Below are 72,089 nucleotides of genomic sequence, written 5' to 3' on the forward strand. Positions count from 1 at the left end.
AGGGTGAACCTGGGAACCTAAGAGCAAGGTAGAAAATGTAAAGAAGACATGCCCAACCACAATGGCAATTTTAAGAGAATTTATCCAGATAGATCTTTAAAATTGGACAGGTTTGTACCAAAAAGAAGCCAACCCTTACATAGGCAGACCCTAAGCCTTAATGGTCAACATCAATACTTTGAATGGTGCCAGGTAAGCAACTGACAGCCATTGAAGGTATTTCAGCACAAGCATGGTGTGATCATGTATCGCCTTGCACCAATGTATGTAATCCAGCCGGACACTTTCCACCAATTGATATGAGTTGTAGGCAGATGTAACAAAGGTATATGTAACCACTAATAAGTCTGACTATTTCAGGAAGAGACACAGTTGGTGTACTACATGCAACAGTGTGAACACACTCCTCATACAGTTGCCATTTGTGAATACAATGACAGCCAAGAAGGATTCCCAGAATGCAAACAACCTCTTTCAGTGGGGGTAGAATCCCAGGCTGAACTTCAGTCTCCCAATTTCCTCTATACCAGCAACTCTTTATATTTGTCTCTTTCATCTTTCTTCTCATCTAGTTAATTACTGAACTTAAATAATATTTAAGGATGCTGATAAAGCATAATAGCACTGGGTACCATTTGAAGTGGTGCCAGGTGACTGGAATCCTATGTGATCGTTGGATGACCCTACAACTCAAGTCAAAGATTTACAGAATTGTAGTGCACCCAGTCTCCTCTATGGATCAGAGTGCTAGCTGGTGTTGTGGTTCGCCGGCAGCATGTGCAGACGGCAGCGGAATTGGACAGTGGGGAAGAACGGGACCAGTCCGGAAGTCTGGGGAGGACTCAGATGAGGGTCCTGCATCCAATGCAAAGATGAGGCCGGGACCATCTGGGAGTGGTGTGCTGACTCCGGAGCCTCCGGAGTCTGGCAGCAGCGAGGTAAAGGTACAAGGGGAGCCTGTTCCCAGTGTGCATGTGCACAGAGCTGCTAGAAGGCAAGAGCAGCTGAAACAAAAGGGGCGACTCGGGAGTAAGGCTGGGAGGTGATTTCCCCTCCCATAAGGTATAAAAGAAATGCAAAGGTAGAGAAACCTTTGCAGGAAGCAAAGTCATTCACTCTGTTTGGATTAAACCTTGAAGCTCTGTGTGGACTTTGTACTTCAGTTGGTTTTTTATCATTACTTTGGCACTTTAGTTGTTGGCAGCAATTCAAAGGAGAGAAAGTTGGGTGTTTTTCTCGAGAGACTGTTTGGGACTCATTACAGGCAGGGAATGAACATAATTCCCAGCATTGAAATAAAACAAGAGTTGTTTTAACTAAGCGTGTGCTTAATTATGGTTTCAGGAAGCCTTGGTCAGAACAGCCAGTGACAGCAAAGCATGAGCAGGCCCATGTGTTGGAAATGCTAATGGTCTGATAGTATCTTAGACTAATGTAATTCAACCATGCCATGAACGATGATATCCAATATGAACTGGGAGTCAGGCCAATCATAGCAAAATTGCAGGAAGGAAGACTTAGATGGTTTAGACATGTCATATGTGGCAAAGAAGGCTCAGTGGCAAGGACAGCATGCATCTGAACCCTAGACAGTGACCCCATGACAGACCTAAGAAACGGTGAATGAATCACATCAAGGAGGACATGAAATGCCTGGGCATTGCCCCTGAAGACACCCTGAAATCAACCCAAATGGAGGTGGCTTTGCCAACAAGTAGGCCCTACCATAGCATAGGAATAATGCCAGGAAGAAGAACACCACGGTATTCGTGACACCCCACTTCCCACTCTGGATTATTTTTTCCAAGGGTTAAACAGCAAGAGGACAAAAGTCTATTTGTCATACAGTAGGTGTTCCAGTATCATTTCTTGGATATGGTTCAACAGGAAAAACTTGAACCATGCCAAAACAGATCCACCAAGCCTTAATTCCAATTGATGATATTAAAAAGCCACTAAATGATCCAGAGGCTTGCATTTTCCCATCCATTATCCAGTGTATATTATTCATCAAAGTAGTCCAGAAAGTTGCAATACTATATTCTGATTGAAAGCATGACTGAAATGGATTAAAAAAAAATCAGTATTGCATGTTTAGGGCTATGAACGGACCACCTTCATATTTACCACGTTTAGGTTTGTTTATTATCCTGTCTTATTATTTTTATATATACCTTAAAGCAGTGAACATACATAATATTCTTTCGTCCTTCTATTTTCCTTGCAACAACTTTTTAAGGTGAATTGGACTGAGAGAGAGTGACTGGCCCAAAGTCAACGAGACAGTTTTCATGCCTAAGGTGGAAACAGAACTGGTTTCTAGCCTAGCGCATTAAGAACTAAACCAAACTGGCTCTCTGGCATCACCATAAATGACATATTTGAGACTGATCTATAATGACCTATCTCTTTGATCAAGGGAAAGTTTCTTTAGTAAAATCCTTACTATTGTCCCCTTTGGGAGTAGGGAAATGGGGTAGGGTAAATAAGGAGGCACATAATTCTTCCCTTATGAGGCCTAACCAGCCAGGAGAAGCAAGAGTTGAGTACACGGTTTTTAGGAATTCTCTCTCCATATCCTGTTCCACTTCTTCAGGATGGACACATTGTTAAGAATCCAAAATAATAACACAAGCAGCTGTTGGAGAAATATTTCTATGAGGCTCATAGCAATGAGAAATTCTTCAATTGCCCTTTATTTAAAGAGAAATAGAGACAAGTTCATTGCCCCCTCTGCCTTGTTCCAGATGTTCTCAGCTAGTGCCTTCGGCCTAGATAAAATTGAAACATGTCTTGCTGTGTGAGCCTTTAGGAAAATCAAATGCACACAGAACTTGGAGTACATCCTGGATATGTAACCCTAATTTTTGACAGATGATCTATTTCTATCTTTTTGCAAAAGTGAGCATCTTTGAGTACAAATGACCTGAAGACATAAAGAGTAATAGAAACTCCAGGCACCTCCATCAGGACACACACAAAAAAAAACAGGAAAGATGAACAGCAGGGAGGAGGTGGAATCCCAAGACATCCAAACAAGCCAAGTAGCGACAAACAGGAAAGTATTCAACAGCTCAACAAATCCCCAGGCTGAGATAAAGAAGGTCAAGTGAGGCTCATACCTACCACATAGCCAGCATGTGCTCTAATCCAGGGGTCACCAACCTTTTGGACCTCAGGGATCACCAAACTCATAATTTTAAATCCCGTAGACCACTAATATGAATTTTGACTGACGGTGGCTTGCTGACATTGGTGGGAAAGTCGGTCCCATATTCCAGAGCTGCAGTAGTCACAGGACTGGCCCTTTGGTCATCCTGGATCAGCTGCTCCTCCACCCAGATGCAGTGGCCTGCCATGGACTGGAGGACATGCTCCAGGATGACCAAAGGGCAGTCCTGTGACTACTGCAGCTCTGGAATAGGGACTGACTTTCCCACCAATGTCAGCAAGCCACCCAGGGGCAGATTTCCCTCCCATGCCATTGGACTTACCTTCCAGTTCCAGCTCGCATGGCTCTACTCAAGGTAAGGTTTGTGCTCAGCTGAAGGGTGGGGGCCAGTGGGTGGGCGGGCCATGTGGGTGGCACAGCCTTGTATTCTTGTGGGCCATGTGGGCAGCGCAGCCTTGTGTTCCTGCGCAGCCTGGATTAATTGCTTTGAGGGGGTACTTTGGGGGGTACTTTGGGTGGCTAAGAACATCATCACAATCTCTAGAACTCAGGGAAACTTAAGAAGAATCACAAGGAGTGCTCTTGAAAAGAGATGATCAGGAAAGACAAGGCACTGGCAGTAATAGGTGGCTTAAACTATTCATAGACTGTCTGCTTCTATGCCAACAACTGTACTGCTACCATGTTCACCCTGTATCAGTTCTGATTAGATTCTCCTTTTTGGCAAGAGCTGAAGTTATTATATTTCACATATAGTGACATCTCTCACATCAATCATGTCATGTTTTGACATTTCATTTGACCTGGATATTGATTGTCCTGTTTTAGCCTGCAATTCAGATTTTTTTTTTAATGCCACTTCTAAATTTGTTTTTATTTCCACTGATGGTAATTGTTTTTCTTCCTATGGCTCAATATTATGACACTGTCATTTATTTACCAGCTATTCAAACTCTACTATCTGTACAACACAATTTAATATCAATGACTTGGTAGATTAGATAGGAATGCAATTCCCAGGTTGCATATATGTGTATACCATGTGTGTATATGGTATAAACTGCCAATGTACTGACGGTTATAACTAGTGAACTAGAATCAGCCATAATTTTAAGCTTGGTAACTGGTAGGTTGCTTCTGAATTCTAGTTCTACTTCTGTTACATATTTAAGTGGCAAAAACTGTCATGCATGCACCAATGAATTTATGGCTGCAGTTACACAAGCAAGGAAGGCCAGTTGTTACGTACTCATAGCAATTGATTCTTCTCCTTTTCCAAGATCTGATGGCAATTTTTGCAAAACTATGTTCAACTCTCTTTCATGAGGTTCCATCCACCAAGCAATGTTTCAAATTAAAAAGTTGAAGATTTTCTGCATTGGGTATGCAACACTTAGTCAGTGCTTTGACACATACTTTAAAAAAGAATGTCAAACAGATGAATGTTGAGAAAGGGTATTAGATGAATAATTGTTGAGCTAGAAGAGTGGTAAGTCATTCTAGTTATATTTTGCTCTAGGCAAGACATCATAGATATTGCTGTCACCTGTACTAGAATGCAAAGAAATAATTGGAAGTGGTTTTATATTTTATATTCTGTCTCTTTTTCAGAACTTAAAATTCAGCAACACAGAAACTAATTTGGGAGTCTATCACTCAGGGAACCTGGATTGGTGTAACTAGTCTGAAAAGGGAGCAGATGGATTATAAAACCACATTTAAATCAAAAGTTTCCATGGGTGTTGGAATTGGTTATATAGTATGATGATGATGATGATGATGATTGTTGTATTGGTCTAGATGGACACACCAGGCAGACACAGGAGCTGAAGAATAACGTTTCTTTATTTGAAGTAGTAACAGATTAACGTGGCTGCCCAGCTGGGCTGGCAGCCGGCTGGCTGGAGCCGGAGCCCCAAAAGCCCAGTTGATGCCGCTTGACAGCTCCTTATATAGTCTGCTGTCAAACGGCACCAACCAATGGGAACAGTCAGATGGTCCCGCTCAAAATGCGGACCAGGTTGAAGACTTAGCTAGTCAGGGACACAACACCCTTTCCCTAGCTAAGGGCATGCGCTGCCCAGCCTTTTGGGAATACCATGGTATAAACAAGGAAATTGAACTAGTGAGGAAATTGAACTAGTGGCCAGGGAGGAGCACCTGGCCTGGGAAAGGAGACCCTGACAAGCGTGGCAAGCAACCCTGCCCAGGTGACCTCCCGCCTGTGGCGGAGTAGGGGCCCCCACATCCCAAGGGTTGTGGGTCAAATACTGACAGCTGCCTGCCTTGGAACCAATGCTGCAGAGATGGCAGGTCTAGCTATGGCTTGCATGAAGGGCTATGTGGGGACCACTGAGTTAGGGAGCTGACTATGATGGTCAAGGCCTAAGGCTGAAAAAGGGGAGCAGGCCTTCGTGCTCTCCTGGCCCCCCCTAGGGTAGTGACAATCCAACCTCCCACCCACCTAGCTTTCGCCCCTCCCCTTGGGGAGTGTAGTGCTAATGTCAAGGGAGACAAGCCCAGGTGGGAGAGACCCTGGAGGTGGGTGCATGGAAGGACTCTAATGGTGGGTGCGCACCTCCTTGTTCAACGCCTGACACCCACCACCCCCTAAATACCGGATCCATCCCCCAGAGCCACTGGGAAGGAGGGGGTGCAGAGAGAATTTTTAGTTAACATAAGTGAGAGAATGAAGAAAAAGTCTCAAACAACTCAGTGAATCATGGAAACGCCACACCAGCCATGCTCAACCCCGGAGGGGCTGCATCTCTGCAGAGCCAATGGCTGCACCCAGTCCACAATGGTGAAAAGCTGCACCGGCAGTGGCCCATCGCTCGGCAGCCGTGGGAGTCGAGGGCGCTCGGGCTGTCGGCGGCCACGGCGGAGGCAGCAGCGGCGGCGACGGCCGGGACGGGAGGCGACTGTAGCGGAGGTCGCGCGCGGCGCGCGGAGAGAGACGACGGCTGCGGATGGCGGCGGCGGCGGCGGCAGAAGAAACGGAGGCCGCGGCGGCAGCAGCGAAGGCGGCGGCAGAAGAGCAGAGGCGCGGCGGCGGCTGAAGAGCGGAGGCCGCAGCGGCGGCTGAAGAACGGAGGCCGCGGGCGGCTGAAGAGCGGAGGCCGCGGTGGTGGCAGAAGAGCGGAGGCCGCGGCGCGCTGAAGAGCGGAGGCCGCGGCGGCTGAAGACGCGGAGGCGCGCGGCGGCTGAAGAACGGAGGCCGCGGCGGCTGAAGAGCGGAGGCCGCGGTGGCGGCAGAAGAGCGGAGGCGCGGCGGCGGCTGAAGAGCGGAGGCGCGGCGGCAGCTGAAGAGCGGAGGCGCGCGGCGGCAGAAGAGCGGAGGCGCGGCGGCGGCAGAAGAGCGGAGGCCGCGGCGGCGGCAGTGGAGGCGCGGCGGCGGCAGAAGAGCGGAGGCCGGCGGCGGCAGAAGAGCGGAGGCCGGGCGGCGGCAGTGGAGGCCACGGCGGCGGCAGAAGAGCGGAGGCGCGGCAGCGGCTGAAAGCGGAGGCGCGGCAGCGGCTGAAAGCGGAGGCGCGGCGGCGGCAGAAGAGCGGAGGCCGCGGCGGCGGTGAGCGGAGGCGCGGCGGCAGAAGAGCGGAAGCCGCGGCAGCGGAGGCAGCGGAGGCCGCAGCGCGTCCTCGGCGGGAGCGGCTGTCGGGTCGCGCGGCGGCGGCAGCGACGGTAACGGCGGCCGGATCGGTGGGGGAGGGTGGAAGCGTAGTCTCGCCGGCCTTCACGGCCTTGAGGCGAAGTCTGGACCTCTGCTAGAGGCTGTAGGCTTTTGCGCTCTTGTAGCGCCCACGGGGGTTTCGCCAGCCTTCACGGGCCTTGAGGCGACGTCTGTTCCTCGGCTGGGGAGGCTTTCAGACTTCTGCGCTTTTGGTAGCGCCAACGGGGGTGCCTTTCGCACGGGAGGCTAGAGTGCCTGTCAGGCAGTGACTTTCTCCTCAGCTCAGGGAGACTTTTCTTTTTCAGCTCAGGAGACTTTCTTTTCCTCAGCTCAGGGAGACTTTCTTTTCCTCAGCTGAGGAGGCTCTTCTAAATTTGGCGCGCGCAGAGACTGTCTGCGGCTCCAGACATTCTGTGGCTTCAGCTCTTTCTTCAGTGACTTAGCTTCTTGCCTGGGTGTCTCTTCTGACATCCCACCCTCGTCGCCAGTGTTGTATTGGTCTAGACGGACACACCAGGCAGACACAGGAGCTGAAGAATAACGTTTCTTTATTTGAAGTAGTAACAGATTAACGTGGCTGCCCAGCTGGGCTGGCAGCCGCTGGCTGGAGCCGGAGCCCCAAAGCCCAGTTGATGCCGTTTGACAGCTCCTTATATAGTCTGCTGTCAAACGGCACCAACCAATGGGAACAGTCAGATGGTCCCGCTCAAAATGCGGACCAGGTTGAAGACTTAGCTAGTCAGGGACACAACAATGATGATGATGATGATGATGATGATGATGATGACAATGATATCCATTCAGTCATGTCCGACTCTTGGTGATTCTATAGGCCAAGTTTCTCCACATCATCCAATCTTTCACTGCTTTTTTGAATTTTTCTATGCTCTGGCTGGTGTCAGCTTTGATGGTGTCTGGCCATTGTGTTGTTGTTGTTTTTTGCAGAAGCATTGTGTAAAACTGAGACAAGAGTATTGCTCAAAACCCCTGACAAATTCTAACATGCTTAAAACTCATTATTACTTTTCCTTGTGAGCCATCTTTTAATTCACTACCTTCTATTCAAAAAGAAATTTTATTACAATTATAAATAGTTATAATAAAAGGACCTCTTGCATTCTAAAGGATCTGTTAGATGATTTTATATGGCAGTCAGGATTACTTAATATTACTTTCCCATTTTTACCCTTTATAGTACTTTGCATTTGCCCCAAGAAGAGGATGTGTATATTTGTATGCGTGCATAACAGAGAGAAAGGTGGGAATAGGAGAAAGTTACATATTTATTTGAACTCTAGTGTTTTTTTTAAAGGGCTTCATCTTATTAGTCATTGGACTAATCTATACCATTGGAGGATATTAGGCACCATTTCCCATGTCAGTTAAGGTGAATGTGTGTGCCAGAGGTGGTATTCAGCAGGCTCTGACCAGTTCTGGAGAACCGGTAGCGGACATTTTGAGTAATTCGGAGAACCAGCAAATACCACCTCTGAATGGAGATTTTACAGCATCCTTCCCCTGTCTCGGCCACTAAGCCATGCCCACAGAACCGGTAGTAAAAAAAATTTGAATCCCACCACTGGTGTGTGCTCTTGATGAATACTTGCCAATATCTATACACTGCTACCGTGTTTCTCACATAATAAGGCCGGGCCTTATGTTTTTTTGAGCCCCGAAAAAACGGCTAGGCCGTCTTTTCGGGGGGTGACTTAATTCCCCCCCTTGCATCCTCGCCAACAGCCACTCCTAACGGGTGATCATGGTGAAGCGCAGAGAGCTCCCTACTCTCACCTTTGCTACAGACACCTTTGGCACCGCCGCTGTTGCTTTCCCTTCTGCCCATTCCGCCACCACGTTTGGAGCTGGCGCTTCCGTGTTTGGAGTGCCGCCACCATTTGGAGCTCCAAACACGGAAGCGCCAGCTCCAAACGTGGCGGCGGAATGGGCAGAAGGGAAAGCAACAGTGGCAATGGTGCCAAAGGTGTCTGCAGCAAAGGTGTTTGGGGAGTAGGGAGCTCCCCCGCTTCGCCATGATCGCCTGCTAGGAGCGGCTGGTGGCGAGGAATTCCTGCCCGCCGGGCGCTCCTAACGGCAAGTCTCCCGCCCTTCCCCTTATTTTGCATATTTTAAGATAGGCCTAAATTTGGGGGGAGGGGCTTAATTTGATTTTATGCCCCCAAAACATGCTGGGCCTTCCTATTGGTGGAGGCCGTATTGTTGGAGAAACACGGTATTACCGTAAGATTTTCTCTGACAGTACAGGGGTAATGGAAATAATTCAATTATATATGTGAGGCTAATCATTAAAAAAAATGGAAAACCTTCTTACACAGATTTGCTCTGTTGAGTTCCATCTGCAAACTCATCAGAGATTAGGAAGGAGGATTTGGGGAAAGAGATAAAGCATGGGTGTCAAACTTGTGGCATCACATTGCCGTCACACGATATTTCACAATGTTTTTTTTGCCTTTGTGGAGCTGGGGTGGGCATGGCCTGCAGGTGCTGCATCCAGCCCATGGGATGCCAGTTTGTCATCCTGAGATAGAGAGAGAGCAGCCGAGCCAGAAGTGAATCCACTTAGCTGAAGAAGAGTACCGACATCCCTTTATGTCTTGCAGACAGAAGGGCCTGGTAAGAGACCCCAATGCTCTGTATGGAAGGGCCTTTAGTGCGAACAATATGTCAGCAACGTGTTTGCTGAAGAAGAAGCCCTTGGGATCAGTGGTGGTATGCTATCTGTTTGGTCTGGTTCAGCCGAACCGGTATCAAAAATTGCTACCGGTTCGGCTGAACTTGTAGTAAAAAGAAGCCTCCGAGGATCAGCTGAGAGGAGGGGAAAAAGCCTCATCAGCTGAGAGGAGAAAATAGAGAAAATTGCAGGATCGACTCTCCCACCTGCCCCTGCGCTTTTCTCTTCTTTATCCTCTCAGCTGATTGGCCCTGCAGGGCTCAGCTAGTGTGTGGAAAGCTGCGCGCACGAGTTAGGTGCGCACGCGTGATCACCGGACCAGTAGCAGAACAGGTAGGATCCCACCGCTGCTGCTTGGGATGCTCTCACATTAGTGCTTCAACACATTCACTTACCAGGCTTTTCTTCTTTTCTGCCCATTCTTTTATTCTCCCCTTGTTCTTTTCTATTGTACCTCATCTTTCATCTAGATCAGTGGTAGTCAACCTGGTCCCTACCACCCACTAGTGGGCGTTCCAGCTTTCATGGTGGGTGGTAGGGGTTTTGTCCCTTTACTTTATAAATCACCATTACTGTGGAACCGTTGGGCGGTTAGAGAAAATTTCATTACTAACAGAGGTACAAAAGTGGGCGGTAGGTATAAAAAGGTTGACTACCCCTGGTCTAGATCCATTCAATTAATGCACATAGGAATACAATTTTTTTTCAAACAAGATTAAAATTTCTCTTGTTCTGCACCCAAACTTTTTGCTTTAAGAAATACAGAATAGCAAAGGTGAGCAAACAAGACAAGAGGAGGAAATGGGAAGGAGGCAGCTGCATTTGAGGCACTGCCTACTGACAAAACCTAGTGGTGCCAGCCCATGTAAACAACATTTTTCAAAGCATCCCAAATCACAATTTTCCATTTTTTCCCCAAATTCTCCAAATGTGTGCCCACATGTGTGTCTAAATTAATAAATTAAACTTTAAATTAAACTACTATTTGATAGTTGAAGTTGAGATCTCTGAAGCTTAGATGGGTTTAAGTGGTTCCAGGGGTTTCTGCTCTTCTTTGCCAAGAAATATTAAATACGTTTCTAGTATTTTATATACATGGGATTTAGTAACATGGGCTTCATTGTAAACTCATATGAAAATCTGGAAAGGGATTGGAGCAAGAGTTCCAAAAAAAGGGGGGGGGGGATTGTTGTTATTGTTGTTTTGTTTAAGCTCTCCATCTGTTTTGTTAATGCACTAGCATGGAATCCTTTATCCTCAATGGCACTTTTTGTGTCTGTTCCCAAAAGTTCACAAGTTGGAATATAACAAAACAGTAATTTACAGCTGCTTTGTGGAATGGGCGTGTGTGCCTTGAATAGTTGGAAGAGAAACATTTCAGTCAAGAAAACACAGTGCTCTCTACTGGCAGCTCTACAGAAGGAAATTATTTCCATAACGAAGTCTAAAAGTTTTCTTTATGTAGTAGACATCATGACTTTGCAGTCAGGCCCACTATTAAAATAAGCACCATTGTATGAACGTAGTCAATTCACATTTTGAAGTACAACACCAATCATAAGTCTATTCTTTCTAGAATATTGTACTCCATGTGCTAGGCAAATTACTGGAAGATACATACAAAATATGTATAATATGAAGCCAGTTTAGTCTAATGGTTAAGGCACCAGGCTAGTTTCATCAAGCCTCCAGGAGGGCGAAAATGGCCTCCCCGAGCTCCAGTGGTCCTCTGGAGGCTGGAAATGGGCCCATTTCTGACCTTTCTTAGCCTCCGGGAGACCCATTTTTCACCCTCCCCGAGCCTCTGTGCCGGCCCTTACCTGGGATCCAAATCAGGCTGCATGGGGACTACTGGGAGAGGAGGGGTGGGCGGGGTGGGGCCAGCCAGGAGGGGAATTTGCTGGTTCATTGAACTGGCCATAAAATTAGCTACTGGTTCGGTAACAGTTTGCCTTAACCGGGGTGAACCGGTAGCAGCCCACCCCCTGTTCCTAGGCCAATGATGTGTGCAAACAACTGATTCCTTTATTAGCCCACCTGCACTTAATGTCAAGCTGCTAAAAACTATTAAAGCAAAGACATCCCACCTGGCCTTGGATTAAAGACTAAATGTCAATCTTGTAGAAAATCAAAAATAGCTCTCTGCTTTTCCCATCATATTAGACCATGGCCCGGAGAGGAAAGATACCGATACAAAAAGCCCAAAAACGAGCTCTAAACAAGGGACCAGCACCAACCCCGTTCAATTTGTAAACACACTAAAGACCAAGGCTCCCCCTTAGACCGTGAAAGCGCACACAAAAGCCAACATCACCTCTCGCGGTTGTAACAGAATGGTCCCCAAGTTCAGGACAGACACAGCATACAGTTCATCCGTAAAAGACACGCAACCAAAACCTCCTCTGGCGGCCACCAAAAAGCTCCACGCCCCGCGGCCAGCCCCCCAAAAACCTCCCCGCCCGCCCCCCCCCAGACCCCCAACCCCCACGGGGGCCACCCCCTGCCACACCAAACACCAAGCCCTGGGGGTAGGCCCCTCCCCCTTCCAAGGCGCCTGTGAGTCCAACCCCCCAAAACCCTGAAGGAAACCAATCCAACAAAAAACGGAAAAACAGAAAAAAAAGAGCGTGTGCGACCAAGCCAAAGGCCGGGTACCCCCTGTCAAGTGAGCCCACATACAAAAGTTAAGGTGAACCACGCTTCCGACCCCTAACCAGAGCAACAAAACGAGACCAACAAACCCTATCCTCTATGGTTAGCCATTGAGAAGCCAGAAGTTTCCAAGAAGGCCCCAGAACGCCACCAACTCATCAACAACCCGTGCCCTGGTTTCGGCCAATACTGCTTTCCTAACAACACAAAGCACAGCAAACCAAAGAAACCCCAAACGGCAGGACCGAATAGGGGCTGGAACTCCCGCGTGTCCTCCCAACCCCAAAACCTAGCGCACTTGCCCCCCTCCTAAGGTCTAGGGATAAGCACCTTGGCCCCGCCCCTTATTGTTCTTTCTTTTTTTCTAGACCCATTTCTTAACCTAGTCACGTACTTATTTGAAAAATACAAACAAAAAAAAAATAATTTAATCATTGATTTTGGCCGACACCTATGCTAAATTTCCATTTAGTCACAATCATATAATTTGATGTTCAGACTGAGCTTTCTGATTGAATTGATTTGGGGAAGTAGTAAATGGTTAGTTTTTGGGATGGGGAGGGGATAGAATCATTATGAGCTATTGGGTGGTACTGCTTGTCTTCAGGGAGGTAGTGTTGTGTCACCTCCTCAAGAAGCCATTTGCTGGACCATCTAGTCCAAGAAGCCATTTGCCCAACCGTCTAGTCTCCAGTCTTGCCTATTTGGAGAAGATTGCTGAGAAGATGGTCAAATGGTTGCTTCAAATCTGGTTTCAGGTGAAATAGTGTAGCAATAACATTGATTGCACTTGTTGATGGCCTCTGGTGATGTTGCTGCACTTTTTGTTGTATATGTTTTATTGATACATTTTTAATATATATACTTATAAAAGGTTCCATATCTATCTGAACAGCATGTTGTCTGGGCACAGTCAGTTTTAAGTAGAGATACAACATTAATCATAATATTCATATCAATATTAATCACAAAATAGTGAAACCATTAGTTTATCCATCTTATAAAATTTTCAATACAAATTTTTTCTTACCTTTTTGAACTTTTTAGATTCTAACCTCTGCTTCTATTAGTTAACCATTGGTAAAACAAATCCCATGTTAAAAAGTAGTCTGTTTCTTCCTTTTCTTTTAAGTGTTAATCTATCCATCTCAGCACATTCTAATATTTTTATAACACTTTCATCTGTAGGGATCTCTTCATTTTTCCATTGTTATTTTAAGTGCTAATATATCCATCTCAGCACATTGTAATATTTTATAACACTTTCATCTGTAGGGATCTCTTCATTTTTCCATTGTTGTGCAAACACATTTCTTGCTGCCATTAGTACATGTAAAATTAAGTATGTTTTCCCTTTATTATATTGCTTTGGTAATATAACCAACAAGAATATTTCTGATTTCAAATCTTGTGAAGTTGCTGCACTTTTGTCAGAAGCAGCCACCAAGGCGATTCTGGGTTGAAGGATTAGTTGGATCACAGTTGCCAAGGGAACACCCAAGAAGGTTTCTCTCATATCCCTGTTAATACCACCAAAGTGGTACCTATTTATCTACTCACATTTTCATGCTTTCAAACTGCTAGATTGGCAGGAGCCGGGACAAACTGGCAGGAGCTCATTCCATCACACAACTTGTACACTTGGGTTTTGAACTGCTGAGCTGTCAACCTCTCAATGGTTTCCTGATTCAGTTTCCTTACCACATGAGCCACCATAGCCTCTTCTGGTGAAGCTAGGGATGTATCATAGTCTTGATCTCTCAGTGACTCTTTATACTGTTGATTATGGTAGCCTTCTGGACTAATTGCAGTTTTTGACAAAGGGAGGCATATGGTTGTAGTGGTTTTCCTCCTTTCTCTGTGCCTCTGTGTAGTGGTTTTCCTCTTTTCTCTGTGGTTGAGATTACAATCCCAGTGTTAAGGGAAGTGGAAGCCAGAAGTTCTTGGTTTGTAAGGTGTTCTCATCTCTTCTGTTTAACATCTGACTTTATTGGGTAAGGTCATTCATATACATGGAGTCAGCTGTCACCAGCACATTATGGTGATGATACTCAGCTGCATATCACATTCCCGGGTCAACCAAATGATGCTCTCAAGATCTGCTTGCACTACTAGGGTTGAATGTGGAAGAACAGGCCTAAATTCAATCCTGCCAAAACTGCAGCTGTGGGTTTGTGGTGCTTACAGTGCTTGGATTATCTGCTTCTAGTTCTAAATGGGACTGTACTTCTTCAAACAGTACTGTTGTGCAATTTCAGGACTCTCCTGGCCTTGCAGCTCCTATTTGCTTGCTTCTTGTTCATTGTTTTGATTTGATTTATATTGCCACCCAATTCTCATAAGTGACTCTTGGAGTCTAACGATTGATAGAAATATTAAAATCAGAAGAGCTAAAACTAAAGGACAACAGTGCCCAGAACTATTTAAAAAGAATAAAATAACAAAATAGCAAGTAATAGAACAACTGAGACCACTGTATAGACCAGTGTTTCTCAACCTTGCCAATTTTAACTTGTGCCACCATGAGTTATTTATTAAAATAATAACAATAACAATAACAAGAGCAACAATAACAACAATAACAATGATTTATTTTAAGATAAGGAATTTAAGATAAGGAATTTGCCTACCAGAATTCCCTAGCCAGAATCCTGTCTCGAGAATTCTGGGAGTTGAAGTCCAACGTCTTAAAAACTGGAGACCATTCAGAAACCTTTCATTCTGGAGAAGTTTCCACATGAACTAGTACCCAGAAAAAGAATAATGTTTTCAAGATTGCCAATACAATCAGTCTTTTTGAAGAACAGATGACAGTGGAAATCCATCTGATGTACCAATTGCACCTTTCCAGCACCTTTTTACAATCACTCATGTCTTAATCACCTTACATGTAGATTATTGCAATGCACTCTACATTGGGTCATATACACTTAGAATCTGCAGCTGGTCCAAAAGCAATGGCATGAGCAGTTATGAGCATGCCATGTTATGTCCATGTAACATGAGTGCCATGGCTTCCTATAAGCTTTTGGATGCAATTCATGGTACAGGTAGTGATGCATCAAGCCCATCATGATACAGAGCCTGTCTCTCAGAGCATCACCTTTCTCCCATTGTTTCTGCCCATCAAGTGAAATTCCCACACAGTGAGCATGCTCTAGGTCCCATCTATTAAGCAATGCCACCTGATGGAACTGAAGCATATTTTGTGACAGGATCTGCCCCCAGAATAGTAATTCTGCGTGGTTCGGCAGTTCTACTCCAGCTATCCTTTGATCCTGGAAGTCTAGTATTGTCTTCAGGTGTTGCATTAAGTCAGATGTTTGTCCACCTTGATTGGATTATGTTTAATATTTTGTTAATTATGTTTGCCTTTCTTGTGGCCAGCGGTATGTTGGAATTTTTGCAAGCCGATCAACAGAAGAGATGTGCCACTATGCTTAGCATACAGATCAACTGTTCAGAAGCTAGTAGCACAGTGCAGCAGCAACAGTAGATGCAACTTTAAAGGTTAGATGCAACTTTAAAGGTAGATGCAACTTTAAAAGTAGATGCTTCTTTAAAGGCTTATTAGCACATTTCTTTTTATGGCTATTTTTAAAAAATCTAATTAATGTATCCAGGTTTTGTTTTTAATCTCTATGTGAGGTAGGTAGCTGCTATACAATGTTTACTTTTCTTAATAGATTGACCATAGGAAAAAAACAAAGAAGCAACATTTTTAACAGAAGGGAATATTTTTTTCTTCAAATTATTTTTAAAATGTGAGGCTTATCTTAGTTTCATTCAACTGGTAATGGAGACGAGATTTTTTTTTCTGGGTGAATTCTCTAAAATCCAGATTTTGGTAAATGTGGCTATATTTACTGTACTTTCTATTACAGCTTGTATTGGATCCTTACCCCTAACTAATCTGACAAGAAATAAAGCATTATTATAGTATTAAACTGCCGTGAGAAGAAACATAAGGTTGATTCTTGTGTTGTAATAAAATTAAAAGTGCCTTAAAATGTTGTGAATTCTCTCTTTTTCTCACAGAATGTGTGGTGACAAATGACTTTTGCAGTTGAATTGAATCCAAGAGCTGATCACAACTCAACATCACTCTTAGCAAGTCAGGAACAGAACGGGAGGTGACAGATGTCAAGTAGCAGAAATCTAGTTTTAATTTATTGTTGACATCAAAGTATCACATTGCTTTTCCATTTATGACAGCATGAAAAAAGAATTAAGTGTGGTCTCGGTAGCCATTCCAGTGCTATGAACAGAAATGGAAGCGGACTTATTGCCATCCAATTGGTCAAAAGGGTTTTGGTGTCTTTCTGTAAAATTCCATTGTTAACTAAAATGTCACGACTAACCACAGTGCAAAAGGAAATGAGGCATTCCCGCCTTTTCCCAGATAAAGACACCCATATTTTCAGCCCAGAGCCAAACAATTGCTGGAAATGATAGATGAGGATTTTTTTCTTCTTCTTCCTAGAAGGAGGAATTGGAATCTGGTAGGACACACCTAGTAGGACTCCACTTACACAAGCATGAATTAAAGGAAGTGGAACACACCAAGAGTTAAAGCTGGCAGGCATAGGAGAGGGAGCAAAGTAGTCCTTTCCTCACAGAGCAAAGCACACACGCACACGTACACACGCACACGCACACACACACGCACACCCTGTCATCAGTTTCCAGTGCACCTCCCTCTGGCATTTCCTGCATTATCCAGTTTTGTCTAGGATTCAGCTCAAGTACCTGGACATAAAGAAGGCAGATTCTGTCGAAAAAACAGAAAGGACGGACCTATAAAGCAATGCTTCCCAGAAGCGCAAATGGCTTTTTAAGGATGGGAACAGTTTAGCTGCCAGGGAAATTCCAAATTTCTCCTTTGACCTTTCCAACTACCACCTTGATTGCATCATACTGGAACACTGACACAAACTTTTCAATATTGCGGAACTTTCACACAATTTGAAAAAGTTTGTGCATCCACATTACTCTGGTTTTCTGGTTACTGTGGGCTTCCAATACACAGTGTCTCTGTTCAGTCATTTGAGATCTTATTGAGCCTTAATCCTTCAAATCATCATTCCATGTTTTGCCATTAGTGCTACATCCTGATTTGTTAAAGCAAGCAAACAACAGCTTCCCAACTCTCATTTAAACAACTAGAATTATCTAAGCATATGCAGACATCATGATATCTACAAGAATTAAAAGGAATGTGTTTCTGCTGTCCTGATACTAAACCCCTAGAGTAGGCACTAAGGATAATATATTTTACACTAACAAATAAAACATTTACATTTTCTCCTACCAGCCCCTCACTAGATTTATTAAAATATAAAAGTGTGTTGCATTCAGGAGCTGCTAGCAGTACCAGTTGATATAGTAGGGATGGGGTTAGAGTAGGAGGAAGAAGGACTGTATTCGACTCTCATCTGGGTGATGCTAACTCACTCTTCCTCTACCTATCTCACGGTTATTATTGTGGAGAAAAAGAGAATGTGTGCTACCTTGAACACCTAATGAAAAGCAGAATATAAAACTAATAAGTAAATATGTAAATAAATAAATAAATAAATAAATAAATAAATAAATAAATAAATAAATACTTTTTGTTCTAAATAAACCTTGCTGAAATCAATGAAACTAGTGCAAGTTTTGCTAGGAATTATTAACTCCTTGACTATTTTTTGTAAGTTTGCATAAGACCCAAGACATTTGAAATGTTCTCCTCTCCTTCCTACCAGAGCCAACAAATTAAAAATATTGTTTTCCTATTTGTACATAGTTCTTATGTATATACAACAGATCACTTTATTTTATTACACTGCCATGATTGTGTCCTACTTGAAGCATTCACTTAGTTTACCCACAAAATCAATATTTAGGAAACATTTGGATCCATAAAGAAAGCTAATTTATTATAAATTGTATAAGAGAATCAGTGTATAACACATTTATCATGCCTTGTCAGTGATAGAAATAATAAGATGAACCTTGTGCTTCTATATCTGGGATTCCATGCATTGGATTACTAAATTATCAAGATTTTAAAAGATGAGCATGGAATTTTAGCAGGGGAACTCTTGATTAAGCAGTAGCAATGAGAACAAGGAGCATTTCCTGTGGATTAGTTACCAGCTGGTAGGAACTGTTGATTCTTGAAGTATATTCATAGCCTGAAGCTCAGCCAAACACTGTCAGCTCCAACCAGCTGGTCAGTAATCCCCAGGAAGTATCCTGTATTGAAATCAGTGTTGCTATTAAAAGCATTATGCCTATGTTGCATATGGAAGGGATCCCATCTTGAGTCTAGGGACTTGAACAATGGTTGGCATGTATAACTGCTAATCCCGTATGTTGTACTGCTGCACATATTTCTACATCAGTAGTTTAGAGTGCACTATAGTTTCCACTATCACTCATCATTGGACTTATAGACTAGTTCTGCTGGGAAGACATTTAGCAATGCCCATAAGCCTACTGTTTGTTCATCACTACACTAAACTGATTTCTGCTTCTAAAATATTACAGTAAGAGATTTTTAAAAGTATACCACCAAATTGCTTGTTCTAGTAAATATGGGCCTTAAAGGTTGGCTCTAGAATTTCTCTATGAACCCTAATTATGATGAAACAGTGAAGGACAGTGAATAGCTGTGATTGTACTTTAATGGCTCAAGAAAGACTCTGAGATGGCTGGCAGTTTATGATTATCTTTCTTCACCTCCGTGAGTCAAAAGGAGGAACCAAGTAGGGTACCATAGGGTACCCCCCCAAAAGCAGGTTATGAAGTGAATTTAGAATCCCCTAGAACACCAATGGAGAGCTATACTGGGCAAGGCATCAGGCTCACAAAGGTTTTTTTGTGGGGGGGGGGTGGGTGAGTGGGTGGTTGGGGGGGGTTTTTTTTTTGGGGGGGGGGGTGGGCGGGGGGGTGGGTGGGGGCCCTCCTTCCACAACAATAGGAGAGATATTTTGGGGGGCCCCAAATTGAGAGGCCATGAGTTCTAGTCTTGCAATAGGCACAAAACCATCTGGATGACCTTGGGCTAATCATTGTTTCTCAGTCCTAAAAAGAAAACAGGGGCAAACCACTTCTGAAAACATCACCAGGAAAGCTACAGAAATCCAGGCAGTTATCAGGAGTTAATAGGAGTCAAAGGCATACAGATGTGCATATACAAACACAGAGAGAGAGAGATGTCTGATGAGAAACAAAGATGAGTTTAAGCTGTAAATCTCACCATATAATTTCAATTGGTGTTCAGTCCAAACATGACTTTCCAAGGAAAGCAAAACTGGATAAAACTTGGAACCCGAAAAACGTCTCTGTCCTTGTGGTATAACAATAAATATACAGAAGATGGAAAAGAACACTTGCTATAATAGCATGGCAACAAACATGAAACAAACTTAGTAGCATGTAAGCCTCATTGAACATACTGGGATTTCTGAGTTAATACACAAACAAATGCCTTGTTGTTTCTTTTGCCTAAAGCAAAAAATACCACAGCTCTTACAACTGAAGCTACTCTATTTATTTACCTAAAATGCTGCCTAGTTTTTTTCTTTACTCAACTGCCGGAACTGGAAAACAGCAACAATCAGCATCAAGTAATGATAGAAAAAATGCCATTTAAAACCACAGCTATAACAACATCATAACCAAATCAGCAGTTGATCTCTATAAGAAGAAAAAATAAAACATGGTTAAATAAATTTCCATTTTATTAAAGACTAAACAAAAACATTTTAACATTGGGCCCAAACAAGTCAAGTATTCAAAACCTTAAGAATTAGATGAGAGTTGATTCCAAACCCATAAAATCTTTGTGATCATTCAACACACAAGGAGCAGTGAGTAGCCTCCATTATGCTTTATTTACCAATTGGTTGGCCTGTTTATAAAGCCATTTATATATTATCTCATCAAAAGATTACAGGCAGGTTTTGTTTGTAAGAACAGCAAAAGCTTACCTAAAACCAGAATTATAAATAACAATATAATCCAGGTTACAATGAGCCGCTACCCAAAAACATATGCCTCTCATGATGTGGCACCTCTGCTCAAAGTCTCACCAGAAGAGCCTTCTTGAACATTTATAGAAAGGAACCAATCTGTCCTCAGGAAATTCACTGTTCCAGAGAATTGGGCTGCAACTGAGGAAGCCTGCCATTGAACTCCAGCCCTGTTACCACCTTGGGAGGAAGGATCTGGACCATGGCTTCTTGCTTGACATATGATAGTGGCCTTAAAAGAAGAGCCACTGCAAAGCAACATTCAGATAAATGTGGTTTGATCCCATTTCAAGAAACTAGTTTGAGTAAACATCTCAAACAGACCGCTCCCTAATTCATATGTAAATAAAGTGAGGATGCAGGAAGTCCCTTCAGACCTGCAAGATTTTGTTTCTATGCTTGCTCCAAGAACAATAGTCCTATCCTATATGACACTGTTTTCTTAATCTGATCTGTAAAACTGACCCATATATTGATTGGACAGGGAGTGCCAGAAATAGTAAGGACATGAACCACAAAGGGAGACACCAATAAACAGCCAACTCTTCATAGACACAGAGCAACTGCCTGCAGAAGGTCGTCTTCACTTCCATCAGAAAGCTTTCATATAAGTCCAACTAGAATCCAAACTGTACTGCAAGTATGCCGTCTCCATGTAGATCAGCTTTTCAATGACATCATTAGGATAGTCTGGAGAATGATGAAATTCTATCTGTTGGTTCATATTCAAGTGTCTTGGACCCAGGGCACCAGTGATGGGATTAAAAAATGTTTACTACCGGTTCTGGTGGGCATGGCTTGGTGGGCATGGCAGGGGAAGGGTACTGTAAAATCTCCATTCCCACCCCACTTCAGGGGAAAGGTTACTGCAAAATCCCCATTCCCTCCCCACTTCAGGGGGAAGGTTACTGCAAAATCCCATTCCCTTCCCACCCCACTAACATGCTTTCCAGCTCTCTTCTCCTGTGCAGGGCAACCAAAGAAGACCCAGCCGATCAGCTGGGCCATGGGAGGTAGAGAATAGATGGGGGTGGGGCCAGTCAGAGGTGGCATTTGCCAGTTCTCCGGACTACTCAAAATTTCCACTACCGGTTCTCCAGAACTGGTCAGAACCTGCTGAATACCACCTCTGCAGAGCACTGAAGGTTAAGTAACAGTGTTGGGAATATGGCCCAGAAACACTGTTGTAGCCATTAGAAATGTTTTAATCCATTATAAAATTTCCAGAGAATTCTTTCAGCTATTAGTTCCCGCCCCTAACATGAGAACATGAGTATAAGTGAAGGAGCACTCATTTGATTCTCACCATGACCATCCCCATGTATACAGAAAGCTCAGGAGCAGGCAGTAAGAGCAACAGCCCTCTCCTGTTAATGACATACGTCTAATATTGAAGTTACATTTTCTCTTATCCATCCAATCCAGTTCCTTGAGGTGTTCCTTTACACATTATCAGTGCTTATAATTCTGTTGTGGAAATTGTAGTAACTGCTTCTTGATCCAGGATCACCAGTTTGGGGCAGAAAAAGCCAGAGTTGAACTGCTACTTTGAATAGCTACTACTAACTTCTCAGAATGTCTCCCGGGTGTTTTGATGTTGAAGCATTGAACTTTAGACCAGCGGCCCTCAACCTTTTGAGCACCAGGGACTACTTCCATGAAGAGAGGTTTTTTTCCGTGGAATGGAGGGGGCATGGTTTCATGTGCTGCCTGCATGGGGCTTCGCTTGTTTGTGCGGCCCAATTTCTGGCATGCCACAGACTGCTGCCATTCCACAGACTGGGGGTTTACACAGTCCAGAAGATTTTGAAATGGGGCTACTATTGACTCCCAACTAATTTATTTGTTCATAAATATAACTTTTGGACAACATCATGAATTTCTTCTGATCTTTTTCAGAAGGGAAACAGGCCTTGGTGTTATGTTCTTAGAACCTGATACTGCACAGGCATTTGCAAAGCATGTAACTACACAGAGAGACATACACAAACACACAAACCAAGTCCAAATATAGATTCACATTTCATGGAGATGAGCCAAAGTACGCAGATATTCAAGCGATGCACTAAAAGCTTTTTGTCTGGACTGGTTTTCAGTGGTCAAGTTAAAAGCTAGCACTGAAATTTAGTCTGCTAGGAAGAACGCTATTCCATTTTTATGTTTTGGCATTTTAATTTGATGAAAACTCTGGAAAATCAATGAACAGGAACTCCCCCTTTTTCAGTAAACCTCAAAGTTGCAGTTATATTCCTTTGTTTATTGACTAGGAGAAATTGTACTGGGGCAAGACTTCTCTTTCTGACATGGAGACAGTCCTTTCTTTCTGGTCTTCCCATGGTGAATTTCTTGGGAAGTTTTCTTGAAATAAGGTCTGCTTGCAGCAACAGAAGAATCAGGCAGGAATGTTATGAAGCACAAGTCCTTTATTTATTTAAACTAGATCCCTTCACCCACCTTGTTCTACCCTCTCCCCAAGTCTTCCCTCCCGTGTTGCCTCTCTTCCTTTTTGCTAACTCACTTCCTAGAAGCTGTTTTTCCCCGTCAATGTCACAGAGATGTCTTCCTTCCTTCCTGCCACCCAGCCCCTCCACTTAAGGCATGTGTTCTCTGACAGAAAAAGATGGCAAAGGAATAAGCAATCCCTGCCTCCTGGGCTTCTGGTGAGAGTAGCTTAGGGGCTCCTAAATCACAGCTGCTAGTTACAGCTTAGGAAATGACCAGAAGCAATTTTCATAGATGCAATTTAAAATGGGTCTTTCCTTCCCTTAGAAAATCAAAAGACTACTTCAAAAGCTGTTTGGTAGGGTTTTTTTTAAATAATTAATATTGAGAATTTTAAAACAAAACAAAAAACATCTATTCATAAATGTATAGAGGAAAATGTACTCTCACTTGCCTCTCTGCCCTCATATTCCCTTGTGTCAACAGGGAAGGTCTGGCAAGACCATGTGTTGAGCAGGACACAGTTTAATGCTTTGTGTGTTGGCAAATTGTAATTGTGCAGGCTCCTAACTGCATGGAGCTCTAGAAACTGCATTTGGCCAAATGTGGGTTGCAAACTCACAAGAGACTTCCTTTTCAACCTATCAAGGTGAAATGTAAGAAATAGCTGGCAACACAAGGATGTAGGCCTTTCTAACTGGCAACACAAGGATGTAGGCCTTTCTAACCCTTTTAGGTCCCTCACAATTGTAGGCCAGATCTGGAAGCCCCAGCAGAAAGGCCATGCACTGCTCTGCAAATTAAATGTTCCAGAGGCGTGCGAACATATCACGTCTTTCAGGACTATGTGAAAGTATTACAGCAGTGATTCTCAATCTCAGCAACTTCAAGATGTATGGACTTCATCTCCCAGAATTCTCTCAGCCAACAGTTGCTGAGGTAAAGAAAACTGTGTCAGACCAAGAACTACAGGTTCTTTGGGTGATCTGGAATAGACAGCAAGGAGAACATTCACAATAGAATCATTTGTTTGTGTTATTTGGTTGCTACTTTTAACTGGGTGCTAGCCACCTAGAGTTGCATGGCAAGTGAGTGGCCAAACAAAGTGAATAATAAATCTGTAATCAATCTCTATAAGTTAGGTATAAAATCTGAATGACTCTGACTAAAGTGTACCCATTTAAGATTGTACATCTCCTTCTATTTTGCCTAAAGCTCCTGACTATATCTACTTCACCATTTCAGCTTCCCGTTAAGTCTTTATTTTTTTACTTCCTGCCTTCCAAACGCTTGGTGTCTAGACTGGCGAAAAGCTATGAAAGAATTCCAAAGCTGCAATTAATTTTATATTCATTTAGTTGATCTCAAGAATGTGCTGTCAGACTATGGATTTTTCAGTGGAATTTTTTTTAAAGAGAAACTACTTGGTAGCTAATTACTTTGTTTATGTAGTTGAGGCCAGCCTTACTTGATATTCTCCCTCCCTGCTGGTTTTCAGGAAACGGTTGAAAAATTTTGGACTGGATCCTTTTAAATGGTATTACACCACTTTTTCTTCTCTGTTTCTGTTTGTTTGTCGCTATTTGGTCATCACTGGAGATTTTATGATGTGACTGTTTTAACTGTATTGTGGTTTGTCATGTCTGTCTGCCTTTGAGTGAGTCTTGATTAATGGACTTGAGTGAGTCTTGATTACTAGTTTCCTTGGCAAGGTTTTCTCCAAGTGATTTGCCCTTCCTTGCTTTCTAAGGCTGAGAGAAAGCGTGGCCCAAGATGAACCAGCAGGCTTCATGCCTCAGGTGGGACCTTAGCTTAGCATATTTTGGTTTACAGCCTGATGCCTTAACTACTACTCTAGAATGGATCTTTCTGTGGTTATTTTAACTGTTATTATATACTCCCTAAACTGCTAAAAGTTGTCAGTTTGGAATTGGGTATAAATTTGATAACCAAACAAACAAATATATAATTTGAGGATATACAGTACCAGGCAAGACTTCTCAACATGTTAAACCAGGACTGAGACTCAGATGTAGGGGACAATATTTGAAAGAAAAAAAACCTGATCAGACTACTTCAATCCAAGGAAAATTACTGTTAAATCTCATACCTGATGTGCCAATTTTGACTTTGTGCAATCAAAGCACAGTGTGGAGATCAAGCTGAGAGATGGCTAAGCCAAAGCAGATGGCTTGCCACTGGCTGGTGGCTTCTGGCATGGCACATAATGGTACAGTCTGGTGCAAGTGTACTTTTTATATATAAAATATATTTTATTTTTATACACCTGCACAAGATGGGCACATCAAGTAATGGGCACATCAAGTAATGGGCACAGAGCTCCACTTTGACTCAGATGACAACAAGGTGGAGTTCAGGTACTCGTATGGGCTGGTATTATTAAAGATGAGCTAGTTGGACCTTTGGGGGTTGAAGATGGACTTCCAAACCTATTGCCAGTTTTTAGAAGACACTTTCTTCAAGCAGTGGTACAGGAAAAAGTCTGCATCTTTTAAGAAGACTGATTTTTATGCAGGACAATGCTCTATCACATGCATCAAAGTACGCCACTGTGTGGCCAGCCAATAAAAGGCCTTAAAGATGAAAGAATAATGACATGGCCAGCTTTCTCACCTGACCTAAACCCTATTGAGAACTTGTGGGCCCTTCTTAAATTTATGGTAAAGGAAAAAATACCCCTCTCTGAACAGGAGGTGTGGCTGCTGCTGCACAAAAAGTTGATCGTCAATAGGTCAAGAAACTGAGAGACTCCATGAATGGAAGGATTATGACTGTTATTGAAAAGAGCATGGCTATATTGGTCACTAATTTTTTTTGGAATGTCAGAAATGTTTATTTGTACAGTTTGAATTATTTGTTTATTATTCTCACTTTAACAGATGCAAAAAAACTTCTGAGTGAGATGGGCAAATTTTCATTTTTCATTTAGTTGCATTATAATTCTGTACACTGATAGTTGCCCAATCATTGCGCACACATAGATATTCTGCTAAGAAAGCCAAAACCTCACTTTTATTTTCTTAAATATTCAGGTTTGAGCTTTATTAACATTTTGGATTGACCAAGAGCATTGTAGTTGTTCAATAATAAAATTAATCCTTCAAAATACAACTTGCCTAATAATTATGCACACAGTGTATAAGTTTTTGGAGCAGTGAAGACAGAAGGGACTACAGCCAGGCAGCAGATCAACCTGGCAATATCAGCCAGGGATTTGCTGTCTTCTCCACTTCCAGCTGTACCCTCACTCTCACTTCTGGTCCAGCTGCTAAACATCCAATAGGCACTATCAAAACAATAGCTATTGTAATTTGTGTTCTGTTTTAATGTGTCTTCCCTCAAGCAGAGTCCCTACCACCATCCCCTGCTACACCTTTCAAGGGCAAAATAACTTGCTTTATTTCCAGGCAGTGCCTTTCGAATAAAAACAGAACCAACATCCTTCACAGCCAGATAAATTTAATGCTGAACTGGTTTGAACTCTCCCTGGATATTTAAACTGTCTGGTAGAGGGAAGTGAAGCTAATCCATCCAGTGTACCCTGCACATAGTTGCTTGGTGAGACCACTGACTAGATTCCTCAGGATCACCACCTCTTCTGTGGAACTATGAATAGACCAAACCACATTTATTTATGTGCCCCTTGTTTCCAGCCAGTTTTCAAAAGAGTCCCTTTGCCAAGAGCAAAGAGAAGAAATGTGGGGTGTCAGCATATCCAGAAATAAAGAATCAGTAAACTGAAGGTTGAGGAAACCAAGGCCACCATTTTCTTCAGATCACATGATGTCCTGTGGTGGAATCTGAATGTTAAATCTTGTTCAGGTTAGCAAAAAAAAAAAAAAGTGAGCCTTATCTAGATGAGACAAGAAACAGTCAAATGTCCTAGCCCTGTGTCGAGGTTCCTCAGGTTCCATGGATATGATGTCTATAGATGATGTAGATTGGCAAGGGAAATGTTCTTGCCAGCCATTGACATCCATAACATTTTCCCAGCTTCATGACAGAGACCTAATTCAGCAAGCTCTGACCCTGGATGGACTGAGAACCATCCAATTCATTTTCCATTGATACCCTGAGCTCTTTGGTATTAGATTTGCCTAATCTAAATCATTAGCCATACTGTTTGAGATCTATTGAATTGGAGCCTAGCACATCTGAGTGGAAAATGCCTCTCTCTCAATTGTCTCAAAGAATGTTTTTAATTGAACTGTTCTTGTGCTTATGGAAAAACTAACTTTATATTATGATATAAATTATAGACACAGGCTAACACTGTTCAGGTTGTGAAAAGAAAGAAGCATTCAGTTGTGCACTCAAATGTCAGCAATATAGTGCACCCAGACAGGTTTTCCCCCTCTCTGACTTAGATGTGCTAAAACCTGTGCATCCAAACATCCATGGTACCTACTAATGCAATTACAGAGTGGTTTTTTATCCTTCCTTCCAGTAAAATTGTTCACCTAGCAGAGAAAGAACACTTGTACTGGAATTAATGGCAAAGTAATGCAACAGTCCTTGATACTGATTGTTTCACAAATAGGAAAAAATAAGTTTTACTTATACATAATGTTGTGAGAAAGCAGAACTGTATTCCTTCCCCAGTTTTCTAGAGGCAGCTGATTGTGGACCAGAACTCTTCATGTCATTTGATATGGCCAAATCTCCGCAAAGAGAACAAAATTTTTTCCTTATACTGCTAGGAAGAAAAAGAAAAGGCCTTAGTGACTGGCTAATTACCAGTTATTTTATTATGGTACATTCTCCAAGTTACTACACAACTGTGGCCATTTCTCAGAATTCCAGATGTTGAAGTCTATGCCTCTGGAGGGGCTCATGTTCAACCAAATACTGCTGAAATTAAAGTTTACCCTTAATTCACTGGAATAATTTGCTGTTATAGTAATGCAAATCATCTTAGAGTGAGTGAGTGAACAAATCATAGGAATGCTTTCTTCTTCTTCTTCTTCTTCTTCTTCTTCTTCTTCTTCTTCTTCTTCTTCTTCTTCTTCTTCTTCTTCTTCTTCTTCTTCTTCCTCTTCCTCTTCCTCTTCCTCTTCCTCTTCCTCTTCTTCTTCTTCTTCTTCTTCCTCCTTCTCCTCCTCTTCCTCTTTTACCACTTCAGGGGTCAATTGAGATACAAAGTTCTGGTTTTTGCTCTTCTCACAGCCTCAACCATTGTTAATTGATGTTGTTGTAGTGTCTCTTTGATGTTGTCATCTGTATTCTTTTACCTTCTCCTCTTTTTATATATGCCTTGAACAATATGGTATCCCAAGACATCCTCTCCAGATGAGCAAACCACTTTATTTGTTGTTTCTGTATGTAGTTTAGGATTTATTCTACGTCAGTTCTTTCTCTTATGGTCTCATTTCTGATTTTATCTCTTCTAGTCACTCCATCAGCATTTCTCAAACATCTCATTTCTGTGGTGACTAAACTTTCATTTGTATTTTATTATTATCGGCCATGTTTGACACTGGTTACATAGGGTGGGGATGAATATGCTTTGTATGAGATGCTTCTTTGTGCTGATCTGTACTGCCTTACGTTGTAGAAGTGGATCTAGCTGTCCCAATACCTGGTTTGCCTTACTGCATTGTGTGTTAATCTCTTTGTCCACTTTAATATCTTCCATGAATGTTATTCCTAGATATTTGAACTTTAATACTTATTTTATGTTTGTACCCTTTATTGCTACCATTGTTTAAGATATGCTTTTTCCCCCTTCTGATTGACATTACTTCTGTTTTCTATTTCTGGTTGGCTTCTTTATTTATGCTATCAGTGTATGTGATAAATAATAGTAGTACACATCCCTGTTTTATTCTGGGTGTTATTGTGAAAAGTTCCAATGTTCCTTCGTTTGTTTCAGCTGCACTTCTGCAAGTATGCATTTTGCTATGTCTGTATGTATCAAGAAGTTCACTCCATTCTTTTCTCCTGAGTTTACAAGTTTCCTTTATAAACATCCTTACTACCATATCCTTTACATCTTATAATTTCTGTAGCAATCTATTATCTATTGTCAGCTTGCTGAGCCTGTCGCAACTTCACCAGAGCCCCTTCAGTCAGGCCTTCATGGCTACCATAGTGGTTCTGTGGCACAAGTCCACACCGTACTGTGGCCATTCCTAGCAATCCCTTACTTTGTCCTGTTATCACATCTCACAATATGGAAGTTGGGTTGGATTTTGAGAGGCACTTTGTAGTTAAAAGAAGGAATAGAAGCCTTTAGCTAGTCATTAATCTGGAGTTCATTAGATACTTCACAATAGCCACTCTTTTACTAGATCTTATATGAATGAACATTAATGCCTTAAGTGCCTACTATATTACTGAATTTTGTGCTTCGGTGCTTTTATCTTTGAATGAAACTTAGTATAATTAACTAGATTTTAGCTGTTCAACAATTTGTGGTATCTACTTTGATGGCACATTCAAAGGATGTCCATGGACAGATTCAATTAGATCAAACAAAGATGGAAGGAATATACACAAATTCTGTATAGTAGAGATGTAAACAAACAAGGTATGTAAGAGAATATTCTTTAATTACAAGAATTGCTTGTAGTAGAAGATGAAGGTAGATCAGCACTCTGGTTATTGCTGAATGAGAAGGATACAAGAATTGATGGAATACTTAGAGAAATATGATAAGCAACAGAAGAAGAATTAGTTAAAATTTTGAACAAGATATGTGTTAGGAATATAAGTCACCTAACAGCTATTTGGGTTGGAAATCATAAAAGTGTCATTGGGTGTGGTTTCTCAAACAGCCATAAGATGGAGCCAGAAACCTGGGTTGTTTAGTCTTAGTCTCAGAAGAGAGTGTGAGTGAGTCTCTGTTTCCTTCTGTTGGAAAGTATTGCCGTTCCTCCATTTTTCCTAATTGACTGATATTCATGGATTTGATATAAGTCTGATACTGAACTGTTTTTGACACTGGACTTTGTTATTGGATTATCCCTGGACTAAAAACTGACTGATCTTACCTGTGAATGACTTTGGACTGCTTGCTTTGAACTTTGCTAAAACCTTTCTGGAAGTAAAAACCTACATTTACTGTACAGTGTATTTGTGTGCTGTGTGTGTATTATTCAAACACTTCTCTCAATATGTCTCCCTGTATGCGCTCATTCTCCTAACAGGGAATTACCTCAACAATATGCCAGGAAATCAGCAAAGTGGATGGACTTAGTTAAGGTGGTAATATATGCATAGTTGGAAGACCAGAAAGAACATGTTAGGGGCACATTGTCGTGGAGAAAATCTATCGGGTCACTAAGTCAATCACTACTTGATGGCACATAATCAATCCATCAATCAATTATTGTGATGATGTCACAGAACCCAAAAATGTCCCAAGAAAATAATCTCATAAATCTAAGGTACTAAAGAGGTATGTGTCTGAGGGCCCGTGTGTGTGTGTGTGTGTTGGAGAATACACAGTGCTTTTCATCCATTCATCAGTGCTTCTTTACTTCCCATTCATTTTCTGCATGGTCTGTTTTGTTTACTTCAAGCCACTGTAACCATCAGGAGAGAAGGTCAAAAGATTTTTCAGATGTTAGACTTCAACTGTAGACTTGAAAGAAATGTGATATTTAAGTTACAGTTCTTGATCTAGAGACTCCTGAGTGGGTTTATAAGTGGCTTCTATATTGTGCCTGAGACCCGTTTCATCAAAACGTGGATTGCTTTAAAAAACGTTTGCAAATGGCAGTCATCAGCTGGAAAAAGTTCTATGATAACAACAGAAGCTGCATGTATATCTTCCTCCGTATGTTATATACATTGTTTGCTGTATGGTATCTTTTCCTAAGTAATGATCTTTTCCTTTTTAAATGTATTTTCTAGAATCTTGTAATACAGCTTCCGTCGGGCTTAATCAGGGTAACTAACAACAGGAACTGTAGTTCAATACCTTCGGAAATGCCAGAATGGGGAAGGATGATAACAAAGACAGTCCATGACTAGATGATTGAATGGGTCATTATAATACAGAGAGACAATCCAGGTCTGATGTAGCTGTGAAATACACTTCAGTGTCATTCTAGTAAAACTTGAAAATCTTTTTCAGAGTTTCAACTTGGTTTGTATCTCTTTTTGGTCTGTATTTATTTATTTTACTTTATTCATTAGATTTCTATAGCCGTCCATCTCAACAAATGACTCTGGGAGGCTCTCAATACAAAACATACTGTATGTTATAATTAAAAACATTTTAAAACAATAAAAGCAGTAAAAGGCATTAAAGCAATAAAAACATTAAAACATCTAATTCAAAGTATATATAAAGCAAGACGTCTGGCCTGCTAACAATTTAGGCAGGATGTGAGGCCTTGGCACATGTAGCAACCCAGGCTCAGGAGCATAGCCAGATTGCCCTTTTGCTTTATTCAAACACACACACACACATACACAAACACACACACAAACACACACAGAGTTTGAATAAAGCATAAAACATATTTGTTTTATATGTGTATACATGTGTGTGTGTCTGTGTATATATAATGTGTGTATGTGTATTTATCTATTGAATAGATTAGATAGATGATAGATAGATAGATAGATAGATAGATAGATAGATAGATAGATAGATAGATAGATAGATAGATAGACACAAGTGCATTTGTAATCTTAAGGAGTGCGAATCTGAATAAGAATAAGTTAAAGTGTTCTTTGAATATTTTTTGCTCCTTTCTTAATATTTCAGACAGTAATACTTTTAACTTTTAAAAATGCTATTGAGGCAAATAGTTTGATTCTGGAGTATTTTGAGAAAGTAAACCTTTCAGTTAATTGCAAAGATTGAATTAATTTCTCCTGCTGCTACATTTCACAAGTCTGGAAAGAGCAGGCAATAAATTCCCATTAGAAGGAATTAGGAATGTGTTTCATGCATTTTTCCAAAGTTCTAAAAAATATTCATTCCAAATAAATAATTAAAAAGGCATTGTCATCATAAATTATATATTCCCATTTTGAAATCTAACTACTGTATTAATAAAAATAGTGATGAGGAAAATCTATCAGGTTTATATTTTAATGCAAATGTAATTAACGTTGCACTTTTAAATCAACATGCCACCCAAAGGTTAACCCTTTCAAATTCACACCGTCTGTAATGTATTGAAAGTGTATTGTAAAGTACAAATGTGGGGAAAAAATGTACACCAAAATTTGCATATTACTGAACATAATTTAAACATGTATTCTTAAGCTCAGAGTTTTTTTAAAAAAAAATGCCAAATCATATTTATAATGCAAATATAAAAATGCCAAAAAGTTTATGATTTTTTTTATATCAAACTTATTACATGAAATTTGACTATAAAACTTAAAATAATAGAAAGTGTAAGAGATTTCTACTTATTCCACACTTATTCCAAATACATCTCTTCCAAATGTGGCTTCCTGCTTTTGCTAAGTTCGTTATTCTTTGTGGAAAAAGTATTTTTCAAAAAGAATGGAGCATTTTTTTTTAAAAAAAAAGTTGTCATGAGTGGCCAAGGCATTTTACTTTTAAGTGTACATTCTGGTTCATGAATCTTCCCTTTATTAGATTTTTTTTTAATTAATCATCCTGCTTCCTCGTAAGAATAATAATTTCTTCATAGGCTGGCTTCTTTCAAAGCACTTCCTGGACTGGTCACATGAGCCTCTAAAATAATACGTGGGTTCTCAGAAATTCAAGAAGTCCTTATAAAGTGGAACCTCTTATCAAGAATATGATGTCCTACTATGACTATTCAAGGTACTATAAATATTTTTTTTCAAAAAGGCTTGAGTCCCGTTAGCCATCTTGCACATATTAATATAATATGTACTAATCCTTTACTCTCCCAAAAGAGGACGCCAAGTTTCTGCACGTAACTAAAAAGCATTGCTCAGGGGATCTGCTCCAAAGAATTACATCTTTTTCTAGATAAACAGATCTAGACAAAATGAAAATGTGTCTTGACATTATTTAAGTATGACAATTAGGAACTGACAAATAATAATAGCACGCTCCAACTAAATTATATTATTCTCTGTAATAACAATTATCATTTTATAATGAAATGTATGATTAAGTCAGAAAAAACGAATGGGCTACTTAACTCACTGTGTACTGTCTGCATTTGAGATCCAATGAGGAAGGGAACTGCTAAATCCAAGGCACTGAAAGAATCATATCAGCATAATTGATAATGGAGAAGCAAGGAGAAAGAAAATGAGTGCCCAAACTCCAGAGACAATAGTGTCCCCCACCCTCACCCCTTTTTCTTTGGGAATAATGTACTGAGCATTGAGATGTAAAATTTACATATTGTGTAAATTCAGGTGTATGCAAAATGAATAAATAGATCAATAAACCTGGGCTATCTTCCCATGCTATAACTAACTTAACTAACATAAAAGACACTCTTTTGAGAGGACTATCATCAGATCGACAATCAGAGAGCTTGAGGCAATACAACATTGGTGGGATTCAATTTTTTTTACTACCAGTTCTGTGGGCATGGCTTGGTGGGCATGGCATAGCTGGCGTGGCTTGGTGGGTGGGGTAGGGGAAGGAACCTGTAAAAACTCCATTCCCTCCCCACTCCTGGGGGAAGGTTACTACAAAATCCCCATTCCCTACTCACTCCTGGGGAAGGTTACTGCAAAATCCCATTCCCTCCCCTCCCCACTAACCTGCTTTCCAGCTCTGTTCTCCTGTGAAGGGCAACAAAAGAAGACCCAGCCAATCTGGGACTCAGGAGGCAGAGAATAGATGGGGGGGGCAGTCAGAGGTGGTATTCGCTGGTTCTCTGAACTACTCAAAATTTTGGTTCTCCAGAACTGGTTAGAACCCGCTGAATACCACCTACAACACCGTTTCTAAATCTACGCTGCAAAACATAATCTCTTCAGTTAATGCATGATGCCTCTCGGTCTTGTATTTCTCAAGATGCCTTCATAAAGCATTCTGGATTAAAATGACCTTACTTTGATGAATCACCAAATAAAGAAGAAATCAAAGAACATACACATTTTCAGTTATGAGGGAAAATATCCAGCAGAACAGGTGAAGGATAAATCATCAAAAAGAGTAGTATAAAAGGATGAGAGACAGGTATCTTGGTCTATATATCAGACGAATGATCCATTGGGATACCCATATCAAAATAACTTACCTTATGTCTGGCCAGAACTTGAAAATAACATTTAAAGTAGCACAGTATTTAAACAAAATGATTCGGTTGAGATCTGCATATGTGGGATTGATTGGGGTAGATTGCAAGGGCGACTCCAAAGTATAATGTTATTATATTTTATCTATATCTTAAATTTGAATTGCTTTTATTAAATTTTAGTAACAAATTGTTGCTGGAACTTTGCATTTTGATATGGCCCAAGGGCTAATCAATAAAGACTTATTATTATTAAAAAGAGTAGGAAAAAAGGGCTATCTATTTTCTATATATTGGGAATAACATATTGGAGTAGAATGGTATAACTTCTCTTTTTAATTTCAAGGACCATCTTTCTCTGTGGCTATATACACTGCATTCAGAAAGTACTCACATCTCCTTCACTTTCGTCAATGTTATTATGCTGCAGCCTGATTCTACAGCTCTTCAAATTCATTTTTTTCTCATTAATCTACACTCAGTACCCCATAATGACAAAGTGAAAACAGAATTTTAGAAATGTGTGTGTGTGTATGTATGTATTATATATAAATATATACAGTATGTGTGTGTGTGTGTGTGTGTGTGTGTGGTGTGTATTCTTTCCAAATGTCTTTTACAGACATTTCTATATATATGCAGATAATTCTATGTTATTGGCCGGATGTCAGTGTTTCAAGTAATGCACCCACAGAAACAGAACTCCAAGGCAGGCAGGTTGCTCAAAGAACAATTTATTGGGTACTTCATATTGGCACAACTGGTGAAAACTGAATCTAAAGTTTCCTACAGCTTTCATTTAAAGTAAAAGTTTTCCCTCCCCCCCACCCAAGTCACTGGTCACCAGTGGTGGTATTGAGCCGGTTTGCACAGGTTCGGGCAAACCAATAGCAAGGATTAGGCGTGAGTCGCCGAACCAGTAGTAACTTCTGGCTGGCCACGCCCTTCCAACCCAGTCACCTGGTCGCTGCTCACTTGCCCCGCCCACCCGATGCTCGATGCTCACTCACCTGTCTGCCTGTTACTTAAGGTATTTCTCTTTTTTTTTTTTAACCAACTGACAATCAGCTGTTCCTATGAACAGCTGTGCTGGGATTCCCCTTGCTTCTTACTGCTTCGCCCAGGAGCCTTCCCTGTGGCCCAGGAAGGCAAAGAATGGAGGGAAGGTGTACAGCCTTCCTGGGCCCCAGGGAAGCTTCCTGGGAGCAAAAACATCCCCCCCAGGGGCTGCCGAGACCAGGAAGGCCCCAAAACAGAGCGTGGAGGGGTGCTGCATGCCCCTTCTATGCTTCGTTTTTTTTTTCTTCCTGAGCCCCAGGGGAGACTTCTGGAAGCAAAAATGGCCCCCAGAGGCCCCCTGAGGCCAGGAAGACCCAAAAACAGGGTGGGGTGGGGGTGGTGCTGCAAAAAAAATATGGCTACTCAATGAATATGTGCTGCTATAAATGTAAATCATGAGTACAAAAAAATACATTCTAATGGGTTGATACAGTGTATAGAAAGAATGTGACCTTCAGACAAGCGAAGTCAATGGGGAAGCCAGATTCACTTAACAACCATGTTACTAACTTAACAAATGCAATGATTCGCTTAACCAATGTAGCGCGAAAAGTCATAAAATTGGCCAAAACTCACTTAACAAATGTCTCGCTTAACAACAGAAATTTTGGGCTCAATTGTGGTCATAAGTCAAGGACTACCTGTATATAGGGATCCTCTATGCTTTTACATATGATGGAATCCCAGATTTATCACAAGTTATTCAGGTTATTTCAAATGGTAAATCTTGCTTCCATTGGAGTTACAATAACTTTCCTAGGATTGCAAAAAAAATTACCAAGAAAAGTTTGTACATTTATTTTGCAGATTTGTATGTTGCCAATCAAAATGGGCCAAGTAACCTATAAACATACAATTTTACACAATGAAAACTTTAAAACTTTAAAAGGCTCAACTGAAAATATGTGTTTGAGTCTATGCCTGAACTATAATTACAGTGGCATATTAATTCAAGGCCAGCTACAGAAAAAATGCTGAATTAATTATTGATTAAATGTGTATTTTACAGATACTCTACTAAAATATCTTGTAGACAGTGATACCACAATAAGTAGACCCCATGGCCACATAATTTTAAAATAACAACTCTATTTTGGTCACCTGTACTTATGTTTTGGATGAAATCTAGATTGTTTACCCTAACTTTATGAAAAACATACTGTAGGATGCAGCAAGGTACAAACTCCCTTGCAGATGAATCCATATATTTTGCAATCTGTTTTGGAATATCAGAGAAGCCAGGTGAGAAATATTCAATCCTGCTGCATGCATTTAATTTTCTCATACATTAGTCAAGAACAAAATAAACTCAGCATCTGCATCTGTCTTCAAAACAGATACATGAGTCATCTGTCCCTTGGTTTTGTAAATAGCCTGGAGTATTTTTTTTTTCAAAGTTCTTATAATTTTCTGAAATATATTAGCTAATATATTGGCCAAAGTAGAATTGTTCATCAGGGAACATGTACAGCTTTTTTGGACACATTTATGGTTGTTTCCAATGTGATAGGATTAATTTTAAAAATGTTTAAAACCACCCATCTAATATCAATAAAATTAAGCATTGTTGTGGAAATAAACATTCTCCATATCACTTGGCCTTTGTTAGATTTATTAACGTTAGAATTCATCCATTTTATTTTGATGCCAATATCTAGAAAAAACATCTGTTTTTGCTACACTTTATTATTACTAAATTAACCAAAGAGAACATAACATCCCTTATAGTGAATACTGAACATGTCTTGGCTTCCTTCAGTTTAATTAGTCATACCTCATAAGAGTTGGAGTTGATTTCATTCATCTGAAATAAATTGGTTATGACAGTAAAATAGGCCTAAAACTAGAAATAAGGAGGAATGTATATATGAAGCAGTACTTTTCTAGAAAAAAAAATCTGGGCACATTGTAGCAAAATCTGGCTATGTATCATACTCACTAAGTGTAACTCGGTTTCTTAGAAGGTTTCCTGATAGTTAACTTTTTTGTTAGCTGACATTGATGGAAGAATGATTTTAATGTTATTAAATTAATTAGCACTGTTTTATAAATATATGATTTGGAATTAGCCATTATTTGTATTCTTCACTTTTTCTACTGGTCAGTCAGTGTCTTACTCATCTATGTAGCTTTCATGTGCTTCTCTTTGAAACTCTTTTGAACTTTTAATTATAAAGCCATTATCTGCTTGTCTTTGAAACTCAATGCTTCTGATTCCCCCTCCCCCCCCCCCATCTGATACACACCAATGGTTCTCGTGGGAGAATTATTAGTCCTTCTACCAAACATTATTTTCATCAGATGCCTCAAAGAAGGTGTTATAGCCTATCTGGTAATAAATTGATGGAATAATAAAGTACAGGCTAGTTTTCACCAAATGTACCCTGATATAAATGGTATTACTGAAGATGATACCAAAGCTGAATTCTATGTTTTCTGGGTTCAACATATCTGATGCATTAGTACAGGCCTACACAACATACTAATAAATTTAAAATAATGTGAACCACAAGAAAATACTTGGCATGCCAATCAGTTGTGCAGTGGCTGGCAGGGTAGGGGCAATGCTGGAACTGGCAACATTGCCAAGTAGAGTCTCTGGTTCAACTCTCCCCGAACGTGGTGGTCAAAGCTATGAGTCCTCTCTGAGAGGACTTCAGGTTGGCCATGTATAGCACACAATAGGGGATTTTCCACAATCCTCATCAAGGCCTGGGTGACCCCTGTGCTATGTAGGCAGGAGAAGCTGTTTTTCCATCCTTCAGCATGCTCAGTAAAGAAATCTGAAAGGGGCTGCTAAGGAGTCTAAAAATAGGCCATATTTATTTTATTTTATTTTATTTATTTATTTATTTATTTGATTTGTCAATTGTTTACAAGATAATAAGTATAAGTGTATACATAGTTATGAATACATGAAATGGGTACATATAAGAAAAATAAAAGAAAAATAAAAAGAAACAATAGGACAGGGACGGTAGGCACGTTGGTGTGCTTATGCACGCCCCCTAGAGACCTCTTAGGAAAGGGGTGAGGTGAATAGTAGACAGTCTAAGGTTAAAGTTTTTGGGGTTTGGGGAAGAAACTACAGAGTCGGGTAGAGTATTCCAGACATTGACCACTCTGTTGCTGAAGTCGTATTTCCTGCAATCAAGTTTGGTGCGGTTAACCTTGAGTTTGTATCTATTGTGTGCTCTTGTGTTGTTATGGTTGAAGCTGAAGTCTTCACTTCAGATCTAAAAGCTAAGAGGACCACTATTGTTTTCCAAAATGGCTTTGAGTCTTCTGTGAAGATCACATAGATAGTTTAAAAAAATTAATTGGAGAAAAATACAAAAATTGAAGATTAAAAGTATTGCTGAAGAGGTAGCAAACTAGTATAAACTGTTTTTCTCCTGGGATCCATTCCCACTTTGAGAAATGATGGAGGACTCCAAAAGATCTTTGTTTTGTATGGGTTATGTTTATAAATATTTACCATATTTTTTTTTTAAAAAAATCACTAATGATGTATTCACTGCCACTACTGCTGTTCATGATTGTTTGATGGGACGTTAATATTGTACTATTTTTCAGTGGAAGCTGAAGACTGTTGAAGGCCTGTGAGGGTCCTAGGATCACACTTGTAAAATATTGGTATAAATGAACTCAATAGAATGGCTACAAAACAGCATTAAGCTCTTTTCTATTTTTGAGGTCTGCAAAGTAACAGCTTTAAAGACTTCATTATCAGCAAGTCAATGATTCAGCTATTCAAAGGCTTTAAGAATGCCATATTATTTTAATCATTACAGTCTGCAAACAAAAATAAAGCAAGACTGAAATGTACTGAATTTTAAAAGTGTGCAAAATAGTCAGTAACTCAGTTCAGGTGCAGTCTTCTTCCTCCCCCTTCTTTACAGTTATCAATATAATATCTTCCCCATCCCCATTTTTTTAATCAAGCAGCATTAAAAAAAAAACCAACGTTTTATAGCAAGATGAACATTCCAAGGCTGTAAAATAAGATACTTGGCAATCAATGCAGGACTTTTATGCAATCTGGGCCATCAATCATACTTAAGATCCTAAACTGCTGAAATATAACCTAAAGGAAATTTCTAATTATTTGAATATGTGCAAATAACTATAATAACAGATGTGATAAAAATTACCTTACTATATTTTTTTTTCATGATTGTAAACAGTGATTATCTGGTTATAAACATATCACTGCAGTCATTAATGTTCACTGTTTATATTTTTAAGGATAATTCTATTTTTATTACATTCAATTTTTGGTGATCATTAAACATTGGGGTGCTGAATCCCATTTTTTTCCTGGAAAGGATGAATAAGATTCCAATATTAATGGAACAGTTTTATTGTTAAATTAATCATAATTTTATTTTTATAAGTATTTATAGATGCCAAATAGTTGTTTATGAAAGAATAACAATAAACATTGACCATGAATTCAGTATACAAACACATTACAATGGTTCCTCTTGTTCTGATCTCAAAGAAAACTTTTATAAAATAATGTCTAGAATGTATAAGGGCTTTTGAGATGTATGATGGAAACATGAACACAGTGAAGGGGCATTTTATCATGCTTGGTGGACTTGTAAAAAATAAAAAGCACCTGGGTTCATTTATTATACAAAGCCAACATTTCTGACATTTTCCTCTACATAATTATTCAAAGATTTAGCAGGAGGTAAATCAGGTGGCTGTCATACCATAGTTGATATAGCTGATAGCATTAATGAAACCCTAAAATGAAAAGGCAAATAAAATATTTTATAATCATAATTTTGAAGGGATTTCAAAGTTCTTACCAGAAATATGGGGCTATAAATATCACTCAAGAACAGCCATACATACACACACAATTATTTTGGCATAAATCATGGACTTCTTGCAACATTCTCATGGATGAAAAAAAATAGTTTGGGAACAATGGCACTAAGCCATACAATTGATCTGCAGGACAGAGCAGGTTAGTTCATACTCCATGAGCCAAGCTAAACAAGCCAAGTTATGGTAAAAGATTTTACCATGGCAATGCCTCCATCTATTCCACCAGTTTTCTGCAGTATTTGCAAAATGAATTTATGATGTTTAATTGTTATGATTTGTTAACAAGTATTAATTTCCTCCCTTCATTGAGCTTCATTGGGGTAAAAAAAAAATGGACATTTAATGTCTGAGTTTCTTAGCCAAACTGTCTGCCAGTGAAGGATAGATTGTATCTCAAAATGAAACAGCCAGATCAAGTTGTATTGGCAATGTAACAGCAGAAGAAAGAGTTAAATATCGCCGCTGAAGATCTCAATTCCTTTTTTCCAACAGCATTGGCTGTCAGATTATATCACTCTCTGTCCCAAGAATTCTGGATGGTTCTAGTATCTAGTGTGAAGAGAAACAGAGATCTCAGTTCAAGTATTCCTTATTGGTGTTACCATAACAAAGGCTGAAAAAATAAGATTTGTTATGGCAGTCTGTGGCAATTTGTGCCATAGGTCTCAAATTCTGCTCAAACTGAATTGGCATGAGCTGTCTGCAGAGCTCAGATTTCCTGGCTAGGATTTTTCACAAACCCTAAGCATATCCTAAATGAAATTTGCTTTCCTGGGTAGGTTCCTTCAGTTCCTGCCATCAACACAGCCAGGAGATTATGCATCTATATTGTGCTGGGGTATACATTGAAATATAAACATCTCAAAAATTCCTATTTGTCCTCATTTTAAGAGTTTTAGAATCAAACTTTTGCTTAATACAAGGTTTCCACTTATAAAACATCATCCACATCCTTTTTCCTCCAAAAGTAAAAAAAAAAAAACTGACCTCCACTCTATTAGATTTGATTAAACTGAAGCATTCTGTTTTGACTGAAAACCATGTGGTTATGACATAAGGTTAGAAAATAGGAGATCTTTTTATCAATGGTTAGAAAAAAAATATGGAAATGAATTTTACACTATAAGGATAATAGAATTATACAGAATATAATATAAAGAGGTATTACTATTGGATGGATTTAGGATGATAATATGAATTGTTATATTATAGATTAATTTAAAATTTTGAATATCTCACATAAAATGAAAGAATAATAGTTTAGTCAAATGAATGATTAAACAATGATAATAATGTGTACATATATACCGTGTTTCTCATATAATAAGGCTGGGTCTCATTTTTTTTTGAGCCCCGAAAAAATGTCTAGGCCATCTTTTCGGGGGTGACTTAATTCCCCCCCCTTGCATCTTCGGGTGGGTGGCGACGGCTTGGATGTTGACCTCGGCATTGATGGGGCACTTCGTATTGGGGTCAACGCAGGCAGCACCATATCCGGGTGTGCAACAAAAGTACTTCCTAACGGCAAGCCCCCCCACACCATTCCCCCCCATTTCGCATGTTTTAATATAGGCCTTAATTTGGGGGGAGGGGCTTAATTTCATTTCATGCCTATAAAACATGCTGGGACTTCCTATTGGGGGACGCCATATTGTTGGAGAAACAGGGTATTAGATTGATAACATGAGAATTTATACAAACAATTGTAAGTGAGGACTATGGAGAGGATGCACAAAAAATTTGTAACCAACCAACACACTGTATGTATGTAACTGGAAGATGGTTTTATGTTTTATGTTTTGTTTGTGTATGTTTGTCCAAAAATAAAAAAAATCTTAAAAAAAGAAAAAGAAAGAAAATAGGAGATCTTGAGTTTTAGTCTTTCCTTAGGCATAAATGGGCCAGTCTCTCAGCCATGGGTAGCAGGCAATTGCAAACTACTTCTGAAATCTTGTCATGAAAACTGCAGGGATAAATCCAGGCAGTCACCAGGAATCAACACTGACTCGAAGGGACACAAATACAAACAAAATGTATTATATACTACTTCTGTTTTAGCACCACATTGCTAGGGATATTAGCAATATTCTCTCCTCCCTACCTCCTTTCCCCTCATTTAGGAAAAGTAGCAAGGCAACAATGAATTCCTATGAATGCTTATACTTTTAGGAATCTCAATTCACATTTTTTATATAATTATGTCAAAGGACCTTTTCAGCTTTCTGGGTTTGTGGTCCAGCTACTGTTGCGCAAGAGGGTGAAGAGTTTTCTGATCAAGTTCAATTTGAAATCAATAGGACATTCAAGCAAGGTGAGACTAGAGGCTGATTGTGGAACAGGTAACAAGGTGGTCATGTACAAATTCCAAATCAAGCTAAAGCAGCAGGAGAAAACCAACCAGTTTCCATAATATGATCCTAAGCATATTTACTTACCATTTGCAAGGAGAATATCATGAATCATTTAGATGTCCTGAATGTCCTTGATGGGGAACTAGGTTTTTTGTGGGATAAAATCAAATAAATGGTTAAGTATTAATGTTGAAAAAGACTGCCAAAGATGAAAGCGAACGGAGGAAAGCAAACTGGATGTAAGAACTAACAGTGGAAATTGCCAAGAAAAGAAGAGAAATCAATGCCAAGAAAGACCAAAGTGTCAGGATGAAACTTATCAAAAAATTTCAGAGAACTATTAGATGAGATGAGAAGCAGTACTACATCTGTAAAGACATGGATAATGGAAATAGATCCAGAAAAAACAAAGACTTCCAAGAGATTTCAAATTCAGGAAGTTCCAACCTTGAATTAATATGCTAAAAGATTCCAATAAGATTGTAATTTATTCAATTAAGATTAAAGAGAGGTAAGAGATATGTTGAAATTTAATAAACAGAGATATCAATATCCATCCTACTTTAGAAAATATTCTGTAACCTTTAGTATTAGGGATGTAAATTAAATCACCATCCTGATCATTACTAAGTCAGAAGGCTAGAGAAATTGATGGAATATCTATAGAAAAAGGGCAAGCAACAAAACAAAATCAGTAAAAGTTCTAACAAAAATGTGAGTAAACTTGGAGAATGACACAGTAGGCAATGAAATCAGAAAAGATCAGGCTGCATATCAATGTAAAACGGGTGTCAAACTCAATTTCATTGAGGGCCTCATCAGGGTTGTGTTTGACCTCCGGGTGGGCATGGCCAAGTGGGCGTGGCCAACTCGATGTCACTCATGTCAGGGGTGGCCCAAGCACTCTTACCAGCAAAAATGGAGCTTGGGAGGGTCGCATGTGGCCCTTCCGAGCTCTGTTTTTGCTGGCAGAAGGCTGCAGGAGGCCGTCACACTGAAAACAGAGCTCGGGAGAGCCGTCCCAAGCTCCATTTTTGCTGGTAGAGGCACCACAAGCCAGTCCTTCGCTGTTTCCAGGGCGGCCCCACGGTCCAGATCTAAGCACCCTGCAGGTCAAATCCCGTCTGTGGGCCTTGAGTTTGATACCCCTGGTGATAAAAGAAAGGAGTCTTAACAGATTGGGCAAACTATCGTACAATATTCTTAATTTTATCTGGTAACAAAATAATGCTAAGGATTATTCAACAGAGATTAGATCCATACACAGAAAGAGTGATGCCAGATGTTCAAGCTGGCTTTACAGAAAGCTGAGAAACAAGAGACATTGCTGATGCATACTGGATAATTGAGAAAGCCAAAGAGTACCAAAATAGTCAGTCTGTGCTTCATTTATTTTATAGCAAAGGTCTTTGACTGGGTTACCATAACAAGCTTTGGAAGGAAAGGAAAATCAGAAATGTTATTTTATTTATTTATTAATCACATTTAAACACCTGCCCATCTCACAAAACATTTCCACATAATTGATTGTGCTTTTCACTTGATGTTTTCAAATATATGTCAATGGGGTAAAATTTCCAAGGCAGCCAATTTAAAGCAAACATATATTCACAAGAATTGGTGACAATTTCATTACAGATAAGGAAAAATGTCAGCATGGCTTGTAGTACACAAAGCATGTTGGCTACACCAGGATTTTACTAAGTACAAGTAATTTAAGGATACTATTCCCTTGGATTCATTGAGATTTCCTCAAGGAAAATGAGGAATGTTAATTTAGGCTACATGTTAGTAATGTTTGAATCCCTTGTTGGAGATTTCCTATGCTTCTTTAATAAAAGCAATCGAGATTTGGTTGCTTAATATGAACCACAAAAGAGGGGTTCAACTGATTCCTTCTCCACTGAAGTTATTTGTTCTAACTCCACTAATTAATTGTTCTAACTGTCAGGAAATCTCTCCTTAGTTCTAAATTGGTTCTCTCCTTTATTAGTTTCCATCCATTGCTTCTTGTCCTGCCTTCAGGTGCTTTGGAGAATAGGTTCACCTCTTCTTTGTGGCAGCCCCTTAGATATTGGAACATTGCTATCATGTCACCCCTAGTCTTTCTTTTCACATACCCAATTCCTGTAATCGTTCTGCATACATTTCAGTCTTCGGTCCCCTAATCATCTTTGTTGCTCTTCTCTGCATTCTTTCTAGAGTCTCAACATCTTTTTTATATTGTGGCGACCAAAACTGGATGCAGTATTTCAAGTGTGATCTTACCAAGTATTAACACTTCACATGATCTTGATTCTATTCCTCTTATTAATGCCGCCTGGGACTATGTTGGATTTTTTGGCAGATGTAGCTGTTGGTTTCCTGCTTGAGTAGAGGGCTGAACTGAAGACCTCCAAGGTCCCTTCCAACTCTGTTATTCTCTTATTCTGAATTCTAGGCTGGAGAATTCTGGGAGCTGAAGTCCACACAACTTAAAGTTGCCAAGATTGAAAAAGATATGAGTACTTTAACCACTGGCTCATATTCACAATTCTGAAAGTTAAAGCCCTCATATCTTAAATGACCAGTTTGAGAAACATTAGCCGAAGGGGAGATGCTCTGGCTTCCTTTCCCTCAACAAATTAAAAGGCTGGGCCTGGAGGCATCTTTCCAATACTCTGCACTTTCCTATGAAAAGAGTTTTCCTTCCAATCTAGATGGCATCCACATTCCTATCTTTTTGGCAGACACTGAAGAGCTGGCTTGCTTACTTGAAAGTAAGCAGACTTATTCAGTTCCCAAATACGCCAATATTCCCTGGAAAACAGTTTAAGGAAGAGCCTCTGTGAAACCAAATTATATTTTCAGAAATTATAGCAATGGCTGTGAGAAAGTAAATAAATTATATATACAATTAAAATGATTCCACAGGCTTTCATCTAAGAGTTGTATTTAAAGCAGAGGGTCACTGAAATTAATTAACCAAAGTCCCAAAAAGTGACAAAATATACAGATTTTCCACATACCATTAGGCAGAGTCAGTCCTTGCAAATATTTTCTGTTTCATAAGTCGGAATAATATGGATAGTATGCATGTTGACTAAGTCAACCTTGTACACGATTGCAAGGAAGCTGTATTTCTTAGACTGCCTTCCAAATTTCCACATGGATATCAGTTATGTAGTTCTCGCACAAGAATGATGAATGCAACCAGGAGGGACTTCTTTGCATTTAAAGGTGAAGACACCACAATCTCCTTACAGAGTGACAGCAATCTAAAGAACATTTGTCATTCACATGCTCAGAAAATACCACCCCATATATCAAAACAAAGATTGTACACACAGAGCAATTTTTCATTATTGGAGGAAACACAGGGCACTGAATCAAGACTGCCTTCCGAACACAATGAGAGTGTTGTGTTTCTCTTACTGCGTATGTCTTTTGTCAGGACTGCTTGACCCAGAAATCTGGAGAATCCTGTCTGAGATGTCAGCTTGATGAATGGAATGCTAACCAAGCTGAAGTTTGGGCTGTGATTGCAGGGCTGGAGATTGACAGCATAACCCATGACCTTGATAACATTTCGTATGAACTCCAATAAACATTTGGTATTTCTGAACTTTTATTATACCTAACAGAAATAATTCACAGTATTCTAGTTCACAGTCTTTTTCAAATGCTCCCTGTATATCATGGCTGGCAGAATCTTTTTCCTCCCTGGATGTAAGAAAACCTCACTTTTCCACAAGCACATCTTGTGGAAACACAACTTGCTGACGTCTTCCATGTCAGCACCATTCTGGGGAAGTATTTCTGTCTTCCCATTCCCATTTACAAATTAAATGAAAAGAGAGGGGAACATTGCATGAGAAAATCCCCCACAATTAAAGTTGAGAAGGGGACATTAAATATGAATCTGACACAAAAACAAGGACAGCTGCTTTCCAGAGAGAGAGATCTGACTGAGCTAGGCCTCTGGGTGAAACTGAATAAAGCGAGCAACAGGAGATTTTCTGCTCTTGTTAAATAAACAGAGGTCAAATACAAACAATACCATCCTTCTCACTGTTTACCCAATGGTGGGGGATTGATGAAGAGATTACCGCAAGAAAGTCTCAGTCAGTGTCTTAATTCTTGCAAGCTTGAGACTGGCAACACACCAGATTCACTCTGGAGTACATTTACCAAAAGCACACATTCATCAGAATGGTAATTCATTGGAGCCATTTCTTTGTCCTTGGGCACAACAACCTAAGGATAACACACCCTCATTACAAACACTCATCCACCCACATATTTCAGTCAACACATATAGTACATACCCATACATATGCCTACTTAAATAGAGTAATTTGTTTTTAGATTACTATTAGAGAATCCATGATTGTTTCAGAAATATTTCCTAATCTAAACCAGCAGCAGAATGAGCACAGGTGGGCAAAAAAGCAGTGGGAGTAGTAGTGACCTTCAACTTCCTTCAGTTTTTCCCACTGAGTTTCCTTGTGGGAAGCTGTCAGGAAGCATCAGAATCAATCCTTCCTTCTTTCATTCCTCCCTCCCTCTGCTTGCTGAAGGGAACTGAAGTTCATCTCTAGAAAATGAGGTGAGGGGAAACAGTATTTAAAGTGACTATGGTCGGGATAAATGAGGAACAAAGAAAGGCAGCCTGCCCCCGGGTAAGATTCTAGCTAATGCTTTCGGCAATTTTGGAGGAAGCCTAGGATTACAGTCCCAATTGTTCCCCCCACCAAGGATGAATTATACTAAATTATCCAAGTAGACATAGATATATTTGCATTATTAGCAGCGATCTGAAATTAACTCCACTGGACCCAAGTAGTCATGTACAAAAATGGGCAATCGTGTGTGCAGCATCCACCATCTATGAATGAATATTCTATAATGTTCAAAGTTTAATTTTAACCAGTGCTTCTTGCACTTGGGGTGAATTGTGTATGTTGGGAAATGTGAGGATCACCCATGTATACAACCACCCTTTTCCTATGTTTTTGTCTTTAAGGTCATAATGAAATGGTGATTACGGTTGTGTTTGCATATTACTTTTCCATCCCATCTTTTTAGGTCATTTCTTTTCATCCTGCTTATGTGAGATCACAGTTCAACTTAGATAACACATGAGACCTTATTATCTATAACTACATTCAAGACTTGCTATCAATTTGTCAGTTTTCTAAATTTTAGTTATCTGCTCACTTGTACTTTTTAAAAAAGTAGTTTTCACCCACCGGTCTATTTTTATAAAATGGGCTAGTGGTAGCTGCAAGGGGATGAGAACTGAAACAGTGAGAAGAGCCTGGGGTGTTTCCAGTCGAATGGCGATGAATTCAGAAAAATTTATAAATTTCTTCTGTGGACTACACAGAGTATAATCTTTTATAAGGAATTATAATAACAGAATCTTGGATGTCTGATTGAACCTCCTGCCCCTTCTTATAATTGGGTAATTAGGGCAGCATTGGAGCCACTTCTGAGTGTTGTCTTGTTGCTCTGGACTTTAAAAAAAAAATTCAATCCCCTTTCCATAGGTCCTTGCATATTTCTGTCCAGGTCATCTTCCTTACTCTCTATTCAGAGGTCTTCAAACTTGACAGCTTTAAGACTTGTGGACTTCAACTCCCAGAATTCCTCCTCTAGTCATGTTAGCTCAGGAATTCTGGGAGTTGAAGTCCACAAATTTTAAAGCTGTAAAGTTTGAAGACCCTTGCTGTATGTTCAGCTCCTTTCAGTTCTCTATGATCGGATGGACATCACTATGTTTGTAGTGTCTGTTAGTAGTTTGAAGTCTTGTGAACTGAAGTATCTGTGATCAGTAATATCCAATATCTCCAAAAACACCTAGTAACTTTGTCAAGGGGGCGTGATGGCTCAGTGGTTAAAGATGTTGAGCTTGTCAACTGGAAAACTGACACCCTGAGTTCAAGACTACAGTGACATGTGATGGGCTGATCACCCATTATTTGCCCCAGCTTCTACCACGCCCCCCTCAGCAATTAGAAAGCATGCAAATGTGAGTAGATAGAGGTACCATTTTTATGGAAAGATAACAGCATTCTGTGTGCCTTGGCGGTGTATAGTCATGCTGGCCCCTTGACCACAGAAGTGTCTTCAGACAACACTGGCTCCTTTTATAAGCGCTCGCGACGCAGGGGCGTCACGTCTCATCTGCCACTGCTCATCAGTGCGCCCCGGCCAATCCCACCCCGCAGTCTTGACCCTTACCCCAGAAGCACTCTCCCACGGATCTTGGACACCGCCCCACCACCCTTAGTTCGCCTTGGGTTAAGAAACAGAGGTGAGCACTGCCCCCTAGTGTTGGACATGACTGGACAGGGGAAACCTAATTCACCTTTAGTATCTTTAGCACAACTTGTGACCCCATTTTATACAATAAAAAAAATTATAAAGTTGTCATTAAGATTTCTATATTGGGGGAAATAAAATGGGTCAAACTAAACTACATTATAAATACAAAGTATAGAAAACTAAATGAAATTAAATAATTAGAACCAATTCATTAGTATATACAATAACTTTGTGAATAACATACTAACATACTAAATTACTAAAACTACTATGTAAATAATTTTGTTGAGAATAATTTATCTGTGACAGAAATATATAGAGACATACAGTAAATTCTATTAAAAGTATAAGAAAATTGTATGTGTGTACGGTGACACACATATATATACAACACAAACACACACACATACAATCCCAAAACTAATTTGGCATTTTCCTGTGTAAAGCAATGCAACTAAGATCATTTTTATAACTCTTCTGGAGATGTTACAGTTTGGGCCCAACTGTAAAAAACAAATAAAATCATCCACAGATGGAAGTCAGGGTGGAATTTTTATTAGTGAATAGAATTGTGCGAGTGGGCACAAACTGCTGTTGGAAGAACAATGAGAAAAACATGGGCTAGAATTTCAGGTCCTTCTCGATCAGGAATTGCCAACCTTTTGGATCTCAGGGACCACCAAACTCATAATTTTAAATGCCACAGACCACTAATATGAATTTTGACTAACAGTGGCTTGCTGATGTTTTCCCAGGGTCTCTGCAGAAAGCAGCAGAGACCCTGGGAAAATCAAAAAAAGTCTGCAGGAAAATTCCCCACCCCATTTTCCTACCAATTGATCATTCTTTATTTGGGATTGCAGGATACCATCTCCAGCTCCATTCTCAGGGGCTGAGAGAGACTTTTGGCTTCATGCAAGGAAAGCAGCAGAAGTCTTTCTTTCTCTCCTCCAAATTCCGCCAGAAATGGGTCTGAAACTTGTCACACCGGTGGAGCCTCTTGGAGCAGGATGTCTTGCAAGGTCCATGGACTCATTTCTGGCAGAGTTTGGAGAAGAGAAAGAAGCACTTTTGCTGCTTTCCTTGCATGCAGTCAAAAGCAGAAGAAGAAAGAAGTGGAAAAAAGCAGCCCAGTTCTCCCCCTCTGCCCTTTCCCCCCTCCCCTCACTATCTAGTGTTGTTCGCAATGCAAGTCTTGTTTTCCCGCAGGCCATGTGGGCGGAGCAGCCTTGTGTTCCTATGCAGCCTGGTTTAATTGCTTTGGGGGTGACATTTCTCTGTGGACCATCAACATTTTCTCACAGACCAACCAATGGTCCCCGACCCACTAGTTGGCGACCACTGTTCCAGATCACAATCATGACTGCAGAAATGTCTCAATGGCCTTGAAATAGCCAGGAACGACCAATAGAGTGAAATCCACAAGGACTACTCTCTTTTTTTAGGTCATAGTAGTTCAGTCTGCCAGAGGGGTATGGTTATATCTTCTCTTCGACATGGTAGAAGAGGAGACATTAAACAGGCCAAAGAAAGAGCTGTGCAACGCGTTAGGCAAGTAATATTGAATGGGTAATTTGATGGCATGAAGGATTGCCTATTTATATTCTGCCAACATTGGTTTACTAGATCTCTCTGCCCTACTTAAAGAGCTACCCATGACCATATTGCAGCTCATCAGTAGTATCTCACCATCTTCTTTTCTGTTTATCTGCTACAATTGCTTTCAACACTTCTAGGCTTCATTGTTGTCTCCAACTATGCTAACCATAGCCAAAAATCATCTTGTCTTAATCAGCATGGGGGGTCTAGCAAAAATGTTACATTCTGTGGTGGAACTGTAACATCCCTATTTGTATTAAAGTTAATTTGTATGCGGCAATATATAACAAAGAAAGCATAAAGTTTTAATTTATCATGAAACTTTATCAATATTTTACTTTAATCTGGTGTACAGTAGAATGTAATTATTTGTTAGCCTTCGGTCTGCTGGTCTTCAATATGATGAAATTCAATCCCATAGTTGGAGCTGGCTGAGATTTCTAGAATCACTGCCCCAGTATATGTATCTTCTGCCATAAGTGTATTCAATTCATTACAGAATAGAGTTGGAAGGGACCATGGAGGTCTTCTAGTCCAACCCCCTGAAATTCTATAATATATGTGCTTAAAATGTAAAGGAAATATACTAGTAGCAAAACAGTTAAGTTAGTTTTTAAAAAATATTTCCAGTACAATTCACCTACCAGTCACAATGATACGGCCTTTGTAAAATCATTGATTCATAGTTTATCCCAGCACTTTAATGTGTACACTTTCTTGCTCTCTTCTGTTATTGTCATTATTAAATGTAATGCAGACATTGGAGTCTGCAGCCTAAGGTAGCATAATCCTGACATATAGCTCCCAGGAAATATACTATTTGTAAGGAGAAGACCTTATGTTAGATTCAACAATGAACATACATTTCTCTTGGATGTCTTCCTGTATCCCGTCATTGTCCCTGAGGCCTACTTATTATGGTATCAGAAAAGGACGCAAGTCTGTTTCGGATATTAGCTATTTAAGGACTCTGCGATAGAAATATGTCTTAGCCCCAAACAATATAAAACAAAAATACAACCCCTGAATGTATTAATCTCATTTCCCATGGAGAAGATGATACTAGAATCTTTTCATATAGACAGTGTTCCCTCTTCTTGGAAGCTACGTGAGCTTCCCTTTATATTAGAAACAGCTCCACTAGATGGAGGTTTACTACTTCTGTCCTCTAGGATTTAGACTGTGGATGAGCATCTCTTTGATTGCAACAGAGCATAAAGTTACCAACACCCTCCAAAAAGGCATGGCACCTGTTTTCCTTCCCCCCTGACCTGGCTCTTCGGCTTTTCACAACTGGGTGACAAATAAAAATCCAACAGCTGCAACATTTCCTCTCTCTCTCTCTCTCTCTCTCACACACACACACACACACACACACAAGAGAGAGAGAGAGAGAGAGAGGTGGGGGGAGAGAAACAAACAAAATGAAGATATGAGAAATGAGAGGAAGTCCTCACTGAATGTTTACTTCTCCTGCAGCTGCTACAAGCTCAGGAACTATAGTCAGGAAAATAAGGAGCAAATTATGGCTGCCCAAGGAAGGAAAATATTGGTATCAAAACAGCTAAATGCCTCCCCCTAGTGACTCTATAGTTCTTTCCCAAGATATATTTATTTATTTATTTATTTAGTCAAGCAATTATAAGATAACAGGTATAAATATAAACATACTTATGGATACATGAAATGGATACATATAAGAAAAATAAAAGAAATAAAAATAAAAAAGAAACAATAGGACAGGGACCGTAGGCACGATTGGTGCGCTTATGCATGCCCCCTACAGACCTCTTAGGAAATGGGTGAGGTCAATAGTAGACAGTCTAAAGTTAAAGTTTTTGGGGTTTGGGAAAGAAACCACAGAGTCAGGTAGAGTATTCCAGACATTTACCACTCTGTTACTGAAGTCGTATTTCCTGCAATCAAGCTTGGTGCGGTTTACCTTGAGTTTATATCTGTTGTGTGCTCTTGTATTGCTATGGTTGAAGCTGAAGTATTCATTGACAGGTAGGACATTGCAATGTATAATTTTATATACTATACTTAGATCGGACCGAAGGCGGCATAGTTCTAGGTTTTCTAGGTCTAGAATTTCAAGTCTGGTGGCATAAGGTATTCTGCAACGAGTAGAGGAGTGGAGAACTCTTTTTGTGAAATATTTCTGGACTTTCTCAACTGTGTTAATATCAGATACATAATGCGGGTTTCCAACGAGTCCTTCAACAATTAGGGGAAACCCAATTTTTAACAGTGCTCTAGTCACTAAAGTCTAGTGACTAGAGTTTAGTCCACAACAGTGGTGCCTTCCAGAACTCTTGGCTAAAATTCTATTAAACTTCAACCATTGTAGCCTCTATTAGAATAATAAGGTCATCTTGAAAAATCTTCAAGACATCAGCTTGAGGAAGGCTGATCCATAGAAAAAGATTAAGTAAGTTTCTTGGATTTTGTTTTTGTTTTGTTTTGTTATCACACCTGTACCCTCAAGATGCTTTGGTTTAGAATTAGATCATAAATAAAAAAACTTTTTAAAATAAAAGTTTCTATTTCCAGAGTAAATTTTAAGGTGCAAATCTAAGCTAGAAAGAGGTAGGCAAACAACCCTCTGAGAAAAAAAAATAGGATGTTAAATGAGAGCATTTCTTTGTTCTGGTTGGAAATGGATTAAAAGTTGACATTCACTTTTTTCCCCACTCTCTGTAAGAAATTATTATGTAAATTTTGCATGGATATTCTTTTGCATAATTCTTCCCAGCTTTCTAAAACTTAATCATGCTGGATTAATTAGGATTAGAAGCCTAAATGAAGTGCTTGGAGCTCCCCAGAAACATGAATTTTAGGAGAGATGCAATGTTATCATTATTTTTGATTGAATCAATGTGTGTGTGTGATTATGACAAGCCTATGAAAGTGCAATTTAACACCAGAACCCAAGAGCTGAGCACTATACAATGATAGTGATTAAATGTAATAATCTGCTTTTGATGTTATATTTCATTATATTACTTTCAGAGAGAAAAAATGATACTAGAAAGCAAGATACCATTAAATTCTTAATATCCTGTTATTGTAGTTATAATCCCAAGGGATAAAACTAAAAGTTCAAATACTCCAGTGTAATATAATGTACAGTTTTAATATGATTTCTTCAATAATGTCATATAATAACTAAAAATAACTCTGGCTAGTCTTTTTCGCTTCTGGAGTTAAAGAATCTTAGGGGTTTCAAACTGAGAGTCATTCATATTATTTCCTCTCTCAGTTTCCTTTAAGTAAAAATGTTGAGGACTGAACCCAATTAACTTTGGCCTTCATGGTTTATATAATGTACTTAACTGTATTGTTTAACAACAGGACTGGTTTAATTTAATAATCCAAAATGAAATCTATAAATAATGTATACAACTGCAAATAAAGTTGACAAAAATGAAGGAACTGTGCTAAATAACTTAGTGTGACCAAGCTATCAAATGCAAGAGAAGCATCTGAAATGAAATTTAAGCAGACCCAAATTATAACACTAATGGATTGACATCACAAATATATCAATTGAAAATAAAAATTGATCCAAGTGCTTTTTTATTAAGTTAGGCCTCCATGATCAATTCATATTCCTCAACGAATTACTGAGGTACAGTTATTATGAGATTTAAAAAAATGTTGACTTTCATGGTAACATTTTTTTTCATTAGTCTTTTTCTACAGATCAAGTTACGATAGTAGTAGACGAAAACCAAAGATGGAAGAGGAAGCACAAGTCTTGGTGTTTTTTGTTTTTTTTTGTAGTATTCATTTTGTAAGCAGCAACAGTGGGCCTTTCAAACAAATGAATGGTACATGTCATCAGGGACAAAGGATTCTTTCCAATATAGCTGGAAGGTGAATTTTTATCTGCTTATGTCTGTTCCTAAATGGCAATTACAGAAGTCGTAATGAAAAGACATCTATAAGGATATCTTGCAAAGCCAATGCTGGGTAAGGTTTCTCTGTTCTACTTTAATATATTTCTTTCTCTTTCTCACAGCAGAGTTGGGGTTAAGCCACACCACATCATAGCACTGCCATGTTAGTCTCCTAAAAACCTGTTTCTGGGAAGGAATTTTTACAGTGGAAAAACAGAGGAGGGGAAGAAAAAATTTACATTTTATCTACCCAATATCACCTCATTAGCTTGCCACACAGCTTTCACCTGTAGGGCTTCCACAAGAGATCTCTGGGCACAATGAATGAGTTTCCCAGGCTTATTTGTTTGCTTATTCAGTATTGGTACAGCCCAACTCCAGATCAAGTGTGGGTGGCTCCCTATATAAGAAACAAAATAACAAATACAAAGTCGATATTAACAATATTAACAAATATTAAACAAGGTGGTGAATTCAATCAAAACATATATCTCACAACCAGTAAGGTGCCCCAACCACATTAACACTAGCCAATCTGAGAACTTTTCCTCAACACTTGCTTACTTTTGATAAATAATTCAGTCCACTGTGAAGTGGAGTTAAGAATGCTAATCATTTAATATAAATTTTATCTAGAACAAAGGTAGACAATGTGGTTCTCACAGATACCAGAATACCCCCAGACAGTTTTCCCAGTATTAACCAGATTCCCTCTCCCATCTGACTTTTGAAGAAATGCTTTTTATTGAAGGAACAAAATAAAGATTAACTTGGCATGTTGGGGAAATATTCTGCGTAGTTTTAACTAAATGAAATCCAAGAAGGTGAAAAAGTAGAAGAAATCCTCTTACAGCAATAACTAATAGCAATAATAATAAACTGTCTACTGTTGATCTCACCCCATTCCTAAGAGGTCTGTAAGGGGCGTGCATAAGCGCACCAATGTGCCTACTGTCCCTGTCCTAATGTCTTCTTTTATTTGTACCCATTTCATGTAGTCATAATCATGTTCTAATTATATCTGTAATCTAATACATGTTTGACAAATAAACATTATTATTATTAATATCAGAATACTGCTATAACCTTATTGTTTGTCCCAAGCACTTTTTGTTTACTAATCCTGTTGCTTTTTCCCCCTTCACCCCAAAGGCACATTTTATACTATGTGAGTAATGGAGATGCTGCTGAAAAGGCTAACTTCACCAGTGCTTTTCTGGATGAAAAGTTGGTATTCTAATGTAACCGAAGTTGATTTCACACATACCAGCAATTTATTCCCTCTTCCCCCACCCCAGTCTCTGCCTCCCTCCTTCTCCTCATCTGTGTCACACTAAAATACTATCTTCCCTTCTACACAAACCTAGCTTTCCTTGAGGAAGGTTACTGCCAAATGTTACATTTTCCCTTTTAGTACAGAGTAAATACAGCTGTGCCAGTGACCTTTCTCATCACTGAGAGGTATTATCCCAGGCTTCTGCTGAGCTCTGCAAAATATATGAAACATCAGCTACCTTCAATGTCCCAACATAAAATACCCAGAAAGTTCATCTACTCTCCCATCTTCTTTCCTTTCTCGTAACCATCATTGCTGCTGTACAGAAGCCTTGGGATTTTTTCCCAGCCTTTCAAAACACTTCTTCCTATAAAAGCACATATAAACATTTTCCAAACAAAATAAGTTTTGACTAGATGATGACCACTCAGACCCACCCAGCTGTTCTGTTCAGAAAGTGGCTTGTGCCAAGGGGGTCTAGGACAACTCACCACAGCCAACTCGCAACACCCAATTCGCCATGGCTAACTCGCTGCGACAGCGGCAGCAGTGGCAGGAACTTGGAAGCGTTTCAGCCGCTTCTCGGGTGGAGGAGCCGCCTCCGTAACATCCACGGTTCCCGCTGCTGCTGCCACTGTTATTGGAGACGGCGATGGTGAGAGAGGGACAGCTGCAGCTCGGCCTGGGCGCTTGGAATGCAGGAACGGGCTGCACACCGGGACTTTTGCAAACTTGCAGAACCCGAGGCTGGAGCACTAAGGGTAGCAGCAGCAGAGACGCCCGCTCAGCTCTTCTCACACCCACCCAGCTGCTCGGGATTAAACCAAAACACAGCGTGCAGCGCTCCCAGGTACCTCAAAATCTTTTTTTCCCTGGTGTTACGGGGATGGGGGAAAAGCGGGAGCGACTCAGATGCTATTGTTGGAGACGGCGCTGGTGCGCAGGGGGGGAGAAATTAATTCACCCCTGAAAAGATCCTAGCTGTTTTTTCAGGGCTCAAAAAAAAAAATAAGGCCCGGCCTTATTTTGTAAGAAACATGGTAATTCCTCAATATAGTTATTTTTCATTTACTTTGTTTTTATTCAAGGATATATAGAAATAATCACCCCTAAAACACTTATACTGCTGATCTATTGTCCTTATTTCAGAAAGATCAAAAGTAGCAAAGAATACTCCAGATGCAGGCATAAGAGGTGATAACCAGCTATTTCCCCACCCATTAATATGATTATTGATTAGAAAATGACGAAAGCTATGGTACGCATTCTAATGGGAGCAGGTTGCATTATGAAAGGCAGAATGCATGTCAGATTTTTTTTTCTCCTTCCTGCTGGTAGCTTTTTCAGTATATTCTGATTTTCTTAAAAGACCAGAGGAACCTCTTTCCTGGGCTTCAATACAATCTAAAAAGATTGGAGTTTTAACACAATAGCTGATCACCAACTGCTGTCCAAAGAAGCCAGAATGTTACTGTACACATTCCAGAGTTTAAACTCTATGCTTCTCCTTCCTGCCCTTCCAAGTTAATGGGTCCTTGGCTCATATCTTAATGTTGTAGGAAGGCAGCTGGAATATGTTGATATAACAGCTCTCTCTAGCTTGGTAATTACTGGTTCCTGCTTTACCAGTCTCAGCTCTTTCAATGTTTTTCTCACTTTTCATGTTCAACTGAAGAAACAGTCCTGTATTTGAAGTGTCTAGAAAAGAAAGAACCTCCAACAAACCTCCACCTCAAGGGAGTTTATATGAATATAAGGATATGCAGAAGAATCCTATATGTCTTTTCCATAATGATTTCCACTGAGTGGGATTTAGTCCCTTTTCCAGATAAGTATAGGCTTTCAACCTCAATATATATGTGTGTGTGTGTGTGTAATTATTGGCAGTTAAGTGGTTTCTATCATAAGAATGATCTACAGAACCCCATATTAAAGAAACAGTTGAACTACCGCATTTTGACAGTTCTAATAGTGAAATGTATATTTTGGTTCCCAAACAGAAAGAAAGAGAAAAGGGACTAATATTTTAAGAAAAAAGTTTTGACTAGCCTAGGCAAATCATTCCTCCCTCTTTCTCATCCATCCATGAAGCTTTGAGTACTCTATCTGTAGTCTGGTAGAAATCACAAGTCAACAAATATTGTACAATGTCATTTTTATTGGCTCATCTTACTAAGCCTATAATGCTTCCAAAGCAGGGATGGTGATGGAATTCTTTGCCTTATTCCTATGTTGGAATCAGACTGTGCAAAATGGAAACAAAACTCTTGGTATAATGTTACCCCTTTCCAATTTGTCTGTGTCTGTTAAGAAGTTAGTGCAAATTAAACTTGCCAAAGGCTCAGCCACTGTTCAGCTTGGCAAAATTACGAGACATCCTATACATTTAATTACAAAGCCATGGTTGCCAATACAATGTTAATGTTTTTACATCTGCTCATGTACTTAAGCTTGTTTATATATTTAAGAAAGCCCAAAGGCATACAATGTTGAAGAAAACCTACTTAAAAATGATAAATGCATTATAATTTTTAAAAAGAAATCTATTCTCTCAGAGTCATAGCCAAACCACCGTAAGTCTTCCAGAAAGAAGAAAAGCTATCAAACAAAGAAAGAATCATCACCACCTAAGGCCAGTGGAAACATATACAGGGGAAGGGATTCCAACTTGAAACCAGAAAGCCATAGTAACTAGCTTTTGCAGTGTAGTTTAGGAAGAAAAGATAGCAATAACATTAGCAATAGCATTTAGGGTTACATGCCACCCCATAGTCCTTTACAGCAGGGGTCCCCAACCACCGGGCGGATCACTTTGCACCGGGCCGCAAAGAAAATAAAAATAAAATAAAAATGGCGGCTTTCTTCGCCTTTGGTGAATGCTGCTGGGATCAGGGATCAAGGACACAAATGAAAGAAGGGGAGGGAGGAAGCAACCGAAGCCTGTGAGCCTCTGGCTCAGTGGCTTCGGTTTCCTCCCGCCTCATTCCTCTCTCAGTCGCTCTCTCGCTCCTCCACCAGCCCAGGAAGAAACTGCTTCAAAGCCGGCAGGGTGGCTTTTCCTGTCGGCGCAGCTCCCCCGAAGCGCCCGTTCACCCCCACCCCGCCGCCAATCAATCCAGGTTCAATCCAGTGCTCCGTTCTGCCTGCCTGCCTGCCTTCGTTTGTTTCGGAGCAGCTTCGGCTGAGAATAATAACTATTCGCCTGTTTTACTCAGCCGAAGCTGCTCCGAAACAAACGAAGGCAGGCAGGCAGGCAGAACGGAGCACGGGATTGAACTGCGTCCCACCAACGAAGGCGGCGGTAGAGATTGCGCGAGGCGGGGGGTGAACGGGCGCTTCGGAGGAGCTGCGCTCTGAAACCACCAGAAACGAAGGCAGGCAGGTAGAACGGAGCACTGGATTGAACCGTGGGCGGCGGGGTGGGGGTGAACGGGCGCTTCGGGGGAGCTGCGCCGACAGGAAAAGCCACCCTGCAGGCTTCTTTGAAGCAGTTTCTTCCTGGGCTGGTGGAGGAGCGAGAGAGCGACTGAGAGAGGAACGAGGCAGACACCTGAGGGAGGGAGGGAGACACCTGAGGGATGGGGCTGATGAAGGCAGGGCCGAGAGGCGGGGCTTCTCAGCCGTCCTGCAGGGACTATCTGTCGCTCAGGGTTGCAATGAGGAGGCATTGGCGCTCCCTGAACTTGGTGGTTTGCTGGCAGACGTTTTATTACCCGACTAGGTAACAACATCAGATGTTACCTAGTCAGATAATGAAATGTCTGCAAGCAAACCACCAAACTCGGACTCCCCCTCCCGGTCCTTGAAAAAGTGTTTCTGCGTGAAACTGGTCCCTGGCACAAAAAAGGTTGGGGACCACTGCTTTACAGCACTCTTTGGGTGGTTTACAATGTAGAAGCACATTGCCCCATCAGTCTAGGTCCTCAATTTACTGACCTCAGAAGGATGGAAGGCTGAGCCAACTTTAAGCCCATCAGTATCAAACTTCTGGCTGTGGGCAGAGTTTGCCTGCAATATTGTATTCTAACCATTGCACCACCAGGGCCTTGGTTGTTGCACCATAAAAAGTATAAAAAGGAAAAAAGGAAAGAAAGAATGGAGAAAGAAAGAAAGAAAGAAAGAAAGAAAGAAAGAAAGAAAGAAAGAAAGAAAGAAAGAAAGAAAGAAAGAAAGAAAGAAAGAAAGAAAGAAAGAAAGAAGAGGGAGGGAGGGAGGGAGAGAGGGAAGTTCAAATTATCTTGAATGGAAGCATGAGAAGCATTTGCCTGTTTGGTTAGGAAATGTCTATCTTGATGTATATATACTTCTAAGTTTGCCTTATTGAGCATGAACACATTTGCCAGTTTTGGGACTAGAAACTTTTGAACATCAATATATAAAGAATTCTAAGCCTTTAATGCTATAAGGTTTTTTTATGTTAAAGTAAAAATAAACAAGTCAATTTTAGATGTTATTCTACACAAAATAACCCATTTAAACGTAATAAATATCTAACATAAGAGACGTGAAAGTGATATTTTTCAATGTAGGTATTGCATCTGCTCGTGTTGGTAAATAACTGCAAAAGATTAATTACTTTGATCTCCACCCAGGTAGTCTCGGAAACCATTTGTCATTCTGACATCTGTAGACAAATATCAAAATCTATATTGAGGTGGCTCTTGAAACCTAAGATCATTCACCCCTTGAGTAAAATTGGACATAACAGGTGTTGTAGTAGAGCCTACTCTCTCTGCCAAATCATCCTAACACATAGCACATTCTGATCCACATACAAAAATCCAGGAAGGAAACCTGCCCTTGGGCATTCTCTGATCCTGCTGAGTTTCATTTAAACTAAACTAATGCAAAACTTGATCTTTTAAAAAAGCACTCTTTAAAAAGATAACTGCATTTTTAAACATTCTAAGTACTACATTATTTCATGCTGCTTAATTGTTTACTGTATAAATGTCTTAGACTGTGGCTCAAACGTTATCTAAAGTAATGATGCCATAAAATATTATGATGAATAATAAAACAGCATAGCTGATTACATAAAATAGCTAGGCATAAGTAATAAATTATTTCCAGAATTCATGCCTATGCCCACACTCAAACAGAAACTCTTAAAATTTGTTAACATTCAAAAAAGGGAACTTGCTGTATTTCTCCAAATTAGCTGAATAAAAGTTTAACAGAGAAGAAAAGGCCAGGGATCACCTTTCAACCTCCTTTCTCTTTGGAGGAATAAGGAGTATTATATAATTCAATATTGGAGGTGAGCAATCTATCATAGGGAACGTTCAAATTTTTAAGAACAAATTAGCTAGAAAATTTAGCCATCACAAACCTTTTCCCCGGTGACACCTGGTGACTTCTTTAACATTAAGATGGCCACAGTCATAATTGGTAAATATTTACAAATTATTACTTTTTGAGACCTTGTTAAAAGCAAGATTTTTTGTTGTTGTTGCTATATCTTAAGACATTAAGAGGTTAACCATAATCTTTTCACCTATTGATACAGATCTCACCTTCAGGATGATTTTAATATTTAAAATGAGCAATCAATATTTTCTCCTACACTGCTTTTAATTTGTTTATTCAACTTGTATGACCACCATCTCAAACAAATGGCTTGGAATATGTCTGGGAATAATTGCCTGCAGATCAAGTCGTTTTCATCTCTGGGCACATCATGAAGCAATTTAAGAGGCACAGTCTGGATTTTTCTATATAGAAAATCCAAAGCAAATGAACAGTACAAAGATCATCACGGAGAACTTCGTTTGTAGAGAAGCAAAAAAAAAGTAAAAACATAACTTTCTTGCAATATGGAATGCTTAATAACATTGTAGCATTGGGGAAGGATTGAAGAATAGAGCCAATAGTCAATTTAATCAACTGTATGTAGTATGAGAACATCATCTTACCATTTCTCTCAAGCAGCACAATACTTTGGTGACCTGAAGATGATAAAGGAGGGAGAGACCCAGAAATCTCTAGGTACCCACTGATTTCTACAAAGCTAAAGGAAAGAATGGACAGGTCCAGAAACTCTTACTGTATTATACAGCTAATCCATATTACTATTCTTTTAACAGAATAACAGAGTTGGAAGGGACCTTGAAGTTCTTCTAGTCCAACCCCCTGCACAAGCAGGAGACCCTATCATATCATGTTTGTGAATAAAATAAGTGAAATAAAATAAATGAGAAAATTGAATTAGGAAGGAACGGGAACATTTTAATTAGTTAATGTTTTATAAAATATAAGTGAAGAGGGGGGGAATTAACTATGGAAAGCTTATAATTGTTCCCATAGAAGTATGATATTTAATTGAAAAGTAATGTTAAAGATGTTAAGACTTTAATGAATATTAATATTAATGATAGAATTGAATTGGAATGGAATGTTGTTTTAATTATATACATTTATAATTTTTTTCTTTTTTTAAGAATACAGTGTGTATTTTAAGAATGTACCAAGCAGAATCCGAATGGAAGTTATGTATTATATTGAATGTTACAACTTTAGGGAAAAGATATAAAGGCGTCATACTCCAATCAGTAACTACAGGAGAAATTTTGTTTAATGAGAAAAGATAATAGATAATTGAAACAGGACAGACAAAAAATATAAATACAATGATTTGAATTGAGATGAGATAATTAAAATAAAATTGAGAAAATTAAAAGAGGGGAGAAGCTATGCAGAAAATGTAAAATAGTAATAAGATATAGAATAGAATATAAAAATGAGCATGAACCTGAATTTGTGTCTATGCGAAGAAATGTAACCCGGGATTATTCTGCTTTCAAAAAAGATGTTTTATTTGTATTTTTTTTCTCTTTGTGAAAACTCAAATAAAATTTACAAAAAATAAATAAATAAAACTAGATGCAGCCAATTCCTATAATTGTTCTTTTTATGTTTTAGCTTCCAGTCCCTTAATCATCTTTGTTGCTCTTCTCTGCACTCTTTCTAGAAGCTCAACATCTTTTTTTATATCCTGGCAACCAAACGGGATGCAATATTCCAAAAGTCTGGTCTTTTGGCATAACAATTGTTGGAAGAGTCTAAAAGATGGTATAAATAGCTAGCTAGTGTGGCTGAAACCAAAGTCCAAGGCCTGAAATAAAACAATACTGTATGCATGTGATGAGAATGATTAATGTATAAGGAGATAAGAGAACAAGGTGGCAAGGCAAAAACTGACTGGTGGTTTGCACAAATTCAATTGGCCAAGAGGCTCCAGCAGATCCCACATTCTAAGGATCATCAGAGGGTGTCACTGGTGGAATGGAGAGTTCAAGACGGTATACTTTATATACTTTACAAGTGCCTCAGGGTGCTGTTTGCTTAATGGGGAGATGGCTAAGAAGAGTACATCTAAGGATGATTTACAATTGTTTTACACTTAGATTGTGGGGAAAATTAAGATAGTGTCAAAATACATTTCAAGGGTGTATGGATGCCAGAATTAGATACAGTTAAGGAATATCCCTCTGAAAAAAGAGAAAAATGAAGGAAATATGAAAGACCACTGCCTGGAAATAGATAAAGAGGGAGAAGCTGAAAGCTTACCTGTAAGCAATTGCTTAAATCTCATTTATTAAATATGTGCATAGAGTTCCATCCACACATATGCACAGTTTGAAATATACATTTCAAGATGAGTTGAGGACTGTGGCCTTGAACAAAAATGTGCCCTTCTTGCATTCCAGTGGTCTGTGTGAACTGTCCAAATGATGATAAATATGCTGTTAAATTTTCTGCCTCCACTTGAATCTCTTCTTGATACTGGCTGTTCCTATTTAGAGACTATTTAAAGGGATGACTTGTAAAGTCATACCCAAGTCACATATTTAATTGGGACATGGCTGGTTTACAGTTGCTAACAACTGTTCAGTAATGAGAGTTGAGGTATAGATATATAGGTGAACATAGTTTTGTTTTGGGTAAAGAAAACTGCAAATAGCAATAGCACTTAGACTTATATACCGCTTCATAGTGCTTTACAGCAGTGTCAGAGTGGTTTACAATGTCAGCATATTGTCTCCCACAATCTGGGTTCTCATTTTACTGACCTCGGAAGGATGGAAAGCTGAGTCAACCTTGAACTGGTCAAAATCGAGCTCCTGGCAGTGGGCAGAGTCAGCCTGCAGTACTGCATTCTGATCACTGTTTCCCCAGGGCTCTTTAAATAATATTAACAACAACAACAACAACAACAACAACAACAACATGGCTGTAAAAGGAGACAAACCAGCTTCTGTTATATGAAAGCTATTGCACTTCTCTGTATGAAAAATATAAAAGCCCCATGAATGAGGAAAATAATTATACAGTCCTATGTACTGTATGTTTGCAGAGAAATCAATCCAACTGAGTTCAATGGCTCTTATATCAGGTAAGTAATTGTAACACTGCATCCTAGGAATCCTGCTTAAAGGCTTTGTTATGGCCAATGTGGCTTGTTCCCAAGAAAAGAATACATGTCTATGCAAAGTACAGAGCAATTTAGTTCTATCCAAGTTGCAGGGATCATGCTCTTGTTCTTAAAATACACACCACCAAATTACAGAAGCTGTAAACACTGGAAGTGGGTTGACATTTCCATAAAATAATTTTATAATTGATTGCATACGTGCTACAGAGACAAGCGATGAAGAGGGAGCTCCTTCAGAATTTTTAAAAGCTCCAGAATGGTTTCATTCTTAATAACATAGCCTCATTACTGGGATTTTTTTTTTTACTACATTGTTTTAACCACCATTTCTTCCACCTCGTTTCCATTAGCATTGAGGAGCATAAATAAATAAATAAATAAATCATTAAAATGCTGCTCTTTGATATTGTTGGGAATCCTCCCTTTAAAGCAGACATCCACATATTTTAAAGTTGCCAAGGTTGAGAAACACTGCTCTAGAGTAGAAGGCACATTAATAATCTTTGAGCACAATGTAACATTATGGTATGTCCCAGTAATGCTAAATCAGAGAAGCTATTTTAAAAATAGCTCAGTCCTTTTGATTGTTAACAGTTTACATTTCCATTTTAAACCAAACTAAAAGAAAATGTTCTCAAGAGGGATGGAAGAGTTGTGATCTTATATCAATCAACACACAAGGCAAAATAAATAATGAAGCAATATAATAAGGTGGAGCTATCAAATTATGTCTAGCTTCAGTGGTTTGAACAAGGCTGCATGACCTTCAGCTGATGAATGTTTTGCACTGCAAGCAACTGAAAATATTGGACACCCTGACTTGTTAAAATTTCATCGTTTACTTTTTAAAAGAATCCTCATTAAGAAATAGTTCCTCGACCATTTTCTGGCTGTTTTGAGATACGAATTGAAAATATTGCAAATTCTGGAGGAGGGGGGATTTAACAATCAGAGGAAGTCCTGCCACCAGCTTTTTAGCATTCCCTTGAGTCTTATGAGTGTAATGAAGGACTTCATATTTTAGTGCATGCAAGATTTCAGAGACTTTTGCCTGTGTCTTATAGCTTCCCTTGCAAATGCCAATTTTTTCCTGTTTTTGGAGTTCTAAATATATTTGTTTGAAACACAGCACAATCTATTTTAAGGGAACTTACTTGAAATACTTCAGATCATATCCCGACAGTGGGATTTTATTGACATGACTTAACTGTCCTATGCCCTGATGTAACTTCAGCAGTTAGTGCACAATTTATTGTTGTCCATTTGTGACAATGCCTATTATTTCAACCTACTACAATATCTCAGGCATGTAGTATCATATGGTGGTAACTGATGCCTTGGCAGCCTTCAAATTAATACAGTGATATACCACTCCAATCCCTCTGTTATCTTATTTATTTTATTGATATTCTCAACTTTCTTCCATTATGTATGGAACTCAGAACAATGTACCGTGTTTCTCCAACAATACGGCCTCCTCCAATAGGAAGTCCCAGCATGCTTTATAGGCATAAAATCAAATTAAGCCGCTCCCCCCAAATTAAGGCCTATATTAAACATGCGAAATGGGGGGGAATGGCGGGAGGCTGGCTGTTAGGAAGTACTTTTGTTGCATACCCGGATATGGTGCTGCCTGCATTGACATCGGCGTTGGTGGGGCACTTCGTATCGGGAGCCCTTCTGCCACCGTTGCTTCACCTTCTCCCCATGCTGCTGCAGCATTTAAAGCAACGCCGTGGCGTTTGGCGCAGCCATGCACGACCAGCCAGGGCTCCTCCCTGCAACCGGAGCTTGGCTCCTGTTGCCGCCTTCCCTTCGCCTTCAAAGGCAAAGCCAATTCTTTTAAAAACGATGCCCTACTACTGGTATGACAAAGACTCCTGTGCCCGAGAGGGCAGCCCAACCTCACATGGGGAGGCGAATCTCCCGGGGCCACAGCGCAGGATCAGCCTACTCTGGGAGAAGCGCCCAGCCGCCATCCCTGCCTGGCGCCGGGCAGAGCAGGAAGAGCTTCACCTGAGGTGCCCAGCACAGCTGACAGGCAGGCCCTCCTGCCCGGCAGCGGAGCTCTTGCCAAGGCAGCGAGCGCCTCCCCACCAGACCCTCCGCTCATCCCACTAGGGCCGTGCCAGATCCGTGCAGGCTGGGGAGAGCCGGGAAAGCGAGCCGCGGGTGTGCACCCGCCTGCCAAGCGAAAGAGCCGGGCCAACCCAAGCTTGGCTTCCTTCCCAAGTCCCTCCAGCCCGAACCCAAAGGGGCCACCGGGAGAGGCTGCCCGAGGCAGTGATAGTGCCCACCTGTCTGCGGACAGGGAAGTGAGGCGATGGCAGCGCTGCTTCCCTGGCCGGCGGGTCCAGCAGAGAAACCCCAAAGCCGCCCATCCTTTCCACCCCTTGCCCATCCCGTCCCCATCCCCATGCATCTCCAAATGCGCCAGCAGCTCCAAATGTTGCAGCGGCATGGGCATTGGGCAGAGGCGCTCACTTGTCGGGGCTCAGCTCACAGGAGGACATGGCGCAGGCTGTCGGCTTACCTCCCTGTCCACAGATGGGTGGGCACTATCACTGCCTCGGGCAGCCTCTCCTGGTGGCCCCTTCGGGTTTGTGCTGGAGGAAGGAAGCCAAGCTCGGGTCAGCCTGGCTCTTTCGCTTGGCAGGCGGGCGCGCACCGCGGCTCACTTTCCTGGCTCTTCCCAGCCCGCACGACTCTGGCGGGATGAGCAGAGGGTCTAGCAGGGAGGCGCTCGCTGCCTTGGCGAGAGCTCAGCAGCCGGGCAGGAGGGCCCGCCTGTCAGCTGCGCTGGGCTCCCCAGGTGAAGCTCTTCGCGCTCTGCCCGGTGCCAGGCAGGGATGGCGGCTGGGCGCTTCTCCCACGGTGGGCCGATCCTGCGCTGCGGCCCCGGGAAATTCACCTCCCCACATGGGGTTGGGCTGCCTTCTCAGGCAGTGGAGTCTTTGTCGTACCGGTAGTAGGGCGTCGTTTTTAAAAGAATTGGCTTTGCCTTCGAAGGCGAAGGGAAGGTGGCGACAGGAGCGCCTGAAGCCAAGTGTCTCCACCGGGCTCCGGTTGCAGGGAGAAGCCCTGGCTGGCCGTGCATGGCTGCGCCAAACACCGCAGTGTTGCTTTAAATGCCGCGGTAGCACGGGGAGAAGGGAAAGCAACAGTGGTGGAAGTTTTCCCAATACGAAGTGCCCCACCAACACCGAGGTCAACATCCAAGCCATCGCTGCCCACCAGCCCGAGGATGCAAGGGGGGGAATTAAGTCACCCCCGAAAAGACGGCCTAGCCATTTTGGGGGGGGGGTCAAAAAAAAAATAAGGCCCAGCCTTAGTTTGTGAGAAACACGGTAGATCCAAGTGATTATCAATAGGAGACTTGGTTAGTTTTGGAATCCTGATTCAGTTGCCTTACCCTGAAAGTGCACACTAAATGGATAATTTTCATTCAGTGGTAAGATCTTAATATAGTCTTACTACATAATCTGTGTACACATTCCAGCTTATAACATGAAGATAAACTTGCCATGATCTAGAATAACTGAAATATGATTTTCTATATTGCAAGATTAGGTAATATAAGGAAGGGGAAAAAAACAGTTCCAATTGCCTTTCAGAAAAGCACCTTTGAGACAATTACAGGCTGGATGACTGAGAATCTCCACATACATTAAGTAATAAACACTTGCTTAGCACACTTTCTTGCCCCTGTGACTATAGTTGATGATACCAGATGATATCATAGTTGATGGTCCTGAAGGATCCTGAGAGATCAAATAAAATTAATAGAGTTATACTCCACTTCTCATCTAAGTCCTATCATAATTCATCAAAAAGAGTGATTCTCACAATTTACATTCTATATTTAGGTCTGACCCAGATCATCATCTACCTAACCTCCTTGAGCTGTTAGATCAGTCAACTTCCTTTAAAAAGGAAAGGTTAAAATTGGATAATAATTGCTTTATTACATTATTATTTTTCCCCTCAGCTTCTGATCCAGGATTTTCACGTTATCATTCTTGATTAGAGTAATCACAAGCAAATGTACTGTAATAACAAAAATAAAAGGCATATTATATAACAGGGAATTATTAACAGTAGAGGGCTGAGTATGTCTTATGATTCTACATTATAATGAATTCCAGGTGATCATTTTTGCACAATTAGTGTGTGCTGATGTGTTATTGAAAATAAAGAGGCACAACACATTTCCTTGCAGTGGAATAAAATGAAAAGAAAAGAAGAAGAGAATTATGACATAAGATAACCTTTATTGTCATTTTTGTGTACATAATGGCATACATTAAAATGAAATTCCAATGCCCACTTTCGAAAGAAAAAAAACCCCACCCATCAAACGTCACCATCCCAAGGATAACAATAATAATATAGTAACAGCAGCAGCATCCAAACATCCCAAGTTATATAAAATGTGTTATATCCAGCCAAGAATCAGACAAGGAGCTAATTTTCTGATGTTCCCACATATTCTTCCTTTAAAACATAGATATTCCTCCTTTAAAACAATTTGTTGTGGCTTATGGAATTATCAAGCTTTTTTTTTTTTTGGCAGGACAGAATGTAATATCCTTAATGAGATTGGCACTGATGTAGAAAAGCTAGGAATTTTATTTATTAAATTTCAAAAACATGGGTAAAAAGTAAACAAGAAAAAGAAAGTAGAAAAGAAAGAATCAAATAAAACAAGCTAAAAGAGAAGAAAAGAAGAAGAAAGTAAAAAAGGAACAGCTTTTGACTTTACTTAATCTAACTCTTATTCTAAAATTAACAATAGTCTACATTACATCTATAATCCCATGTAATTCTAAGCATCAGATCCCAAAATTAAAATGTCATTTTTCCTCAGTTTTTATATGTATTTATAAATTCTCCTACCTTGCACATTTAGGAGCCTTGCCACATTTATCATATATAAAACCAAAATTCCATGTGTTCTTTCACTCTGTTACTCTTTAACCCAAAAGAAAACCTCTGGTTTCAATTGTAAATTTACCTTTAAAATCTTCTGGATCAAAATACATATTGATCCCAATATTTTCTTGAACATCCACCAAAGATTAAAAATGTACCTTCAGACTGATTGCATTTCCAACAAATGTTTGAAATTCCATTATACATTTTTGACAATTTATTGGGTATCAAATACCAGGTATAACATCATTTTATGAACATTTTCTTTAAATTTAGAATTCAATGTGAATTTCAGTCCTTTCTTCTATGGTACATATTTGCTCATTAATCCAACAGCATAAGACATCCAAGATTTTTTGCTCATCTTATCATATAGATTTTAACTTGTTCATCCTCTTTCCATTATCATAAATATTTATATATCTAAGTAATAAGACGATCATCATTTTTCCACAATTCCATCTCAAGTTCAATCTTACCACTTTTAAAGTCATGGTTCTTTTTATGAAATTTAAAATTTTCCATTCACTGAGCAAAGGGAAGCCATAAGTGGCATATGATGATGATTGAATATCTATTCAGTCATGTCCAATTCTTGGCAATTCTATGGGCCAGATCTCTCCCCTCCTTCAATCTTGTACTCTGTGCTCTGGCTTGTGTCAGCTTTGATAGTGTCCTATGACATAGATAACTTTCCAATTCCAGATCTTGTTTTTAACAAGATCTCAAAAGAAAGACAGTATATCAGCATAAGTTAACCATGTTTATTTAACTGTCATTTCTAAAGTGCTTAGTTTCTAAACTTTAGGAACTGATAGTGCTTAGGAACATACTGCCTATGAGTTTCAACCTATTACAACAGAACAAAAAAATGCATACTAGTCAATAAGAATGTTCCCTCAGTATTGAAGAAATCCATGTTTTTCTAAGGTCTCTTAGCATAATTTTCTCACACTGCATCCTCTTCTGTCCCACAGCTGATTATTATCGTTAATATTTTTTAGCCTAGGCAACTTTAAGATATGTTGACTTCAACTCACAGAATTCTCCAACCAGCATGTTGGCTGGGAAATTTGGGGAGTTGAAGTCGATATATTTAAACTTGCTAAGTTTAAAAAGTTGAGAAACACTAATGTAAATAATGAGAATTATGCCTATGACACTTGCTCTACTTTAATTCAGATTTAAACTTCTCATGGCAATAACTGTGATTTAGATTTAAACTTCTCACAGCAATAATTGTGAAATTTACATAGTCTAAATAGTGCTCTTCTCAGCAAAATTGATGGAAAAAATAAGCAAATATAAATTGGTTAAGGAAGTTGTGCTGTAATCTAAAGAAAGAAATACTGCTAATACTGAACTGTTACGTAAATTTTGTTCTGTAAATATTTACATCTCTGGGAATATAAACATTGAGCTCCAAACACATACACAATTTACATTTAAATAAACAAATAAAAGAAAAGAAACAAGAAAATACTACAAGGCAAATGTGACATAGTCACACTTTAATTTCATTTTGCCTCTAAAAAAAGAAAAGAAACTCTTTATTTCTGTTCAGTAGACTCCAAAGATAGGCTCACTCAAACATCAGATAGATATTTCCCACATTTGAAAAAGGGAGTTCCCATTGGCAAGCTTAATGCACAACCGACTAAAGGACAAAAATAGCTTCACAAAAAGCTTTTCTCACAGACTTTCTATGGTAGGAAGGAAGATATCCAACATCTGAACTTTAAAATTTCATCACAATAATTGCAAAAAACAATATGTAGAGTGGATCTTCCCCCCTCCCTTTCTTCACATAAAATGTGTTAGTCCTGTCACTCACATATCCTGACAATCAAATCAGAAAGTACAATTGATGGACACCACTCTGTAGAACAGCCCTTTTAATGGAAGAGGTCATGACAGGCAAACAAGTTCAAGAAAGTCCTGGCATTTATTTCTAGATAATAAAGAGTTCCCCATGGAATCTTTGCCCAGCTAAACAGACTCACAATTGTGCCACACTCATGTTAGTTGCATATGTGTGGCGATCAAAGCTGGGGGGGGAAAAGGTCCTGGGAAAGGTCCTTTGTCTTGCAAAATCTGCCACAGATGAATCAGACATTCAACTAAGTTTATGGCACTGTTTATATAAGAGAATAATTCATATTCTGGCAGAATTCAAAGGCAACTGGGGAGAAATGTAGGTTGAAACTAGCAAGAATGATGTCAGCATTGTGAGAGTCCATGTAGAAAGTACAACCAGATGAATTAATTCTACATCATTGTAAGTTACATTAACTGACCAGTGGTGGGTTTCAAAAATGTTTACTACCGGTTCTGTGGGCGTAGCTTGGTGGGCATGGCATGGCTTGGTGGGCATGGCGTGGCGTGGCTTGGTGGGAGTGGCTTGGTGGGAGTGGCAGGGAAAGGTTACTGCAAAATCCCATTCCCTCCCCACCCCACTAACCTGCTTTCCAGCTCTGTTCTCCTGTGAAGGGCAGCAAAAGAAGACTCAGCCAATCAGCTGGGACTCAGGAGGCAGAGAATAGATGGAGGCGGGGCCAGTCAAAGGGGTTTTTGATGGTTCTCTGAACTACTCAAAATTTCCACTACCAGTTCTTCAGAACTGGTCAGAAGCTGTTGAATACCAACTCTGTAACAGACTCTTGCAAAACTGGAAGTGCATTTCTCCTCCATGGTCTTTATAGTCCAAGAAACCAGGAAAGGTTTCTTTTGAGACATTTCCCAGGCCCCATTTCCTTTTGCCCCATTCAGTTGCTGCTTGCCCAACCATTTCAATGGTGGGATTCAATTTTTTTTACTATCGGTTTTGTGGACATGGCTTGGTGAGCGTGGCAGGGGAAGGATACTGTAAAATCTCCTATCAGAAGGTTCTGGTTCTCCGAACTACTCAAAATTTCTGCTACTGGTTCTCCAGAACTGATCAGAACCAGCTGAATACCACTTCTGAACCATTTCTCCAGCTGGGGATCCTCCCCCTGTCATTCCCACATACCATTTAAGCAAAAATTGCTGGGTGATCTTGGACCAGTCATTCTCCCTCAGCTCTAGGAAGAAGGCAATGACAAATTACTTCTGAAATCTTGCCAAGAAAACTGCAGAGATTGGTCCAGGAAGTTGCCAAGAGACTTCAAGAAGAAGGAAGGAAGGAAGGAAGGAAGGAAGGAAGGAAGGAAGGAAGGAAGGAAGGAAGGAAGGAAGGAAGCCTTTGTTGTTGGCTACTGATGATTGAGTAGTTTATTGACCATTACATCAGTCAATGATGATAAAATAATTGCAAGCTAATTGGGAAGTTCTCATTCAAAAAAAACCTACCTAAAATATTGTATCCTCATTATATTTTTATTCTTGCTTGTCTGCCTGCCTACCTGCTTGCCTACTTCCTATAATAAGCAATCATAAATGAAGTTAACCAAATTGGCTATGGAAGCAGGCTCTGTGTCACAAAGTCTGGTACATGTTGGTAATTGCTAGAGTCAGAGAGAGGTAATGTGGGGATCAGAAGCAAAAGATGCTGACATAAATGAGTTGTGCATAGGCTGGG

This window comes from Notechis scutatus, chromosome 1 (genome assembly GCF_049901735.1).
Source record: "Notechis scutatus isolate UNSWTSFEM ecotype Mainland chromosome 1, rNotScu1.2, whole genome shotgun sequence".
NCBI classification, from domain to species: Eukaryota; Metazoa; Chordata; class Lepidosauria; order Squamata; family Elapidae; genus Notechis; species Notechis scutatus.